The sequence below is a fragment of the Medicago sativa genome, chromosome 3 (genome assembly GCF_051527215.1).
Source record: "Medicago sativa cultivar Bolivia chromosome 3, Bolivia_mono, whole genome shotgun sequence".
Lineage (NCBI taxonomy): Eukaryota > Viridiplantae > Streptophyta > Magnoliopsida > Fabales > Fabaceae > Medicago > Medicago sativa.
The window spans coordinates 93124935-93195424 of NC_140751.1; the positions used below are offsets into that span (position 1 = coordinate 93124935).

The 70490-nt window shown below is 31.6% G+C and overlaps 9 protein-coding genes across 11 annotated transcripts; 6 read left to right on the forward strand and 3 right to left on the reverse strand.

Annotated features, from left to right (window-relative positions):
* Positions 1 to 1609: 1609 nt before the first annotated feature.
* LOC146942060 (alpha/beta-Hydrolases superfamily protein) lies at positions 1610 to 2865 on the reverse strand. Its single transcript, XM_085756017.1, has one exon. It carries the CDS (start codon positions 2650 to 2652, stop codon positions 1702 to 1704), a length of 951 nt encoding a protein of 316 aa, XP_085612143.1. The 5' UTR covers positions 2653 to 2865; the 3' UTR covers positions 1610 to 1701.
* Positions 2866 to 6917: 4052 nt separating this feature from the next.
* LOC146942061 (uncharacterized) lies at positions 6918 to 7754 on the reverse strand. The gene has a single exon (XM_085750005.1). The coding sequence runs from the start codon at positions 7752 to 7754 to the stop codon at positions 6918 to 6920; it is 837 nt and encodes a 278-aa protein (XP_085606131.1).
* Positions 7755 to 11490: 3736 nt separating this feature from the next.
* Positions 11491 to 14511, forward strand: LOC146942062 (isocitrate dehydrogenase [NAD] catalytic subunit 5, mitochondrial). Of its 2 annotated transcripts, XM_085756018.1 has the most exons (7): positions 11491 to 11672; positions 12728 to 13048; positions 13130 to 13291; positions 13388 to 13462; positions 13570 to 13679; positions 13762 to 13834; positions 14033 to 14511. In XM_085756018.1, the coding sequence occupies exons 1-7, from the start codon at positions 11529 to 11531 to the stop codon at positions 14222 to 14224; spliced, it is 1077 nt and encodes a 358-aa protein (XP_085612144.1). In that variant the 5' UTR covers positions 11491 to 11528; the 3' UTR covers positions 14225 to 14511. The 2 variants fall into 2 exon arrangements, with proteins under 2 accessions (XP_085612144.1, XP_085612145.1); XM_085756019.1 differs by lacking the exon at positions 13388 to 13462.
* A 287-nt stretch (positions 14512 to 14798) lies between these two features.
* Positions 14799 to 17345, reverse strand: LOC146942063 (dimethylallyl, adenosine tRNA methylthiotransferase). The gene is made up of 7 exons (XM_085756020.1): positions 16918 to 17345; positions 16733 to 16824; positions 16500 to 16641; positions 15978 to 16073; positions 15748 to 15870; positions 15293 to 15555; positions 14799 to 15208 (listed from the first exon to the last, which is right to left on the reverse strand). Exons 1-7 carry the CDS (start codon positions 17057 to 17059, stop codon positions 15098 to 15100), a joined length of 969 nt encoding a protein of 322 aa, XP_085612146.1. The 5' UTR covers positions 17060 to 17345; the 3' UTR covers positions 14799 to 15097.
* A 12116-nt stretch (positions 17346 to 29461) lies between these two features.
* On the forward strand, positions 29462 to 34016 carry LOC146942064 (peptidase, S9A/B/C family, catalytic domain protein (Protein of unknown function DUF829, transmembrane 53)). The gene is made up of 7 exons (XM_085756021.1): positions 29462 to 29994; positions 31154 to 31211; positions 31795 to 31875; positions 31982 to 32014; positions 32517 to 32756; positions 32862 to 33003; positions 33259 to 34016. The coding sequence occupies exons 1-7, from the start codon at positions 29813 to 29815 to the stop codon at positions 33741 to 33743; spliced, it is 1221 nt and encodes a 406-aa protein (XP_085612147.1). The 5' UTR covers positions 29462 to 29812; the 3' UTR covers positions 33744 to 34016.
* Positions 34017 to 35339: 1323 nt separating this feature from the next.
* On the forward strand, positions 35340 to 37657 carry FLDH (NAD(P)-binding Rossmann-fold superfamily protein). Its single transcript, XM_085756024.1, has 5 exons — positions 35340 to 35703; positions 35784 to 35912; positions 35993 to 36157; positions 36710 to 37015; positions 37366 to 37657. Exons 1-5 carry the CDS (start codon positions 35443 to 35445, stop codon positions 37504 to 37506), a joined length of 1002 nt encoding a protein of 333 aa, XP_085612150.1. The 5' UTR covers positions 35340 to 35442; the 3' UTR covers positions 37507 to 37657.
* Positions 37658 to 39824: 2167 nt separating this feature from the next.
* LOC146942066 (AP2/B3-like transcriptional factor family protein) lies at positions 39825 to 44487 on the forward strand. 2 transcript variants are annotated; one of them, XM_085756025.1, is made up of 6 exons: positions 39825 to 40182; positions 40270 to 40313; positions 40413 to 40584; positions 42836 to 43042; positions 43497 to 43576; positions 44281 to 44487. In XM_085756025.1, exons 1-5 carry the CDS (start codon positions 39952 to 39954, stop codon positions 43536 to 43538), a joined length of 696 nt encoding a protein of 231 aa, XP_085612151.1. In that variant the 5' UTR covers positions 39825 to 39951; the 3' UTR covers positions 43539 to 43576; positions 44281 to 44487. The 2 variants fall into 2 exon arrangements, with proteins under 2 accessions (XP_085612151.1, XP_085612152.1); XM_085756026.1 differs by having other exon boundaries at positions 43497 to 43558.
* Positions 44488 to 48560: 4073 nt separating this feature from the next.
* LOC146942067 (putative protein phosphatase 2C 12) lies at positions 48561 to 53440 on the forward strand. The gene is made up of 10 exons (XM_085756023.1): positions 48561 to 48696; positions 48804 to 49081; positions 49942 to 50113; positions 50710 to 50863; positions 50957 to 51020; positions 51509 to 51616; positions 52095 to 52220; positions 52330 to 52565; positions 52646 to 52845; positions 52943 to 53440. The coding sequence occupies exons 2-10, from the start codon at positions 48878 to 48880 to the stop codon at positions 52966 to 52968; spliced, it is 1290 nt and encodes a 429-aa protein (XP_085612149.1). The 5' UTR covers positions 48561 to 48696; positions 48804 to 48877; the 3' UTR covers positions 52969 to 53440.
* A 7107-nt stretch (positions 53441 to 60547) lies between these two features.
* Positions 60548 to 61782, forward strand: BKI1 (BRI1 kinase inhibitor 1). Its single transcript, XM_085756027.1, has one exon. It carries the CDS (start codon positions 60668 to 60670, stop codon positions 61565 to 61567), a length of 900 nt encoding a protein of 299 aa, XP_085612153.1. The 5' UTR covers positions 60548 to 60667; the 3' UTR covers positions 61568 to 61782.
* The last annotated feature ends 8708 nt before the right edge of the window (positions 61783 to 70490 follow it).

The window sequence follows — 70490 nt, forward strand, 5'->3', positions numbered from 1 at the left end:
GGATTACTTTTCCCACCCCATCATCTTCTCCCATACCCTATTTTTTTTTTTACGAAATTGCTGCATAACTATGTAATGTGACTCTAAAACTTAATTTCTAATGATCATTTTTGTTACTTTCACGTCAAGAAACTCTATATTGGCACAATTTGGATTCTACAATCCGAAGAATTCAAATTTCTATTCAAATTATAGAATCTGAGTGTTGTTTTTACATAAGCAGGCCAATTTTCTTAAATTGTTTACACTGTTTCAAATGTAGATGCTCATCTTGATCCTCCGGCTTATTTGAAACCTAAAATAACACCTCTAATTGTGGATCATCACATTGATGCAAAAGTCGAGATTGCACATACAATTGCGTATTGTATTGATTGTTGCCCACGGTTCACGACAGGACGAGTTGATGGCATGAGCTCGAGGTGAAGTGAAGAAGTTAAAATTTATTGTTGTGTTGGATGTAAAAGAGGTGGTATATATCAAGAGTACGGAAAAAAGTTGAAACATCAAGAGTGATAACCTTAAAATGTGAGTATCTATTTAGATTGAGGGGATATTTTTTTTGGCAGAAACTAACTCAATTATTTGAAAGTCATATTCAGTTACTTGAGTTTGTTGATGTAACTTCTACCGTTAGTTTTTTTTTCTTTCGAAGACTTGAATCTTGGACCTCCAACTCCAGAACCCTTAGCTCAAACCCACTAACCCCATCAATTTATATTGATGAGTCAATTCAATTCAATATTTCTATCATTCATTTGTAATAAGTCATACTCTATAGTCTATTTTATCTGCTACAGCTACCACTGCATGCTAAATAGAGTCTTGAGTAATCCGCGTAAAACCTTGGAAATACTCCCTCCGTCCCGTTTTATCTGAGCCAGTTTGGTTTTTCACACAGATTAAGAAAAATGTATAAATAAAGGGGGAAATGGAATATATTGTATTGGAAATGATGAAAGTAGTATTAATTAGAGTTATATTGTATTGGGAATGATGAAAGTTGTATTGAAAATTGAAATAACTCAGTTATTTTGAGACACTTTTTTTTAGAAAATGGGTCAGATATTCCGGGACGGATGGAGTATAAGCCATATATATCCAAATTGCATAGATCGAGAGATCCATTCTAAAGTAGAGCTTATGTCCTGTCTTTTTGGTATTTATATTTGTTTATTAGTTTACACCGATCCTTGTTCTTATTTTAGGTTCTTATTTCTAATCCATGGTTTTAGTTCACATCATTAGCTCATAGGCCATGGCTATTAAATTATAGGAAGAATTGGCTTGAAGAGAAGTGTTGCTTAACCTTTACAACTACGAAATGGATTCATGGCTTAACACAGGCTTTTTATTTATGTAGGGTCTAAAAGGTAATGAAATAGATGTTATGGTTAGTTGAGATTCATTATTATATGTACAAATGGATCTCCCTTAATCTCATTTTCTATTCTCTTCTCCCCTGTCTGGCTCCTTTTCTTTTCGTTTAAACTTTAATAAAGCATAAACCATTGTTTGGAAACAGGCAATTCACAATTTTTAACAGTGAAAAATGAGAAGCTCAAATTAGATAGATCTATTATGATTCACGAATGATTAAACTAAAGTATTTAAACACAAAAACACAACTCATTATTATTAATCAATAATATGCTTCCACACACAGACAAACACATATACTTGGATTATTGAAAAACTTTACTATTCATTGATGAAAACAGCTATGCGTTTAATCAAACTCTTAGCTTTATCACACTCAGGATTGAAAATATGAAACACATGATCTTTCCCTTGAATCTCATATAATTCAGCAGTTCCTTTCCAACCACTATTAACCAATATATTATGATAAAGTTTACCTCTTTCTATCAATATATCTTTCTCACAAACAGTGACAAGAACTTTTTCAACACCTAACCCTTCAAGCCCTGGAGCTTCTTCCACAAACGGATTAATCAAAGGATCATCATTTCCTTTATCAGATGGACAAACCAATTCCCACCATCTATCCACCATTCTTCTCTTCAAATCATCACTTATTTCCACACCAATTGGTTCCTTACCCCAAAAGTAAGGATTCACCATGATAAGACCCAAAATCTTGAAATTGAAATTATTATCCTTTAAGGCTATGTAGTTTCCTATGTTAGCACCTGCACTATCACCTGCCAAGAAAACTTTGTTAAAGTCAACTTTTTCTTTAAGCCAACTTTCATAATCATTCTCTTCACCATCTTCAACAGCATGTGAAGCAATCCATTGAACTGCTTCCCAAGAATCATTGTAAGCGGCTGGAAGTGGATGTTCCGGTGCTAACCGGTAATTAACCGAGATAGCGATGATGTTTGCTTCTGCTACAAGTTTGTTGAGGGAGTTATGGTAAACAGGGTCAGAGGATGAAGATATACAATAGGCTCCACCATGGAAGTATACAATCAATGGAAGCTTTTCTGAAGTTGAATTGTTTGGAGAATATAGTCTTGCTGTGACACCGGTTTTTGGGAGGATTGTGATGTCTTTGGAGATAACGTTTGTTTGAGGATCGATGCCGGGAGGAACGACGCCAATGCCGGCATATCTTTCGACGGTACCGTCTTTGTGTACACGAAGGTAGGGAGGAACTTCATAGATTTGTCGATGGGTTGGATCCATTTTGGAGGAAAGATAAGAGAGAAGAGAAAGATTTAGGAGTGAGTGAGTCAAAGGGTGTGCATTGATGAGGCTATTATTTAAGGACTTTGGTTGGTTGTCTCAAAATTCATAAGACAGGGACATCATGCATTTTTATTTTGGGAAATGAATGAATGTGGGGTCATATGAAATGTAGAATAGGTGGATGAGATGATATTTCTCTTATTAATATCTTCATATGGTGGCAACTATTTATCAATTTGTAAATTATATTATTTTTTCCCACACAAAAATAGTTTATTTAAGACTTTTATTATAAAATTGATTTTTCGTTTTCTTATTTTGAATATTGGTAGTACTAGGCTCCAATTGATTTAATATATTTTTGACATTTCTTCTCTTTAAAGAAGGTGATTTAGAGATCTCTTCATGCTTATGTGATCAATTCTTGTATGATTTATATGAGGATGAAATTTGTCTTATGGTTTAAATTTATATGGGATAAAATTTGAACATGTGATTATTAATGGAAGCAAACATCACCAAGGGCGGAGCCCTTCATGAGTTGGGGTGGGCCACGGCCCATCCAGAAAAATTTAAAAATTAATAATTATAGGTCTAATTTGTAAGATTTTAAACAATTTTGTAACTTTTTTTTATTTTCGGCACATCAAAATCCCTGTAAAGCGGTGTAGTGGTCCACCTGAAAAAATAAAAAAATAAAAATCATAGCTCCATTTTGTGAGATTTTTGAACAGTTTTAAATTTCGGCGGTTCCAAAAATGGTTTACGTGATTTTTATCATGTCTATGCTTGGTTGGTTAGCGGAGGTTTCAAACCTCTCTTATATTGTTTGTCAACTGAAAATTGTTTCAATTAGCATTTGTATTATAAAAAAAAAATCATAATTTAGCATCCCACCCAAACGTTTTTTTCTAGCTCCGCCACTAAACACCACCTTATAAATTTGTCTTGTAAGATTAAGTTAAGTTCAATCTAAGTTTTAAAATGATATTTGAATCAATTCATTTTCGTTTGACTGTTTGATATCTGTCATCGCTATCAAACCACTTCAATCGCGTTCTAGATGTACAAATAGAGTCGATGAAAGTGTACTAAGAGTATGGCACACAATGTTTAAAAATGGGGCATACGGTTTTCTCCTTATAAGTTGGTTTAGTAAGGTTAAATTAAACTAAACCTAAAAATGAGGAGTGTGTGTTTAATTAAGTATATAACCCGTGCAAGATCCACGAGACTATGAACCTAATCAATAGAATAATTTAAAAAACTATATCATTTTTTTTTTGGGTGAAATAAAAAACTATATCATTATAAACACTTGTACACTTGTTCATATTAAAAGCTGCATTTGTCCGAAACCTCAAATATTTTTCCGATTGCCGTCTTTTTGGGACATTGACCAGGAATATGATGGTAAAAATACTTTTCCATCTTATTAATTATTAAACTTGAAAGTTCAAAGGAACATACTGTCTAAACAAATCACCACCTTCATATTGTTTACAACATGCAGGATTGATGTAAAGAGCACTCCCCCGAGTGGTCTAAAATTTAAATCACATACATTAACTTTTAATTTTTTATTTTGTACTCCCTCCGTTTTAAAATACATGTCCAATTTTTGTAATGTACACTATTCACTTTTACTTTGACCATACTTTTTAACTAATGTATAAATACACAAATATTAGCATGTAATATGTTGTTTGATTTGTCTCGACAAATATTTTCAAAATATTAAATATTTATAATTTTTTACTTTAGATAATTAAAGATATTAATGGTCAAAACTTTGCATTGGCATATGTGAAGTGGTTGACTTGGACATGTATTTTGAAACGGATGGAGTATTTTATTTCATTCTGGAGTATTAAGTAGTCTGAAGCCACAAAATTAATGCATATAAAAGTAAAAGTGAATATTATTCTAAGTCATATTTTAAAAGTATTTATCAGACCCAACTCATTTCCACTTTAAAATTAACATACCAACTCATACAAAATAAAGAAAAAGAATGATACAGATCATATTTAAACTATTCAAAAATAGTTAATATCAACATTAGCATTCATATAATAAGAATAAGAATATAAGGGAAGGTGAGCGGAAGAATTGATCCTGAATCAATATTTGCCGTTGAAGCCAAGATGGTTTTAAAATTGTCCTAATATAAGTGAGATGTACTTAATAGAATATTAGTATTGATTTTTTTTTTTTTGAGTAATGAATATTAGTATTGATTTAAAATTGGTTTCTGGTGAGAAAATACAACTCAACACAAACAAAGGAAGGTGTAATTTTTTATTTTTTTGTCAAGGAAGGTGTAATTTAATTGAATAGAGATATGTACATGTTTTGTTGGAGCTGCAAAAAATATTAGAATGATTGAGCATGCTTGATTAGTTTATTTAAGGGTCTTGCTAACAAGTGCCCTAAGGGCATTGTTTAAGGAACCCACAAAAAGAAACTATGTCTTGAAAATACAAGTCCAACACATGTTAAAGTAATAACCGTACAATTTCCAATAAAAAATTGCTATTTTTAGATGTTTAAACAATGCCCTTAGGGCACTTGTTAGCCTTTTCCTTTATTTAATTACTACTTAATTTAATAAACAAAATTGTAGCCCGTTAATTTCGCCGATTAGGGTCCGTCCTTTAACCCTGGGTCTTTAAAGAAGAAGAAAAAAAGTAAACCGTTTTGAATTTTGCTGCATTTGTCATTAATACTTTCTTGACCTTTTGTTTGTGGGAAAATGATATTTATACCACATTTTGAGACAAATACAAAAGTAAGAGAGGAAGAGAGTAAGAACAAATAACGAAATGTGAAAGAAAATTATATTAAAAATTGTTATTGGTTGTACAAATATCATTTTTTGTTTGAATGTGATGATATAAGTTACAATTTATGGTTGATAAAGATATTGATACATTTTACACATTGCAATTCACAAACGTTATTTTATTACAACGAGATAAATTATTTTTTGACATCAAAATTTTGACATCGAATACAACATAGATTGATGTGTATATTTTTAAATAAATCGTAAAAAGATGTGTGTGCTTTTAAAATGTGTGTATATTTAAAATAAAGTAAAAATGTGTATAAAAATGTGTGTATTTTTAAAATGTGTATAAATCGTAAAAAATAAAGTAAAATTGAAGAAAGATAAAATAAACACATGTGTTGTCAAACACATTAGATTATGTAGCATTTCATTTGTTCAAAACCCAATTTACTCTTTCCATGATTCTAATGGTTTGTATCCAACTGAAATTTTTCTTGTTTTTTGCGGTGTTTATATGCTTCTTCACACATGACTCATATTAGCATCAAGGAACTCATAATGAGAAAGTATTATGCTTTTAAAAGTCGAGAAACAATAACTTGAAATTGAGTCGTCATATATCCAGGGGCGAAACTGCTTGAGGCTTGCCACACCAGTTCAGCCCAAATTTTAGAAAAAAAACAAATATTTGTGATAAAAAAAACACACTCAGTACAACCCAATACAACATCAATACCTGAACTTTCCCTTACCTATTCTAAAACATACCACACATTTCTTTCTTTTTTTCTCCCCCTCTCAGATTTCCCTCACTTTCCTTTCCTCTCCTCACAGCCTCACCGTTCCCTCTTTTTCCTGTCTTCCCCTCACTCTCCTGTCAACATCTCCTTTTTGTTGGTTGTTTCCCATTTCCTTAGTCCAGTACCACAGCCGACCACCGCCAAAAGATAATTTCATTGACACATTGATATGTGGTTTTAGGTTTTTGTACGCTAATGTTGAAATATTGAAATTGATACATTGATTTGTGGTTTTATGTGGCTTAAGCCATAATTTCATTTTAGTAGGCATTGTCAAGTAGAGACAAGACAATAGAATATAGGATAACAAATGATCATTAAAGTGGAAAAAAAGTGTGACATATTCGGGTTTTGTTTAGATAGGTTGATTTCATTTTCCAAAAAACCACTATATACCCAAACACTCACGGGTATTTTAAGAAATGGATGATAAAGTTTTTTTTTATATATATAATTTTGATTGCTACAACTATTTTTAGTATAGCTTTTTTTAGTAAAATTAATATTTTTTTTGAAGAGGCTAAAATGCAATATATTATCACAACAAAAATGGCCTTTCTAGCACAAGATGTGCCACAGAAGAAACACCACAGTACAAAAAGTATTCGAAACAATATTTACAATGGCAAAAGCCTACCACCAAAAAGCGAAGAAAGAAATAAATACAATTAGCCTATTCCGAGAATTGAAAAAGGACTTAGCCACCAGCCATGATAATTGAGGGGAAGACTGACATATTTCCCCTTCAACCACATGAAAGTTAGTGACTTGATTTTGTCCACCACCTGCGAAATAGAGCAATTTTTGTTGTTAAAAATCCGGTTATTTCTTTCTTTCCAAATCTCCCATACTGTTGCAAACCAAATGACATGTATAATAGAACGGCGAGACAAAGCCACACCACCGATATAACTGAATTGATAATAATGACTTCGCGCATCCAAAGGCAAAACCGCGGTACAACCCATCCACCTGAGAATATGATTCCAAACTGACCCAAAAAGCTTACAATGAAAAAGAAGATGCGAAGATGTTTCCACCTCCCCACACCCTCCAATACACAACTGAGCATCAAAGTTAATAACACGACGACGGAAAAGATTATCTTTAGTTGGTAACCTGTCTTGAAACAAAATCCACACAAATAACACTACCTTCAAAGGTACATGCTTCAGCCATAGAGATGATACAGATAACACAGGATCAACATGAACAGAAGCAGGAGCATTAATAAAATTATAAGAGCTCCGGACAATGTAACCTAAAGATGGTTCCAAACGCCACATCCACCCATCACTCCTATCCACCTGCAAAGATACATTAAGAAGCAAAAGCCTAAGCTCTCCAACTAACTCCTCTTCCCACGCAAACAACCTACGACGCCAACACCAAGCCGCCCCATCCATCCCCCAACCTCGCAAATGCATATTAAACACGGATTCTCCCTTGAACTCAGACAACTCATATAATCTAGTAAATCTATCTCTAAAACAAACTCCACCCATCCAAATGTCCATCCAAAAATATTATTTGGTTATTGAACAAAAAAAAATTCGCCTCAGTGATATTTTTTATGTATGAGTACGCCCTTGATTTGTTGACTTTTTAGATTCATTGTGTAATTAATGTATTTTGTCAAGAATATAGACCAAATACATCATTTATGCAATGAATCAAAAAAGTCAAATGTTTCTTATAAATAGGACCGAAGGGAGTATTATACTTTTACATAAAGGTTGTAAATTTTTGTGGAATAATCACGTTTTGTTTTGTGTAATATCGTCACTTTCAATGGTTACATACAAATCTATATTATTGCATATAAAAGTAGGAGATCGATGACGTGTACATGTAGGTGAATTAAATCTTCATATAAGTCTTTATAAATATTGATTTACTATCATATTAGTCCCTATATAAAAACGGTTAATGTCAGCATCGATGAACTATTTTAAAGATAAAAATATTTTGACTAACGAAATATACAATTGAAAACTATTTTAAAATCGGTCATGCTAACAAGTGTCCTCAATTAGGGCACTAATTAAGGATTAAAAAAAAGAAACTAATGCTAAATTTTATGGAAAAAAGGTTACTTTTTAATATTTCTACAAGCCAAAAAAATATATTTCAACAATCCTAATACACAATTTTCAAGATAAATTGGGTGTGTTTGTAAAAATAAGCTATAAGCTAGCTAATAGCTGATAAGCTAGCTGATAGCTGAAAAGCTAGCTTATAGCTGAAAATCTAGCTTATTAAAATTAAAAGTGTTTGGTAAAATTAGATGTTGAAGTGACTGATAAATATAAAATGACGTAAAAGGACGTGTTTGTTTAATTTTTAATGTAATCACATATATAATTTTTATTACTTAACATATTTCTTTTTAAAGATTTAAATCTATTTCAAATTATTTTTATTTCTAAAATGATAAGTGTATAGATGAATTAATTCTCAAAAAAAAATATATATGTGAATTAAATCGTAATTTTTTATTAAACAAAACTTTTTTTTATGAATTTTATTTAACTAAACTTGTTTCACTATTTAATGTAAATTTCATATAAAATTATTTATTATATGAACTATTAGTAACATGTCTTTGTTTTTTTTTTTTTGAAGGGTGTCTTTGTTTTATATTCTTTAAAAAAAAAAGTCTTTGTCTTATAAAATTACTGGGCGCAATATTGGACGATGCATAGTTAATTTTTAAGGAACATGTTTTAAAACTACTACTGGCCGAGGTTGCTATTATACTGATCCTCTTTGTCCAGGGCATGAGGATGCATGACAACATGGGTAAACGTGGACAGTTTATACCACAAGAATGTGGGTGTTTTTTTAATTATAAAAAATAAAATAAAATTAACAAAAGGTCAAAATTTGAAGAAAATATAAAAAGCTAAAAGCTAAAAAGCTACTTGAAATAACTTTTCAAAAAACGCTATAAGCTAGTGGAAAAAGCTTTTTATCAAACATATTTTATTTTATCAAAACAAACTTATAAGCTAGTCCAACAAGCTATAAGCTAGCTTTTTTGTGTTACCAAACATAGCCAAAATTTCTACATTTAATTTAGGGTTAATACGTTTTTACCCCCTGTAATTTGGGCGCGTTCTGGTTTTTCCCCTGTAAAAAAGATTCTTTCGATTTCAACCCTGTAAAATAAGATTCTTTGATTTTAGCCCCTGACCTATGTGACTGTGCAGAATTGCTGACGTGGCGAGCTGATGTGACATGATGACTGTGCATATCTGATTATGTGGCATGTTGACTGTATAATTTTTTTTATTTTATCTTTTTTTTAAAGGGTACATATGGAATTTGTATTTTTTTTATAAAAAAAAATCACAAGAAATTAAATAAATTCTAGAAAAATTAATAAAAATGAAAAATAATTAAAAAAAGTAATTAAAATGAAAAAAATGATTAAAATATTTAAAAAAATTAAAACAATTTTGAAAAATTAATAAAATGAAAAAAAAATTATGGTAAACTCAAAAGTAATGAAAAAATATAGAAAATTTAATAAAAAAATCTGGAAAAATTAAAAAATCTGGTAAAATGAAAAAGTCTAAAAAATCTAGAAAAATTAAAAATTCTGGAAAAAATGTATATATATCAAAATTTTCAAGGGGAGTATTTATTTTTAAAAATCTGGATACAAATTTATTTAAAAAAATTTAGGAAAATTCAGATTTTTCTCGAAAATTTATTCCAAAATTTTTTTTACGATGTGTTACAGATTTGAGAATATTTTTTAATATTTAAAAATTGAGGATAAATAAAAATCTGGAAATTTTTTTAATATTTAAATTTATTCTTATCTATTTGATACATGTGTTTTTTGTATTGAAAATTGAGGGTATTTTTGAAAAGATGTAGCCAGTCCAAATGAACTGAAAAAGGGTTGTTTTCTTTATATAGAAAATTGAGGGTATTTTTGAAAAGATGCAGCCAATCCAAATGAACTGAAAATGGTTGTTTTCTTTATATATATTTCCCACAAATTTTCGAAAAAAATTGATTTTTTTCAAAGATGTAGCCAGTTCGTTTTTTTAAAAAAATTGATTTTTTTCTTATTTTTAAATTTTTGAAAATTAATTTTTTATTTTTTATCTTTTTAAAAATAATTTTTTCAAAAAAAATAATAAAATTACACAGTGGCGTGCCACGTCAGTGTCCATTACACACGTGTCAGGTTTTAAAAAAAATAAAAATTAAAATAATTACCCAGTGGCGTGCCATGTGCGTCTGGATGGGGTCAGGGGTGTTTTGTGGAGAATCTTCATATTACAAGGGTGTTTTGTGGAGAATCTTCATATTATAGGGTTGGAATCGAAAGAATCTTTTTTACAGGGGAAAACCAGAACTCGCCTAAATTACAGGGGGATAAAAACATATTAACCCTTTAGTTTATTAACAAATGCCTAAAATATCACTTGTTAGCATTTCCCTTTTAAAATTTGAATGCATAGATTGTTGTGGTTACTCATTGCAACACATAAACTAACTAAAAAAATATTCCTACTTTTGACGAACTCATAAAGTAAGTTTTGAGAGCTTAATATTCCTACCTTTTCCTTAAAAAAACAAAATTCCTACTTTTGACCTCAAATAATTTTTTTTTAAATAGGCGTAGTTTTTGTTGTGGTGTCCAGATGCATTGTCGGCTAAGCTCACAAGGACTTTTAATAGGCGTATAATTAAACACAATACAAATAAAGAATTGGTACTTGTAAAAAAAAATGGCTTAATTGCACTTTTCCCCTATCTTTTGCTAATTGTGCGATTTTGCACCATCTCTTTTTATTTGAGCGATTTTGCACCCCATCTTTTATCAATCGTGTTTTGTTCAAAATCATCATTAAAAAAGGGGAAGAGGGGGCAAAAGATACTAAATACCGGAGCTTAATAATTTTAGCCGAGGCAAAAGATACTAAAAAAGAAAAAGGGGGCAAAATAATTGGTTCTTAAAAAAAAAGGTCATGTTAACTTGTGTCATAAGGGCACATGTTAAACAACTCAAAAATGACAACTTTGCATTGAAAAACATAATATATTAACTTTTTTAACCTTTAAGAAGTTGAATGCACGACTTTTTATACATATATTTTAATAAGTTCCTTAACCTAAGCCTTTAGCACAAGTTAACATTGGCAAAAAAAAAAAATACAAATTCGGAATTGGCCGGAGCTTAATTTGTGCGTTATATTTGTTGGGTTGTGAGTGTGAATTATTGGAATCAAAAAAAAAAAAAAAAAAAAGGGTGAAGTATGGCTTCTCAGATACTTCGACGAACTCTCGGAAGCCGCTATCTGTCAAACCCTAGGTCCTTCTCTTCCTCCACCACTCCGATTCGTGCCACTCTTTTCCCCGGTGATGGTATTGGTCCCGAGATCGCCGAATCCGTCAAACAGGTCACTTCTCTTTCAATTGGCTTCTTCTGTTGCTGTTTTCTTCGAAACCAGTCATGGCATGGCATGGCATGTGTCATTTTGTTTTTACTCTTCTTGTCGTAGAAAAACAGCCAAATATGTTTTCCCAAATTTAATTTTATAATTATAATTATATATATGATGATTTACCTTGTTTGCTGTTATCTTATTTTAATTGTTGCAATTGACTTAAACCTTTGGAGATAAAACTAGTGTCTTTTTTTTTTTTTTTTTTTTTAAAAAACTGATACAAATGGGACGTGCCTAATTTGAACTTGAGCTTATAAAGAATTGAGACCTGTCACTACAATCATCCATGGTTCAAAATACAGCATCTGGTGATAGTGGTGTGTGTGGAACGAGTAAGTTAGGTCTGTTTGGTTATGGAGGAGAGGATTTAGATGGGCTAACTCTATATTTTAAAATATATTTGATATTTAATTTTTTTTCTTTCAAAAAACAACATATTAATGATCATACAATACTTCAGTCACACATTTAAAAACACTGTATAGTGTCAATAATTTAAAAGAGAAATGTAAGCCCCCTCCCCTCCATCCAAACATACCCTAGGATTGCTGCTATTGGGTGCAAAATACTATAGTTTATGTGCGAGGAGCTCTGCTCTGGGTTTGGTTACGGGGGGTTCTTACTTTTTTTTTTTTAATGACAAATGTTAGTATGTGAGTTTTTATGTTAGTATTTTCTCCATTGCCAGGATTCAAACCCTGGATATTTACTCCTTAAATCCTTTAATCTCTTAGCACAACCAAGTGAGCTCCCATTCTGTTTTCTTTCGTTGGGTTCCCATCAGTATATTGGTTCATTTTGCTTTTCTTTCTTTGTCAATTGTCATGGATGTGGAGTCTGTTTTGCTGCTGAGAGTGGTCACTTTCTAATGTTTGTGATACTTTATTCTTCCTTCTATCTCTTGCTTTGTTTGTTTCTTATTGGGAATTATATATACTCATAATAATTGATTTTCTTTTTTGAATCAAATGTAACTTGACGTCAATTTTTACTATTGCTACAATTAGGTATTCCAAGCTGCTGAAGTTCCAATTGAATGGGAAGAGCATTACGTAGGGACCACAATTGACCCTAGAACACAGAGCTTTCTTACATGGGAAAGTTTAGAATCGGTAAGAAGAAACAGGGTTGGCTTGAAAGGGCCAATGGCTACTCCTATTGGCAAAGGGCATCGTTCATTAAACCTTACTCTAAGAAAAGAACTTAATTTATATGCGAATGTCCGACCTTGTTACAGCCTTCCTGGCTACAAAACTCGATATGACAATGTAGATCTCATCACAATCCGTGAAAATACAGAAGGCGAGTACAGTGGACTTGAACATCAGGTAAATTTCACAATAATCAATATTGCATACTATCATCCAAGTTCTGATCAATTTAATTTATTTAGCATTTTTGGGTTATAGGTTGTGAGGGGTGTCGTAGAAAGTATCAAAATTATTACACGTCAAGCAAGTTTACGAGTGGCTGAGTATGCTTTTCACTATGCCAAGGCACATGGAAGAGAGAGGGTGTCTGCTATACACAAAGCCAACATTATGCAAAAGACTGACGGTCTTTTCCTGAAGGTTCGCTAACACATTCAAATGCCTATAAAATACTCTGTCTCAATTTTTATCCTTGAATACTAGTAATAATGACTGTCTATTTTGAATTATTTTTAGTGTTGCCGTGAGGTTGCTGAAAAATATCCAGAGATAGTATATGAGGAAGTTGTCATTGACAATTGCTGCATGATGGTAATCTTGGTTAACTTGATGAGTTGATGTAGGATATAACTGCATTTTTAAATTTTATTTTATCTATCTGAAAATGATACACTGTTTAATTTTTTTACCATCCACAGCTTGTGAAGAATCCTGCACTTTTTGATGTATTGGTGATGCCTAACCTTTATGGTGATATAATCAGCGACCTTTGTGCTGGCTTGATTGGAGGATTAGGCTTGACACCCAGGTTTTTTGTTTTGTTTTAAATTTTGGGAAAATAAATATAATAGTCGCACAATTATATTATCTGACAATATTATCTTTTCCAGCTGCAACATTGGCGAGGGAGGTATTGCACTTGCTGAGGCTGTACATGGCTCAGCACCTGATATTGCTGGGAAGGTGAGCTGTGGAATTACTTTTCAACCATATATTATCCGTTTTAAAACTTTATGCTTGTTTTCATGGAATTTATGTTTTTTTTGTGCACCACTTGCATCAAGGACAACCTTCAGATGAACTAAGAAACTTACAATTTTGATTTTTGAATTCGTAATACCTTTAATTAAATTTCACTTGTTTTCCTGTGGTTTTATGCAGAATTTGGCAAATCCAACTGCTTTGCTGTTGAGTTCTGTTACCATGTTGCGCCATTTGGATCTCCATGATAAAGCAGATAGTATTCAAAATGCCATCCTCAACACAATTGCAGAAGGGAAGTACCGAACTGCTGATCTTGGTGGCAGTTCAAAGACAACAGAATTTACAAAAGCAATTATTGATCATCTTTGATTTTTGCTTCCCAGTCCGCAAGAAATTGTTAATTATAATTTTGTTTTAGTCAATTTCTTTTAATTCCCCCAAAATTTTGCAGAGGAATAGGATTACCTCACATAATGGATAAAGTATCTACATGTTTGACATTACAACCAGACAAGAAATGCGCAAGCATTTCAAATATTTTGAGGGGGGTCCTTTCAAAATGCACATTGATTGATTCTCGGCAATCTATTTTAATATTCTTTGTCAATAATATATAGTTAAATAATGAAAGTACCAGATGCTGTTTCATTCCTGCATGATTATCACTATCTGTGCTGTCTTTTATTTGCTTAATTCTATAAAATGAATATCTTATTTAATAATATCAGTAACATTTTTGTTCCTTTGAGATGATGTTATTAGGTGATTCCCATTATTCAAATCATGCCATGGTGCCTGTGCTTTTACTATTTCACTGGCTTTATAAAAACTCAAAAAATAGCAATATTTTTGCTGGAAAAATGTAATAAATAAAGTGCAGGACGCAACAAAGACCCTATCTTTAATATATCCGTGTTTGAAAAATAAAGGCAATTTAGAAGTATTAATGAGAAATGCCCCGTCAATGTAAATCTGCACTGACAATCAATAAGAACTCACTATGTCATTTTATACAATTTAAATTCAAAATGCATTTATATGAGTAGATAACGTGACAAAACAATAGACTTTTCCCCCAGTTCATCTCTTTTCCATAGAACACGTTGAAGAATAGGATGTATAACCACCAATCATGAGAATGGATGTGCCTGACTAAAAGCTTTGCGCTCGAAGCTCTGGTTGGGTTGATCATGGCCTATTACCTTTGTTGTTACTTGTTACCTTAGTTGTTGGTTACTTGACTCATGAACTGACAACTCCAGAGACCCATGAAACAAACACTGGTGCTGATGGGTATGAATTTCGATATGATTCAGGATACTTGTCTTTAAAATTTAGTTGAGGTTTCTCATCCTGGATTCAGAAATATCAAAAGGTATTATGCAAAATACACATAAAAGAGACAAGCCAGTGAATCATCATCATAAGGTAACTTACATATTTCAGCCAGCATTCCCGATGTTTGTGTTCATAGATGTCTGGAGAATGACACCCAAACTCATTTGGGCAATAAACCCAAATATTGCATTTCATTACACCTTCTTTGGCATGTCTTGCATGATCTAAGCAAGCCTGACAGCAATCAGCTGCACTATCTTTGTGGTGAGTAAGACCCCATCTTACTGCAGTACCGTCATAATCGGTGTGAAATTCTGCATTGCACTCAGGTGGAAGGGGACTGCCAGGAAGTATCTCCTCATCTGGATAGAATTAATACAGGGTAAATGCAAAGAATAAATTTCTGCAACCAAAAAAATATTTGCATACTACTACTTCCAAGTTCCAGTTTCTATTACACAATGTCTGCATATTTACAGGTTTCAGGAAACCCTAAAGTTATTTTCGACAAACGCAATTCAAACCCTGGCATAACAAGGGGAAACTGATATTACCAAACTCCTCTGCACCCTCAGGTTTGTCATCATGTTCTTCATTAACGATTTGTGTAGGTATCCAAAGGCCAACCTCTTCACACAGAACATCCCAATCAGACTCCAAAGCTCTTACTAGCATACCTAGGAAGTTAAAATGCAAATGCTAATTTCAACTTCTAGAAGAGCATTATGTTTAAGCACATCACAATTCAACTGTCACAGACATAACAGAAAATCAATGTCCATACCAGCCTCTTCGCCAGGGATGGTTGAGTTAGAAGTCCCTTTCACATGAGCCAACCTAACCTCTTTAAGTTTTTCCTTGCGCCAACTTTCAACAACTTCTGTAATTTTCAAAATGTCGTATCATCCAAGTTACAATTACAAGTTATGTACACATATTTAATGAGGTAAAATGGAATATAAATGAGTATTTCAAGAGAGAGATGTGTCAGACAGATATCTAAATCAATAGGAGAAGACAACAACTTAAAAGCAATGCCTTATTTTTCATAAAACTCTTAGCCAGTAATAGAAGGTGATATGCCATATGCTATTGGCTGCAAAAATCATAGATTAGTAAGGTGCATCAAACTAATAGATGTAATAGGAGCAAATCATATCCTAAACATTTAGCTTGTTCTATTAGTCATTAAGACATCAATGCAAACATAATCACTAAATGATTAACGATGTAATTTTATCATCATGTACAATTAGAAGATTCCTATGAATACTAGCACAATGTAGCAGTACTAGCACACACTCACCTCGTTCCTTAGCAATATTAGTGCTGCTTGAATTCAAGCTCCTTAGCCTATGCAAAATCTCATCAACTATTTTCTGCTTCAAATACCGCGGTAACTCAACCGCCAAATTCTCTCTAGAAAATTCCCCTTCTAAAACCTTCACCTAATTGCACAACGGTTTCACAAGAAGCAAACGATCAATAGATACAAATATAAAGCGTTGTTACTAGTTAGATCTTAATCTGAGTTCTTACCAATTTAATTAACTCAACCGGTTTATATGCCATGCGGATTTGCACCGATTCTTCCATTTTGCGAATCTGATCCGGGCTATAAGATACAACGACTGAAAACACAAGAAACAAAATCAATATGGAAACGGTTTATCTTGAAGAACAAAAAAACTGTATTATGAGAAGATTGATGTTAGTAAACTTACCATTACTGGAAACTTTTGCGGAGTGGATAGAAAGAGAAGAATAAAGAGAGTGAAAAAGGAAGAGAGCAACAATGGCAATGTTGAAAAAGCAAACAAAGAGAGTAGTGTTGTTGAAGGAACAAAGACACTTCCCTCTGGCCATGTTTCTCTCACTCTCTTCATTCGACCAAACTCTCTCTTTTATTTAACTGCAAAAAGACACAACACCGAATTTTTATATGAGATTGAGCAATTCAAGCAACCTCAAAATTCAGTTAATGATCTCCTTTTGTTATTCAAAGAATATTGATTTTGCTTTGTTTTGGTCGCTGGTCACACTCAACTGAACTAACTGGGTTAGCTACAGTGACATGTTGTTTACTGACATAAATAAACATATTCGTTACCTTTTAAAAAACTAGCACATCCTACAGAATAACAAAATCAATGTCACATACTTGAAATATTGATATTGATAATGTTAATTTTTTTTTTTTTTTTGAAATATTGATATTGTTATTGTTATTGTTTATTAAACAAGTATATTGATTTTTCTAAGAAAGTTTCTAAAGTACTACAAAAATTGAAGTGTTTTGTATAATTTTTTTCAATAGGTTAATAAGATACCATTTAATGAAAACTTTCACTGATTGTAAAATTTCGTATTTAAAAGTTTATATTTTTGGTTTTATGTATCACAATAGCTTTCTTCTCATTTCTGTCAACAAAAAAAAAGCTTTCTTTTATGTAACGACAATGATGTCCTTATCATTTTTCATTTCCATCATTTATGTGCAAGTTGGTTGTGAGTCACAATAGTGTTTTAGGAAACGGTGAAAAGGACATTTTATTATTTTAAAAAGAAATTAAAACTACCGATTTCGTTTTATGAAATTCACAATGATAATAGTTGGACAAATAAAATACATTTTTCTATTATTTTTGAAGTGAAAATATGTGTCATAAAAAAAAAAGTGGAAATATGAAATAATAAAAATAATAATCTCATGTGCTTAATTTGAATCTTCTACAACTAAATTTTGGTGTTACCGTTATAGACACTGTTAATTTTAAAATAAAAACTTTTAAAATAGTCTCTCTCTTTAAATCTAACGATCTCTAGAGCTGCAACTTCATACCAAAGATGTTGAGTATAGAAGTTCTAATTTGAGTCTTTTAATTATTAATCATGTGAAAGAGTCTAAGATAAAGAAGAGAGAATGAGGAAGAAAAAGGATGGAGTAAGATTGTTGCCATGATTACAAGTTTTGAAATGAAACTATAATGTATAATTTGGTGTTAATTTACTTGTTTACCTCTAAAAATTCTTTAAAATGATGTATTTTTGTTCATGTTGAGTGAATGTGAATTGGTTTTTAGAAAAAAAAAATAACTTTCATTTAGTTACGCTACTTTGAGTGATGAATTATCTTAGGGAAATGCTAATCGATGCCTCCGGGGCACTGGTTAAAGATATGAAAAAGAAAATTATATAGCAGTTAATGCATTGAAATTGTGTAATTAATTTATAATCAAGTCAAAAACAGTTTCATTTTATGGTAATAATTTCCTTTTATGGTATGCACCAGTGCCCCGAGGGCACCGGTTAGCAGGACCCATTATCTTAATATTAAAAAATTGAATAGTGAAGAGCGAGGTTGAATATGGCAGAAGGAGTTAGATTCCCCAAACCTGAAAAATCTTACTGTATTTCAATTTTTATCATGTAAAAAGTATGTAAAAAGTAGGGTTAAATATGTTTTTAATCCCTATAAATATGTCAACTTCTCGTTTTAGGCCCTCTAAAATTTTCCTCCGACTTTTAGTCCCTATAAAATTTTGAATCACTATTTTTGGTCCCTAATTTTAATTTAATTTTTGTATTTTTTAATGAAATTGTGCAGAAATGTGTAAATTATTCTAAAAAAAAATTGGGTTAATTATGTTTTTGGTCCCTACAAAATTGCGACCTTGTAAGTTTAGTCCTTACTTAATTTTAATAGCATTTTTAATCCCTACAAAAAAAATTTACTTATAATTTTAGTCCTTGCTAAAATAAATTTTGTTTAATTATCCTTAAACTCTTAAATTTTTTAACGATTCTTTTTATACAAGTTTAGAACACTATAAAAGGTTCATTTACTAAAATCTATAATTTTTTAACATGAAATAAATTAAATATGAATTTTTTAAAACGACAAAAGTTTAAGATATAAGTAACAAAAATATGGACGTAGAAATCAAATTTTTGCGATATTTTTTTCGGAGGACCTTTTAATAACGTTCTTAACACGCCTGTAAAAAATTGTTGAAAAACTTAAGAGTTTAAGCATAAATTAAACAAATTTGGACTGAGTAATGACTAATATTGAGTGCAGAAATTTTTTGTAGGGATTAAAAATGCTATTAAAATTAAGTAAGGACTTAACTTACAAGGTTGCAATTTTGTAGGGACCAAAAACATAATTAACCCAAAAAAATTAGAATTTTTGAACAAAGCACAAATTAAATATGAATTTTTAACCGTAAAAAATATAAAAATTCATATTAAATTCATATAATTTTTTTTTGGAGTGATTCTTATAATATTTTGAATTTTTCTGGAAAATTTTATTAAATAATATGAATTCTACATATGAGTTTACTTTAAAAGAGTGACCAAAAGTGAAGATTGAAAATTTTATAGGGACTAAAAGTTGAAGGAAAATTTTAGAGGGACTAAAATGAAAAGTTGACATATTTATAAGGACCAAAAACATATTTAACCCTAAAAAGTATACATTTTTTATAACTGATGTAATATGATATGCTCCATTTAATATCAAACTCAACTAGATGTGGGTATTTTCCCTGATTGATGCGAGTGTTTAGTAAACTATACATTTTTTATAACTGATGTAATATGATATGCTCCATTTAATATCAAACTCAACTAGATGTGAGTATTTTCCCTGATTGATGCGAGTGTTTAGTAAACTATACATTTTTTATAACTGATGTAATATGATATGCTCCATTTAATATCAAACTCAACTAGATGTGGGTATTTTCCCTGATTGATGCGAGTGTTTAGTAAACTTGAGTCCAATTGTCATCCTTACATTACATTAATTAATTAGTATAAAGATAAGTGCTAATAACACTCTTTTTAATATTCACTATTTAATTGAGTAAAACATACGTGTGTCCCACACTTTGAAAATATGATGATAGTATATTTGAATACAATATTTTTTTGAAAAAACTAAACTGGACCATCCAAATTGTCACGAAAAGAATTGAACATGAGACATTGAAGTGGATTTATTTGAATACAATATTTAAATAGAAGTATTGCCTTATTTTTTTTATTTTTTTACAAATAATCGGGTGGCTGAAGCTGACACATTTTTAAATATGAATTGTTGAGTAAAGGTTCTAACACAATATTATCCTCACAACTATAAACTAAATTGTGCTTACATGATAGAGTAGGTGACATTTACCATGGGAAGATCCAATCCTTTCCCACCATGGAAAAGGTGGTTTTTTACCTGCAGCTGCAGGTCAAACAGGTTGTATTGGCTTTGTTTGGTATTGCAATTCAGCCAAAAAATCATTAATGAATTATTATAGTACTAAACTGTGAACTACACCCCCCATTTAAAAAAAGTACTATTTGCTTTGGTCTGAATTTTTTTTTTTTTGCTTCGATTATTTTTGGTGGATTCTTCTTCAAATCGCGAGGCATTATTAATTCCAAATTGTGCCCCTTTATGATTTAATACTGAACTAGGACTTGTTTGGTATTTAATGTTGGTTGTACGTATCAGTATGAGAAGATGAAGTGATAAATTAACTCAACTTGCTGCTAGATGGTTAAATCATATTTTTAGGATTGGAGCAACCATTATAATTGAAAATTTCCAGTTTAATCCACTGGTGCATAAAAATATGTTTTATTAATATCTAACCATCAACCAAGATTGATTGAATATTGTATAATTTTTTAGCAAAAGTTTACACATAAATATTGTTAATTTTATAAAGCAAGAGTGTTCAATTTTTTTACATTTTTTTTTATCAATACTAAAAATTATATAACCATATTTTAAAATAGGGTTAAATATGTTTTTTTTGTCTCTATAAATATACGAACTTTTCGTTTTAGTCCCTCTAATTTTTTTTTCGATTTTTAGTCCCCTAAAAGTTTTTCATCGTTACTTTTGGTACCTCTTTTCAAATAAACTCATATGTAGAATTCATATTTTTTAATAAAAAATAACATTATTTTATCGATGCTTTAAGTTCTGAGAACATGGTTCAGGAGGTCGAAATTATTTTACCAAATAATACTTAATGTTTAGGTTTTTTGCAGAGTCAGAAATATGTACGCGGGGGTTCCAATAGAATGTTTTGGTTGGGCCTTGGTTGTGCCAATAGCCTATAAAATAAAATATCATTAAACCTTATCATGTGGGGTCAAATTTTTTGTAAAATTTTAAAATCAAAAAGTCACCAGTAAGTTGCAAGTGAACAATCTCAACCATTCAATATTTTTATTAATATATCAATGATTCACATTCACCTTTCCCATGGTGGGAAAGGATTAAACCTTCCCATGGTAAATGCCACCGATAGAGTATTCCCTTTTTTATGTACCTCTAAAAAAAACTTCTGTATGTAACTCCATTCAACAACGTTAAATATGAGTTGCAGCTTTAGGCCAATTAATAATCTTCAAAATCAACATTTCGTGCAACAGGTACTAATTGAATGGACTAGGTATGGTAGAAGATAAGGACAATGGTAGTATTTATCTTCAAAGACAATCATTCTACGACACTCAAAAAATAAAATCAAACCAACAAATAATAGAGTAAGGTCAACAACACGCTTTTTACACATTCCGTCTTTAAATAATACTTCCTCCGTCCCTTAATGTAACCACCCATTTGATTTTATTTTTGTCCCTAAATGTAACTCCCTTTTCAAATTACTAGAAGCATTTATTACTTTTTTCCTAAACATACCCCTAATTAATACTACTAATTTGTCTTGAAATATAAATAGTCAAATTTATTACACATACAAACAAAGGACAGTTTGGTAATATTAATACACAAAACAGACACATTAATTACACTGACAACTTTTCTTAAGAAATGTGAAAAAAGCAAAGGGGGGTTACATTAAGGGACGGAGGGAGTAGTCGTTTAAGATTTATGTACGATTATTAAGGAAATAAATAATTGTGTTAATTTTGATGCTAAAATTAGTACTATAATTTATTAAAACACTCTTATTAATTGTAGTTAGTGGAGTAATTAAGTTGAATGATTATTAATTGTAGTTAGCAGAGTAATTAAGTTGGATGAAATTCAATAATTAAAGGTATAATAATGGAAAGGGTTTTTCTAACCTATGCAAGATTGCACAGGATAAGCAGTAATTAATGTACCCACCATTACATGTTTCTCCAAATCTTATTAATGACCGATTCTTGAAAATTGATTTTTTCTACTTCTCTCCTCTGTTGACTGTTGCTGCTTTTTCACGTTTCCTTGTTCCTTTTTTTCACTGGTATTTTTTTTTCCTTCTCCTTGTTCCTTTTTTTTTTCCTTCCTTCCTTCAATCCTCTGTATACCATTTACGGGTTGTTATTCTTTTCTTTGAAACCACAATATTTGTATCCAACACTTACCACTTTGATCTTTATTTTAACACAGCATTGCAATTACCACTTACATGCTCCATACAAAAACATCAAGATTTCAATGTAAAAATTGTTGAACAGCCAACATAAAGATCAGGTACTTAAATGCAAAAAAATCATTCCTCAAATTGACAGCAATATAACCAAATTCAAAATTACGGTGTTTAAATTGACAACAATAAAATCAAGTTTAAAATTACGGTGTTCAAATTGACAACATATCACCAAATTCAAAATTACGGTGTTCGAAATGATGGTGTTCAAATTCACAATAGAAGAAAGTTACGTAAGAGTATATAATTTTTAGCTTTGATGTGTTTGTAAAATGGGTCATTTAAGTTTATCTGTATGTTTAAGTGACAGTGGAGATAAGAAGTAAGGAAAAAACGTGAAAAAGCAGCAACAGTCAACGAAGGAGAGAAGTAAAAAAAAATCAATTTTCAAGATTTGGTCATTAAAAGATTTGAAGAAACCTATAATAGTGGGTACATTAATTACTGTTTATCCTGTGCAATCTTGCACAGGTTAGAAAAACCCTAATGGAAAAAAATAATAAATGTTGCATTGATGTTTTAAAGTGACAATTATTTTGAAAAAATGAAAAAATGGTAAAGAAACAATTAGTTTGAGACGGAGAGAGTAACTCACATTTTTTCCATGCACGTTTTTTAATTGATTAAAATCTACCTACACTAAATATTATTTCCTCGTCTCAAATTTGATGTTTCTTTGCATATTTTTATTTATCTTAAACTATTTGTCTCGATGTCTAAAAAATATACTCCTTCCGTCCCTATATGTAAGCACCCTTTTATTAGAGGCAAATGGTGCTTAGACGGAGGGAGTATATAATTGTAATTCAATTATAAAGTTTTTTTTATCAAATAATAAAGTTGTTTATTGCATCTCATAAAATATTAATTGCATGCAAAACTCAATTTAAACATGTTATTTTGTGTTGAATGTTTAATAAGTATTCACAATAATTTATCACCGTTGGCGATAACTTTATGTCTATAATGACTGATATGATAATAAGTAATTATTTAAAATGACTTATATGATAATAAGTAAAATATTAATGGATTGATATGATAATATTAAGTATTAACAAAGTATTTTAATGTTACAGATTATTTTAATTTAAAATGACTTATATGATAATAAGTAAAATATTAATGGATTGATATGATAATATTAAGTATTTCTTCAAAAAAAAATGATAATATTAAGTATTAACAAAGTATTTTAATGTTATAGATTATTTTAAAATTTTGATAAATTAAAATACTATCGTGATTATATCCATAAATTAAAACTAGCAACTAACCCGTGCTCCGCACGGACTAATTCAAAGTAGGGGTTGTGCATCAAAGCACATTGCAATGTTATATGAATTGAGAAGATAAGAAAAAACTAATGATAAAGCCAACGTTAATGATAAAAGGGAAAATTATTTTGACTTCCTTTGAGATCTTCTTAAATAACACAGAGACCCATTCTAATTTTCCAAACACATGAATCTCCCTTCATTTTATCCATTTCAATAACTTTGTAAATATACAATATAATCCGTCATTTTGGTCTGTTTGTATCAGCTTTCTCTTTTCACAAATAAGTTAAATGAAGTGTTTTTCTCGCAATGGAGAAACAATAATATTTGTTTTTACCACTAAATAGAATCTAACATCGTCAATTACATAAGAGGTCAAAAGAGAATATAGAAATGAGATATTTTTTGGTGGATGGACACTGTGGTTGATCAATGAAAAGGAAATAATCTTCGATATATCCGTTTTATTACATTAGAATTTAAAAATTAAACCACCTTGACCCAGGAACAATAAGTTGGAAAAAATTACCTACTTGAAAAATGGAAAGAAAAATGGTCAAAAATTAAATGAGTTTCATACTTGTATGAAGACGTTAATTGCTCAAAATAAATGGAATTAACAAAGTTTAAACCATGTTATATTATAAGAGAATTGCTTGTCAATTTAATTAAAAAAAAAGGGAGATTAGTATTTAGTTAAAAAATAGAGCTGGTGTTTGTGTTATTTAAGAAGATATTAAGGGAGGATAATTTAATTATATGTAAAAATATTTAAAATATTAAATATTTTGTTATTGATAAGATGTCGTTATGAGTCCCGTGTATAAATTGTACAAATGTATTATTTACTGTGTTGGCGGTCGATCCATTAATTGTTTTTCGCAGAGGTTCACTTTTTTTTTTTTTTTGTAACTTGGTTTCGCGCTCGTATACGGGTTTGCTAGGTTGCGCCCGTGATTAGTGAATTTTTGTTACGTTAGATTTGGGTCGATCTACTTGGTCTGATTTATTATGTTGTATCCCCGTTTTATGTTATACCTGAGTCAGGTCTAATTCCCTCAGACTCTTTATCTATTTCTTTTTATTTAATATAATTTTTCATTTGACTAAGAAAAAAATAAATAAAAAACAAAGGCAAATTATTTTTAGAAAAAAAAATCTTGAAAATGTCTAATATTTTGAAAAATAGATATATGCCTTGTAATAAATATTTTGTAACTTTCTTGAAGTTATGTTATTTTTTTTAAGAATGAAGTTTTGTTATTTTGCGATTATCAATCAAATATAATTGAATGTTTTTTTCTTCTTAATGAAAATATTTTTCAGTGTTTTGTTAGTATCGAAGATAACTGTCTTAATCATATTTTGTTATTTTATTGATAAGTGAAATTTATTTATTAATGGTTTTTTATTAAAATTTATATTTATGAATTTTTTTCTTAGACTAAATATGTAAACAATTGTCATTTTTTCATTGGATTACCTACAAAAGAAAAACTCATAGAAAGGTAGTTCTATTGCATCCTAAAAACTAAAAAATCATAGGAAGTTAGTTATGTTACATGAAATAGACTCAGTGTCAGATAAAAGCACATGAACATCATAAAATTTTTAAGGTACAATGACAACTTCTTATTTTTAATAATTGTAAATTGAATATATGGTTCGCTTTTAATAAAATAAAAATATATTTTGATATTGAATAAAAATAATAGATATATTTTGATATTTAATCATTTAGAGATTATTTTTGAAAAAGCATAATCAGTTTTGTGTTTGTTTATCGTAATAACAATCACTTCTTTAAAAGAAAAAAATTGTTTGGATACAACTATATAAAATGGATTTTGTGTTACAAAATTATCTTCTTGTTTAAAGTTTTTTTTTAAGTTATAGCAAACGCCGTAGGGCTTATTTGCTACGAATTAAAATAAAAATAATATTGACATTCAATAAATTAGTGATTTTTAAAAAAATTTATAAAAATATGATAATCTATTTTGTGTTTGTTTATGGTAATAAAATCATTTTAAAAAATAATAATATAATGTAGTTTGTTCAGATACATCAGTATGTCCTCGTGAGCTTAACTCAGTTGGTAGGGATAGTGCATGATATATGCAAGGTCCGGGGTTCAAACCTGGGCCACAACAAAAAAAGATACATCATTATCATTATAAAAGAAACTTTTTGTTGCAAAATCACATTAATCTTTTGAAATTTATGTTCTCTCTCAACTAAATAGGTTCTTTTGTTACGAAAGACACAAAATGATAAATTAAGTTGAGGTGTCAAAATATTAAGATGTGACAAAGTTTTGTTTTTACTTATCATTAACTTTCATAATTAGAGAAAGATAATAGATTTGATAAAAAAAAAAAAAGATAATAGATTGTATTTGTTTTTTTAACTCTTTAGATATTTAAAAGTTGAATTATAAGAAAATTTGTTTTGATTGGGATTAAGATTAAGTTTGTTTGTAGATTAAGTTTGTGTGTTTTATTGAGTGAATTTGTTTTAATTTGTTTTTAAAAGAGTAAAAAATGGGGAAGTTGAAACAAAACACATAAAATGATATAATTTTGATGACGTGTCAAAAGATTAAGAATGAGTAAGATTGTATTTTTGGTAGACATTAAGTTTCATGATTAGAGATTAAAGAATAGAGAATAGAAAGATTGTAATTTTTTTTAACTCTTTAGATATTTAAAAGTTGAATTATAGGAAAATTTGTTTTGATTGGAATTAAGATTAAGTTTGTTTTTTCTTTAAAAAAGATTTAATTAGTGTGTTTTATCGATTGAGTTTGTTTAATTTGTTTTTAAGAGAGAAAAAATAGGGGGAAGTTGAAGTAAAAGACACAAAAGGATATAATTTTGATGATGTGTCAAAAAATTAAGAAGGGGTAAGATTGTATTTTTGGTAGACATTAAGCTTTATAATTAGAGAATAGATTAAAAAAGATTTAATTAGTGTGTTTTATCGATTGTGTTTGTTTAATTTGTTTTTAAGAGAGAAAAAATAGGGGGAAGTTGAAGTAAAAGACACAAAAGGATATAATTTTGATGATATGTCAAAAAATTAAGAAGGGGTAAGATTGTATTTTTGGTAGACATTAAGTTTTATAATTAGAGAATAGAAATAGATAGTATCGTGATTATATGCTACACGTTCAAGAGAACAAAAATGACTTACCCTAAAAACGATTTCAACCACTACAAACTAGTACTCCCTCCGTTTCAAAATGAGTATCATTTTAGCCAAAAAAATTTTGTTTCAAAATGAATGTCACTTTACATTTTCAATACAACTTTAATTTTTTTTCTTCCAACTTTACCCTCTCCAACTTTCTCTCACAATTTTCGATGCAACTTTAAGTTTGTCTTTTTCTAATAAAGTAAGGGCAGTTTAGTAAAAATGTTACGTCTAATGAATTTCATACCATTCATTAATCTGTGTGCAAATGGCTAAAGCGACACTCATTTTGAAACGGAGGAGTACAAACTACCTAGGGGTGGGCATGGTTCGGTTAATCTAAAAAACCGAACCGAACCGAACCGAAATTTTGAAATGGTTCGGGAAAACCGAACCGAACCGTTTCAGGTATGGAGCTAACCGAACTGAACCAAAGTTATGGTTTGGTTAACCGTTTTCTTACCTATGAACCGAACCTAACCTAACCAAAACCAATATTTTGAACCGAAATGCATTTTTTTATCCTTTTGTGAATTTAATTGTGTTTTTTTTTCCTTTTTTATCCAAAATGCAAAATATTTTTTTTATTTACTTTTTTTTAAGAATATAAGCTGAGGTGCAAAAGTGAAGGTAACCATTATGCAAAGATGATTTCAAATTTTCTTTAAACCTTTTGTTAAAGATTGAACACAAGGAACAAGAGATTCATTACAATATTCATTGGATTGCTGAATTCCAAAAAATCTGGTGACAGAGAAATAATGTACAGCCGCATCTTATACGAGTCCTATTGGTGTATTTTCATTTTTATTATTTTCTTTACTATGACTTAAAATCAATACCGTTGTTAATTATCTAACTGCAATTAGAGTGAACTATCATAGTAAATCAAATAGAGAGAACAAAACTAGTTCAATTTTCAATCAGTTCACAAGAATAATTTGTTCCTCACTTTGAACCATGTGCATGTGTCGTGGCTCATCACGCTCATTCTTGGATATTTCATCGGCTGTCAAACCCTCCTGAAGTTCAAATATTCGGTAAATAACCACAGAATAACAAGATTAATCTTTCAAAGGTTACTATAAAGAACTTGCTTCTTAAAGCTATAACTATTTCATGATTTGCTTCAATTAAAAACCAAATAACACATGAGGTATTCAATTTCAATAACATCCCCTACTCTTTTTCTAAACACAATCAGTTTTCTAAAACATCTTTTTGATAAATTTATATAACCCTTAAATCATTTTAAGATGTAACCACTATTCATTTACTAAGTTCGGCACAATACAACCAACCTTCAAAACATCACTGCAAATAATAAACAAACATATGACAAAGATTTACAAATAGAATAGTTCATTTTCAATTAATTGCAGTACTATTTTATCGTCAATTGATTACGCATGGCCAACAGAATATCGTACTGCTGATTATGCAAAATAAGGTGTTTTGCATAAAATAAGCTTTTTTGAATAAGTTGTTTTTTAAAATAAGCTATTTTGTATAAAATTAACTGTTTTGAATAAGTTGTTTTTCAAATAAGCTGTTTTTTTAAAAATAAGTTGTTTTCATAAAATAAGTTGTTTTGAATAAGTTGTTTTTTAAAATAAGGTGTTTTGCATAAAATAAGCTGTTTTGAATAAGTTGTTTTTTTTTTTTAAAATAAGCTATTTTGCATAAAATTAGCTGTTTTGAATAAGCTGTTTTTTTAAAAATAAGTTGTTTTCATAAAATAAGCTGTTTTGAATAAGTTGTTTTTTAAAATAAGATGTTTTGCATAAAATAAGCTGTTTTGAATAAGTTGTTTTTTTTAAAATAAGCTATTTTGCATAAAATAAGTTGTTTTTCAAATAAGCTGTTTTGAATAAGTTGTTTTTTCAAAATAAGTTGTTTTCATAAAATAAGTTGTTTTTAAAATAAGGTGTTTTGCATAAAATAAGCTTTTTAAAATAAGCTATTTTAAATAAGTTGTTTTTTTGGAAAGATCCAACAAAGAGTTCAAGTGGTTTCCTTAAAAAAAAATAGTTCAAGTGGTTTGGTTCGGTTCAAACGGTTCGGTTCGGTTCAAGATGGTTCGGTTATGGTTCAAGAACCGTTAATAAATTAACTGTTCGGTTCGTGAACCATTATAATGGTTCGGTTATTTTTGGTTCGGTTCAGTTCGGTTCGCGCGGTTCGGTTCATGGTTCTTTTTGCCCACCCCTAAAACTACCTCTTCAACAAAGGAATCAATGAAGGACATGTTTGACTTTTCTCATGTGAGTCCCAAAAAATACTGACTAGTTGTAGAAAGGAAGGGTAACAAACATAAGTAGAAAAGAGAAGATAAAATGCCCAATAGAAGAAATAAAAAATAATAATGGATTTGAGTTTCAATCTTGTTGTGATGGCGTAGCGTGACCTCAAAACATATCTTGAAATCTTCAATTGACAAAAATCTTAACCCAACCATTATTTAAGGTTGTTTCTTGATTTCTCCAACCTCGTTTTCGTGCTTCCTTAACATCAGCAAAAACAAAACAAAAAACTCAAATTGCATGTACTACTTGACCCTTCTTCTTTTTCTTCCTCAATTCTTCAACCCTATACGATTTTCCACATAAAAATCGAATTTTTCAAATACCCATTTGAAAATTTATTAAATGTTCGGAGTTTTGCAGTTTTTGTAGTGTTGAAAAAGAAGGAAAATGTGGGGGTTTGGTGGTAGATATTATTGGGGAAGAAGAAAGGTAGATTGTGAGAAAGCGAATGGGATAGTTGTGGTGTTTGCATGGATGTCAAGTGAGGAAAAGCATTTGATGAGATATGTGGATCTCTACTCTTCTCTTGGTTGGAATTCACTCATTTGCCATTCTCAATTTCTCAATATGTGAGTTTCTTAGCTTATGATTTTGATGTTGATGATGATCTTTGTAGTTGTAAATGCCTGATAAGGGTTGATTTAGGTGGATGGTGCTGCTATAACTACCAATTTTACAAGACATGGATTTATACAATTGTATGTAGTAGTTTAGTAGTATAGTATTTTAGAAAATATTGTTGCATAGATGATCAGTTTTGTTAATTCGAATAAGAGATGAATGATCAGTTTTATAAACTATTTTATGCTAAATTGAAGCAAAAGAGAATTGGTGAATGGTCATTCTCAGCTAATTACTCGTATGTCTATTAGTACTGGACATTGTGGTTTACTGGGACAATTGAAGATTGAAGCCTGATTACAAGGCAGGGGATGGGTTCCATCCAGGATAATTGTTTTATGTTTGCCGAAGAAACCACCGCATATTAGCTTCATGATGTTTGATTAGGATTGGACTAGCAGTTGTGCCTTTGCTTTATAGGTTTTTGAAATAGACAATACTATTTGTTTGCTGGTTGAAATAGCCACCAGAGGCATTTTCCATTACCAATTGCAACTCGATGTCTGTTCATTAGAAGACGAGATGAGACCATCTATACAGTATAGAGACTATACTGTGGTTTTTTACACATCTCACCGTATACCGGATGATTACGGGTGGAAATGAGCCACGTTAGGCTAAGCCTTATCTTAAAACAGGGTTGGCTTATTTACAACATGGACCTTTTTAAAAGGCTTGCTATAAATTTTTGAAAAGCATCACTTGGCTTTAAAGCCTATTTAACAGCCTTCTTTATAGTAAGACCTTGCCTATCTCCAAATAGGGCATTAGGCCTATGTCTTTATGTTGACTAATGGGATTAAACTTTTAAATAAGCTTACAAGATTAATTAGTTAATCATCAGTACAGTGATAAAAATATTATCATATTGTGCACATTAATTTAAATAGGGTGACTCGTCGATCCCGAAGGACATTTTAAAAAATGTAAAGCCTAACATTTTTAGCTAAATTTGTTTGTAAGAAATCCTTGGCCTAGCTTATTTAGTTAATAAGCAGAGGCAAGTAAGGAATAATACAATTATAAGAGTTTGTCATAGCCCCAGTGAGCCACTTGGCTCATTCCCATCCCTATGGATATTGAACTTAACATTTATATTATTTGCAGGTTCTTCCCTGATAAAGCCACAATTCTTGCTGTTGGTATTCTAAATGAACTAGTTGAGGTATGTTTTACTGCAGTCCTTCCATTTTGTAGATCAGTCAGTCTGAATTCAAGTCGGCTAGAAATATTATTTTCCTTGCATGCTAAAGTGGTCTATGATCTTTTGTGTTAAAATTTACACTAAAATAAGTCTGGACGAGATAAGAAGCATATATATAACATCTATTCTTGTTTCATGTCCCGTTGATTAGAAAATGTCTAAAATAGTCTGAAATGAAGTACTAGAGCATAGTTAGTACAGCTAGGCTAAGTAAGTATAGATTAATTGGTAGCTTCTGTACCAAAAAAATTGCTCATATAGTTATTTCAGTTACAAGTCAGTTTGTCCTGCACAAGCACAACTACTATATAAAGCTGTATTATATCTCAGTAAAAGTGTATTCATTTTATAATTCTTCATAACGCTTCTCTCTTGAATTATCTCAGTGTTCTACAGTTTCTACGGTATCTTAAACTATATCATGAAATAAACTGACTATATATTAAATTTAGTCTTCTGTCAAATTTTTAATCTTTTGTTAATTTAGTAAAAAATTGACTAGTACGAACTAGCTTACAAATACTGCTATTTGTTCAATATGCAGGTGCTGAAAATTAGGCGTTGTCCCATTGTCTTTGCATCTTTTTCTGGTGGTGCAAAAGCTTGTATGTTAAAGGTTCTTCAGGTATTTTAACTATAGGCTTCATTTTGTGTGTGTTTATTTACATTTTTACCATTGGCCTGTAAGAGCTCTTAATTCTGGCTGATTACATTGTTTTCCTTTGTTCCAGATAATTGGTGGGGAGTGTGAAACACATAATATGGTATGTTTTCGGCCTTTAGCAATTTATTTGAGGATAATTGAGTTCATAGATTGCATTGTTAGTAAATTCGTCGATGTCTTGAGTCTTAAAAACTTAACTCTTGACTTTTCTCAAATCATGTTTATATGTGAAACGAGGTCTACAGTGTTGAATCCCCAACTTGCCATCCATGCTTCATAATTTAAATGATCATTATTTCCCTTTACTAATTATTTTGGACAATTACTGTTCTGACATTCAATGTGTCTTAGAAACACAAGTAAATGACCAAAAAACCCAGCGGCAGTTAACTGCTGCCGGTTTTTCTAGTTATAAGCCAGCGGTAGTTAACTACCGCTGGGGGTATTTTAGTATTTTATTTGTGTTTTAGGAAGTATTGAAAGTCAGAAAAGCAATTGTCATTATTTTGACCAAGTTCCTGTTCACAAAAAAAAAAAAAAAAAACTGTTCAAGTTTATTCTTTTGTTATATTCTTCACTGCTTAATTTTTGTCATTGCACAGGATGATTACCAGCTTGTTAAAGACTGTATTTCTGGTTACATTTATGATTCCAGTCCAGTTGATTTTACTAGTGATTTGGGTGTTCGATTTGTTCTACACCCATCTGTTTTGAAAGTGTCACATCCACCAAGATTTGCTTCATGGATTGCCAATGGCATAGCATCTGGTCTTGATTCCCTTTTCCTCAACAGATTTGAATCGCAGCGTGCAGAGTATTGGCGCACACTTTACTCCACCACTGTAAGCAGCTAAGAATACACAGTACATGACATACAACCAACAAATTACCTCCATTTTTTTGAGGTATCTTGACATATCTGCTTATTAGGTATCTTTTTGTTGCAGAGTATGCAGGTCCCGTATCTCATTTTTTGTTCAGAAAATGACGATCTTGCACCTTTTGAAGTTGTTTCAATTTTTTTCCATCGACTAAAAGACCTTGGCGGAGATGTCAAACTGGTAAAGTGGAGTTCCTCTCCTCATGTAGGTCAGTATCTTGACTAATTATGCATAATAGTGCACGGATGAGATAATAAGATTCAGCTATGCCTAATAACTCGTGCCATAATTTTGTACTTTAGATTGACAGCATATATTAGAGCTTCGTTTATGCTAGTTTTCTTGGTAAATATGATTCGTTGTGCAAAAATTGGTGTGCAACCATGGAAATTGTAATGAACGAATGTAATTTTTATGGCATGCATGTAGCAAAAATGTATTAAATTTTACTTGAATATGTTAGGTCATTTTCGTCATCATCCGGATGAATATGAAGCTGCTATCACCGAAATCCTTGGCAAGGCAGTTGCAATTTACCGCCACAAAAACAGAAGATTTGAAGACGAGAAACTGGGCATAGAGGGAACAAGAGATGAGATCACTGATCCTTTCTCTGAGCTGAGGAAAGCAACAACAACCTCAACTAGTTTCCAGGGTTTTGCTGTTGCTCCGAGTGAGAATTTGTCTCCTAGTTCAATGGAGTATTACGATGATAAAGATGTTGGCTCTGTAGCAGATGAACGAAAAGGAAGTTTTATTCATCTTCCCACCCGTCCGAGCATCAACGCAAATGGGGTTCTTGGTCAAATATTATTCGATGTTTGTGTCCCCAAGACAGTCGAGGATTGGGATGTCAGGTCGAATTCAAAAAATGCAGGACTATTATCTGGTACAAGGAGGCACACTCCTTTCAATCCTATAAAATGCATCCGACGCTCAAGGTTGTAACATTGTTGAATGTTGACATACAAGTTTGAATCTGATGTGGTAGAACCTGAAATAAGAGGCCGAACGACTTGTAAATTCCCTCTCAGCTGTCTTTTTAATTACTGAGTAATGTGATTGAGAAGCTGGCCATTTCCTGCTTGAATTGTACAGTTACTTCAACTGAGATAAAGTTATATTTTATGTTGTGACTGATATCACTGTGACAGGAATATATATGTTCTATGTATGATGAGAGAATATTGAAAAATACAAGAGAATATGTTAAGACGAAAAGATAGATATGTGGAGATTTTCATCCTTTCTATCTATTGCTTAAACATCTACATCCCAATGCCAGTTAATTGCATTATCCAAGGAATATTGACCCGATCACAATACAAACAAACTGGAAACAAGAGTCACACAATGATTAAGAAACCAAATAGACTCCTTAAGAGATGTAAGAAAAATTCTTCTTCAAAAAAAGATGTAAGAAAAATAAAATTCAAACTTAAAATCATGAGAACTTAACCACCCATCACCACCGCAATCATCTAATGGCAAGGTTGATTCTCGGAAACATGAACTGGTTCAAAAAGTAGATAAATTTCAACATATTTCCATCTCAAATATAAGCAAAAGTTCCTAGTTCCTTTTTATAAAGATTTGTCGTATAATTTTTCCTTTAAAAAAAAAAAGTGTCGTATAATTTTCTTTTTAAGTAATAATTTTCCTTTTTGATATCCTTAACCAGTGTCGGGGGAAACGGTCAGCATGACCAGGGGCGATTCCCTTCATAGTCATGGGGTAGCATTGGCTACCCCAAAAGCATAAGAAAAACTTGAAAATTGGTATAGGTTTATATGTAGCTACCCCAATAATATATTATTTGGCTACTTCAAACAATTTTGTTGGTTTAAAAAGAGATGATATTGCACAAATATTGATAATATATTTAGTTTGGTGTCAATTATGGATAAATTTAAGTTCTTGCAACTCCATAAAGCTCAACTTTTATAAAAAAAAAAGTTTGAAGAAAAAAAAGTTTGTCGTTGGTATATCTAGAAAGAAAAAAAAAACTAGAAACAAATATTTGTGATTTATTCGTAAAAAAAGGAAAAGAAATTTTGTAGACAAATATAAAAAATAATAAAAATATATTTATCTGAACCGTCATAATATTCCTAAATGCTTAAAAACCCTCTAGAAAGGCTCTAAACCTTCTAGAATGGCTCAGGCGCCCTCCAGAAGGGCTCCTGAGGTTTAAGTTCTTACAACTCCATAAAGCTCAACTTTTATAAATAACTATTGTTTAACTTTTATTTTCTTTGTTGTCGTTTCATTAAATATAAGTAAAAATTATTGTAAATTTATTTTACTTATTAATTAAGTTTAATATATTAGTTTTTAAAATATATTTTATTTCTTTTTAATATTTGATCCCCTCGTAAAAATTATGCGAGCTTGGCCGCTGAGCATGACCCATTATTTATTGTCATGTCAACAAATAGTAGTTACCTCCTTTCAAAAAAAATAAAAAAACAAATTAGTAGTTACCAAATGGAAGTACATTTTATTTTTATCCAATGGAAGTACATTAGCTAGCACTGATAAGACAAGAAACGAAACAACGTTGAAGAGTTGAAAAAGAACAGAATCTGAAAATGGATCATTGAGACTCGAGAGTTAGTTGGTAGCAAGTAGAGTTAGGGTGAAAGGAATGAAGAAGGTTGTGGTGACCGGTGCATCCGGTTACCTTGGTGGAAAGCTCTGTAACTCCCTCCACCGGCAAGGTTACTCCGTCAAGGTCATAGTCAGACCCGCCAGCGATCTCTCCGCACTTCCTCCCTCTACCGAAATAGTCTACGGCGACATCACCGATTTTTCATCTCTCCTCTCCGCCTTCTCCGATTGCTCCGTCGTCTTCCACCTCGCCGCTCTCGTTGAACCCTGGCTCCCCGATCCCTCTAAATTCATCACTGTAGGATTCTCCCTCATTTCAAATCCTCCTTAATCCTCTTATTCTGTTAATTAATTCAATCAATTTTCGTTTGAAATTAGGTCAACGTTGAAGGTTTGAAGAATGTGTTGGAAGCGGTGAAGCAAACCAAGACAGTGGAGAAACTTGTTTATACGTCGTCGTTTTTTGCTCTTGGACCAACTGATGGAGCTATTGCTGATGAGAATCAAGTACAATACATCAAATCAATACTTCCATTTTTGCTTTTTTAATTTTTTGTTTTTCTTCTAAATCCTAATTCGAAATGTAGGTTCATCATGAGAAATTTTTCTGCACGGAGTATGAGAAATCAAAGGTTGCTACTGATAAAATTGCATTGCAAGCTGCGTCTGAGGGGGTGCCAATAGTGTTGCTTTATCCTGGGGTAATTTATGGACCTGGAAAAGTCACTGCAGGAAACGTTCTTGCAAAGATGGTACTGTTTTATTTCTTCTTGTGTCTTCTGTTTTCTCATATGTTAATTTTGAAATTAGATCATCTAATGCAGTAGTAGGATAGTTGGATTTAATGCATCTTTGTATTGGCAGCGGGATTGTTAGAATCAGAGTGAACCACCGTGATTTTAGCAAAAGTTACATGCATCTTTGGTATCACAGTGAATTTGCAAAATCACGGTGGGTGACCTTGATTCTAAGAAACTCACTACGATATCAAACATGCTTCAACAAAATCAGGGTGCCACCGTGATTTTGTCGCTAACCACTCATCCATACATACACTTAGAGTTCTGTTATAACATGTATGGATACGCGCTGATTCCACTTGACTCGTGTTACAAAGCTGCTGTATGTTTGAAGCAATAAAGTATAGCTTTGAGTTAACGCACGTTGAAGTTTGTTTTCACTTAATCTAAATCTAAAGTTGGAACAGCCGGGACATCATACTGCCGCTCTAAATTTTGATTTTTTTGTAACATCTAGTTTGAAGTGGAAATGTTGTTTGATATTTATTCTTTTTAATTTTTCAGCTGGTAGAACGTTTTAGTGGTAGATTACCTGGTTACATAGGCAAAGGAAATGATAAATTTTCATTCAGTCACGTGGATGATGTAGTGGAGGGGCACATTGCTGCTATGAAAAAGGGACAAATTGGGGAAAGGTATTTACTGACGGGTGAAAATGCGTCCTTTAATCAAGTTTTTGATATGGCTGCTGTGATCACCAATACTAGAAAACCAATGGTTAGTATCCCTTTGTGTGTGATTGAAGCTTATGGATGGTTGTTAGTTTTAATCTCTCGAATCACTGGAAAGTTACCTTTTATCAGTCCACCGGTAAGCTTCCTTCTGGACTTTGATTTTCAATTTTCATGCATCCAAATCATATACTATCTTATTTTTATCAGAAATTTTTAGCTGACAAATTGATATCTCAGTTAAAAATTTTGTAGACCAAATTTGTTTCAATGTTTAACTGCATAGAAGTGTAAAAATAAATGGCTAAACAAAAAATCCTTTTATGTTTCAAGATTATCCTTCCTAATGGGCAATTGTAAAATAAAATTTCATGGACAAATTCAGTTTTATCTCAATAAATGGGAAACCAAGCGATAGTTTTCAAAAGAAAATAAAGCATATTATCTTCCCTGTTCTCATTTTTTTTTTGTGTTTTAACATTGAACCAGACGGTGCATGTTTTAAGACATCGTTGGGAGTATTCTTACGAGAAAGCTAAAGCGGAGCTAGATTATAAACCCAGAAGCCTGAGAGAAGGGCTTGCAGAGGTATTACTCTGGTTGAAGAACTTGGGATTGGTACAATATTAGCGAAATGATCTACTACTTTTCATAGGGCTTCACTTTTCGCATGATCTATAACACTATTGTAAATTGTCAAAAAAAAAAAGTGTAATAAAAATACAATCAGCAATACAAGAAAAAGTGTTAATGAAAAAGAGGGGACTAGCTATTTTGTTGACACTGTAGCTAATGTATATGTTAAGAAAAAGTGTTACTTGTCTCTTGATAATCTGAACGTGATCGATTGTTGGCAATGATTGAAGGACATCTTGCACTTGGAAATAACGACCCCAACTTTGTCTATGTTATGTACTTCTGGGGTTTTGGATTGCAATCTACTAGTCTGTTTTGCAACATTATAGCAACTAATGAACACTCATTTTGGTCTCTCTAACTCAACTTTTTCGTATTTCTAACGGTGTGTTTGGAACAAGAGAGATAGGGGAGAGAGAGTAAAGTGAGAGAGAAATAGGGGAGAGACAGTAAAGCCATCATGTTTGGAACAAGAGAGAAAGGCTAAAAGTGGGTGGGTCCCACCTAAAAAACAATCTCTCCATCGATGCAGAGAAAGAGTGGAGAAAGAGCTCCTCCCTATGGTTTTCCATTTCAAGCCTCATAAAAGACAAAAATGAAATAATATAAAATTGTTTTGTTTTACAAGTTAAAGGATACTATTGTCAATTTAAAATACAATTATACTTATCTCTTTCTCTTTATACCAAACAATACATCAAATCTACTCTATTTCTCATCTTTTTCTCTCTTCTCATACTCTCTCTTACCTATTTCTCTCTTCTCAACTTCTTTTCTAAACCAAACACACCCTAGTCTATGTAATTTCGCAAAAACTGAAATGCATTGGATGTATAAACTGAACCCAAAGTATCAAAAATAACAACTGTGTAAAGAACCCCATTAATTAATGTAAACTTACACCCTAATCATTTGGCCATAAAAATATCAACCAAGCTCTAACGCCAAAGGCAACAGTGATGAAAAGTGTGAGGGAGCGGTGACAACTGATCGCAATTAACATGTAAGATTAGTTAGTCTTTTCATTTAATTTAAATTTGTTGTGATTGTGATTTAAGTTCGAGTTGTTATACCAACAAATTTTTTTTTTCTATGAGAAAAGTTCAGATAAGTTGTATTTCGGAGGCTCATTAAAATCAGAGCAGATCTTAAGTCTCAATAAGTGTTTACATACATACGGATGACCCATCCAAGAGGTCTCATGTGTTCCTAAAGAAGAGTCTAATATTTTTTTCCTAAACAATAGCATATATTACCATGTTGTTATTTGAATTCAAAGTAGTAGACATCAAATCAATCACAAAAATACACAGAAACATGGAGATGTGATATAGGAAAACTCATAGCTGCCATCAGTGGATGACATAGGATATGACACAAAATTGGATCATTTCATTTTCTTTATTCTCGCCTTCTTCCTCCTTCGACAATTTGTTTTTATCTCTCTCTTTCTTTACAACTTATGGAGGGGGGGGGGGGGGGGGGGGGGGGGGGGGCGGGGGCGGGAAGAGAGGATAATATTTTATTTGTAGATAATTTTTATATTGAATTTAATTTTGTTTAAAAAAAAATTATTTGTAGATAATTTTCATCTCCTTGCAACATTTTTTTGGGGCAAGATTAGCGAAAATTTTATTTGGCTAGTAAATTTATTGTAATAGAGGAAACAAAACTAGATTACCCTATTTTCATTCTCATCTTTTATTTACTTCCCGCATTTTGTGGTTATGATGTGATAATTTGTCATTTTTTAACAAGGTTAAAACTTAGTGCGTTTATTATGGATTGAAAAAAAAATACAAGTAGTGAATTAAGAATCATACCAAAAGCTCTATAAAAAAAATCATACAAAAAGCGTTTAAAAAATGCACACAAGTTTTATCTTTTATAGTTAAATATTGATTAAGAAATATTTAATATTATAATAAAATTAATCAAATACCTATTTTACATATTTATTATTGAATTTATAAAAGTATAAATCATATATCAAATACTTGTTCACATTTAATACCCTTTTATCTCAAATAAGATTATATATAATTGATTTTCATGCGTTTATCATAGTTAGTATGAATATTGCATTATATATGTAGGAGCCGAGATTTAAATTTCTGATATCTTAGACAACTTAAAAAAAAAAAAAAATTATTACACATCCCTACTTATTTCGAACTTTTATACACACGGTTTATTTAGTTTGACTTATATACACGGTTGATGCAGCATTAAATTAAATTAAAGTCTTTAAAGTACCACTATATTTTTCAAATAATTCCCTCTACTTAATTTTTTATTTATATATAGTGATGAGTGGAATGGGAAACGCAACGGTCGACGAGTAGAACAACACCATTTTGATTTGAGTAGAGAGAGTACACTAAACTACACAGAGCTGAGAACTTGGTGTCTGAACTCAAAATCAAAATCAAAATCAAAATGGTGGCAAAAGCATCATCATACGAAGAGAGTCGCCGGAAAAGAATGGAAGAAAATCAAAAGAGAATGGAAGCTCTCAATCTTACCAAGCTCTCTCAATCACTTCACAAATCATCTTCCCCCATTTCAAAACCCTCACCTTCCAAACCTCGCACCCCTATCAAGAAAGAGCTCGTTGTTGTTCGAAGATCCGGTCGTGTCGCCAATATGCCTGCTCCTGTTTACAAAGAAGTCTGTAAACCAAACCCTAACCCACATTCACCATTTTATCTTTCTCTATTACTTTCTCTCTCTAACATTTTTTCATTTTTTTCACAGATTCTTATTGATTCCGTTAAAATACCTAGAAATAGAATTTCAAGGTTTGTTCTTTCTTCTGTGGAATCACATTTGTATTTTATTTTTTTATTTTTATTTTTATTTTTATTTTTATTTTAAATTTTTATATTTTTTGTGTGTAGATGTGGTGGATATGATAAGTACAGGGATTATTCGAAGCGGGTGTATGCGTCCGACGAAGCTAGAATGGAAGCAATGGAGAAGGCTGATAAGTTGCTCTCCGATTTAGATTCTGATCATCCAACTTTTGTCAAGTCAATGCTCCAATCTCATGTCACTGGTGGATTCTGGCTGGTATCATTTCTATTCTATTAAGCACTTTTTTTAATTTATATTGTGTGTTTTAGTTTTTTTGTTGATTAAAGTTCACTTTTTTATTACTGTGGATTTTGATTTCTGTTATGAAATGAAGTTTTGTATAAAGATGTTAAAAAAAGAGGCTTTTTTTGATTGCATAATGCACACATCTTTTCATTTTGTATGTATAAATGCTGGTTTTGTTATTGGTTTCAATGGTTTTCCATGGCTTGAACTCTGTTTATTAACTTAAGCTTATGCACTTTTACTGAATGGAAGCATTCTGATCTCTTTGCTAAATCAACCGTTACTCTTTTTCAAGTACCTTTAGTTATTGCTTTGAATGCTTTTCAATGGAAGTTGTTGAGGTAGCTTATGCCCCTTTTTACTCAATGGAAGCATTATCTCTTTGCTATTTACAAATGAACCGCTACAATCTTTCAAGTCCCCTTTATTCAATGGGAGCATTCTCTTTGCAATTTACAAATCAACCGTTACAATCTTTCAAGCCCCTTTAATAAAAATAAGATACTTCATTAAAATTAGCCATTAAAAGAGAGAATGTTAATTTTAAGCGTGATTTATAGCCCCTCTCCCCTTCCACCAGAAAAATTCATTACATTTTCTTACTTTTTATTTGAAAAACCTATACTACTCTCTATGGAGCGAAATAATTACAATTGAGCTTTCCAATGTCAATTTTCTTTCTTCACATTTTCAATATACCTGACTAGTGACTACTAACTTTGAGTATTTTATGATTCACTTTTCATAATATAAAATGAAGTGGAACATTCGTTGTAACTACTTTGGGAATTTGGTCTCCATTGTCTAATGTATGTTTTTTATCTGACAAAATTGTCTATTGTATGTTAGTATGGGTTTACAACTAGTTATTGTTGACATTAAGAATCATATACAGAAAAAATATGTTCAACAAAATCTTGTTTAAGGTTTACATGAATATTGATCAATAATGCACGCACAGTTGCTTGCTTATCGGTTATTGTTACAAATATTACCAGAAACCCACCTATATTAGATTATTTACTCTCAGTGCTCATCACTAGAGTTTTTTTTTTTTTTTTTTTGTGTGTGTGTGTTGGAAACTCGGTATCTGGCCCAAGGACCGACTAATTCGAGGGGTCCAATCTCACCGTTCATTTGTGGGGGCCTCATTTAAAGCCAAAACAAATCTTTGTAGGAACTAACCCACCAAAATTGGCATTGGAGGGAATGAAAACCGAGACCTTGAGAGGAGCACACCCCAAGGTTTCAAGCTAACAGCACCAGGCCAACCCAAGTTGTAATTGTGACTGGCAAGCTGCAATAGTCATTGCAAATAATAGAACTTTTAATGATAATAACAGACATAATCGATTGAGAGATATAGTGTTATGTACTTGCTGAAAGATGTTACAATCTCAATTGATTAAGCAAAAACTAAGTCTTTGCGAAGAAATTTGATATGTGAAACTCAGAGTCAGACTTAAGTCTATAGCTCACATGGAAGAGCTTAGATAGAAAACACACCACAAAGGAAGCAAAGAATGCATGCACAAAAGTCGACATAGTTTCGCACCTATTTTAAGTCCATGGAAATGCTCTTCCTTGTGAGTTGATAGCTCACACGAAAGAGCTTAGATAGAACACACACCAGAAAGGAAGCAAAGAATGCACAAGAGTTGATGTATTTTCTATCTCAAATAAGATAACAATTATAACAATCCAACTCAAATTTTGTATCTCTTAACAAACTCAAGCACCCTCACTCAACAGTAACACACTCACTATTAGAGACTCCCTAGTCTAACCCAAGTAATCACACACACACACACACACACGGGTTGGTACACCTCTGATGTACACCTATGTGTTTTCGTTTATAAAGTTTGTTTCACACTTGTATGTTATGTCTAATGTTTTATTATTAGTCTAAGTCTCGTTTAAGTTTAAAATATATCAGTTTTGACAAATTTAAATCTATATGGTATTATTTATTCCCAACTATTATATATGTTATGTTGAGGGTGTTTTCACAACTTGTGCGAATAAAATTATGTCATTCTGGCAGAGATTAGTTACTGCTAAAGGGCGTAGATTAGCCAGAGCCTTGTACAAATAAATTAAATTATTCCTTTCAATTCAATACAACTAGCAAACAACTAACTTTCAAATTAAATTATATATCTTTGCATACAACTACAATTTATAATTGGTTAATCATTTTGGCATGCCTCAACAACAGGGCCTTCCAAATCATTTCTGCAGGAAAAACCTTCCAAAACGGGACGAAGTGATGACTTTAATTGATGAGGATGGGGATGAGTCTCCAACTACATATTTGGCTCACAAAACAGGACTTAGTGCTGGATGGAGAGGTTTCGCTATTGCTCATAACCTTGTTGATGGGGATGCTTTAATTTTTGAGTTAGTTAAACGCACTGCATTCAAGGTGATTAATTTTTGATTGTTTGTTCATTCATGCCTTGGTGTTTAACACATCTACCATATTTAATCGTGCTATATTCCTTGGTATTCAAAAGAACATTCATGAGTGTTAAGAAAATAAGAAAAAGAAGATGAATGTTATATGCATGTGGCTAATAATGGAGCTCTTGACACCCTTTTTCAATACTCCTATTTATAATACATGTTATCATTTTTAAGTCCATGTGCTGTGTGCTGTTCTAATTTACACCATTATATTTATTTCAATGTGGAGGGTTGTTAAATTTTAGCACTTGTACAATTCTTGTTAAATATAATTGATCAAAATAGAAAATACACATTAAAATACTACTGATATTTATCTAGGTTTGCTGAAACTTGAATTCCTATAGTTAGCAATCTCATTATTCCACATATGTTAATCAATGAATAGTGTGGTTGCTAAAATTTTCTTTCAGGTGTACATTATTAGAGTGAATGAGGGTAAACAGGACGATTGAATTGCAGTTGGAGATTGGAGGTAGTAAAATTATTCTAGGTATTATTTTCTCCGTGCTCATAACAAAATTATAAACTGCATACTAAGTAATGTCTATATTGTTCTTTCCCCCTGTTATATGCTCGGAGTATGGTCACATGGTAAGAACTTGGGTCATTTTGGCTGATGCATGGTGACTATAGTGTTGTTAGTCCTGGAAAGTGGCTCCATGGAATGTTGTTTTTAAAAACTTCCAAGATGAAAAATTAAAGGGAAATGCTAACGAGTGCCCCGGACACTCTTAACTTAAAAAAGGACACATGTATCTGTCTAGGGCCAAAGAAAGGCTAGTAACCCGTATAGTTTTTGAAGTACAATAATAATTTTCATCATCATCATCATCACCATTGAGTTTCTTGGTTGCTTGGCTTAGTGTTAGGTTAGGCACACAAGTAGGCATGACTTCATTCCAACTTTCCTATGAAATTATGTTATGTCTCTATGGTTGCAAAAAAGCTCATATGAACAAATGTGTAGTCTTTAAGAGACATGTGGGTATTGTTTGTGGGGTTTCAAATTTCCATTTTGTCATCTTCTTTGTTCTTATTTGTGTCTTGAAGTTGTGAAACGTGGCTTTATGTTTTGGTTTTAATTTAATTCTCGTTTCTTATGGGATGCTGCCAGAGTAGCATAAGAGTGAAACATTTATTTGGTGCTCTCTTTCATAAATGCCGCTTATTTGTTTATTTTTCTTGTTCTTGCAGGTTCTAATATGCTGGTCTTGGCCCTTGGATTCAGTTTTTTGGTGTTGTAGTTTGGTTAACGTATGATGTCTAACTTATGTTCTTCTGTCTCCTATTTTGAGGTCCTACATGTGAAGTTAACTCTTCTGCATATGTATAAATGAATGGAGCAAACCTTATAATCTTAAAAATTTATTTAACTTTGAAAATCAGTGTTTGAGTGGCAAATATTGTCTTGTTGACTTCAACAAATATCTAGCTGGCCTTACCCCAGTTTCTGGCTAAACCAGTAGTAGCACATAAAAGAGATCAGCCTGGGAGCACATGGGGTCCATAGGCTAATAACGCGTCACGATCATGTGCTTTCTAATCCAAATGAAATGCATAAGTTGGGTATAGATATATCATACAATCATCAATGAATTATGCACTTTTTGACAAGATCACTAGAAAACAACTTTATCCCCCTTAATTGGAATTGGAAGTTAGTCAAGTTACTACTCCATTTTCTTGGACGACAAGTATAACCAAACTGTTAAACTTATAGGAAAACAATGCATTATTGATTTTAGCTAAGATGCTCAAAATAGCACATGTTATGGGGGTGGATTCCGTGATTAACTGCAGTAGAGTACGCGTATTTGAAACTTGATATAATTAGATTTGATAGCAACACTTGCTTGGAAGTGTCAGGTGGGGTGTCAACAGCTTGCAAAAGCATGTAGCATCTCATCTCATGCATTTTCATGGTATCAGCCCCTCGCTTCCGGTAAGTCACCAAAAGTCTAGCCAGTTAATATTTTTATGGCTTAAAAAGGTATTTCGTCCCTGCAAATATAGGTCATTTGAATTTTCGTCCTTGAAGTTACTAATCCTTTCATTTTGCCAATGCAAATATTAATTATTTGAAAAATGGTCCTAATTACATCTGATTAGTAACTTCAGGGACGAAAATTCAAATGACCTACATTTGCAGGGATGAAAGATCTATTTAAGCCAACCACCTCGCCCAATCATCACTTGCCACATGGGCACCACGTCGCTAATGACAGCCCATCTCAGCAAAAAAACCTAATTATGACCAAAAGTCAAATGATTAGATTTTGCAGTGGCAGATTGGAAGGATTAGTAACTTCAGGGACGAAAATTCAAATGACCTATATTTGCAGGAACGAAAGATCTATTTAAGCCTATTTTTATATTGATATTTAGTGTCTGGTCTGGTTGGATTATGCCCCATTAACACTTGTGTTGAAGTCCTCACTTGCTAGAGTTGAAGACATCCTTCCTTTCTAAAACTCTCTTTTACTAAGTGAAATTCAAGCGACACTTATCGTTTTAATCGAGATTCATTTTGCCTTGTATGTGTCAGAGTAACTAATTTTAAACCAAAAAGTAGCTAATTTTGGTAAGAGTAATTTTGAACACTATTATTTAAGTTATGAATTAAAAAAGATCGAGTAGTTTTTTTTTTTAATTGTCTTTAGAACATGCTTGAAATCTTTATTTTATTATGATTTCTATATCTACAATAGCGTTAATATATTGTATGATTTAGAGAATGGACAAACTATTTTATTTATCATTTCATGATTTATAGTTAATGAATTTATTATAATAATAAAAAATTCTACATTTTGAAAAAAAATAACAAGTGCATTTTATCAAAATACGGTTGTAAGTAGGACGGCTAGGGTGGATGTTGACTCCAAATGCTATCTCTTAACATATTCTTCAAAAGGTGATATCTCTTCTTTACCGTCCTATAGCAACTTCAGTTTATCATGTGAATCGCGAGATTAAGGGCGTGTTTGATATCCTTTTCAAAAACAGTTTTTAAGTTTTTAAAAATTAAAAAAGAGTAAAACTTGCTTGATAAATATTTTTGTACCAGTTCCGCTTTTTCAGTTTTCAAAACAGGTCCGCGTTTTCAGTTTTTAAAAACAGAAAAAGGGAAACCCCTTTTATATGTTTTCTTGTTTTTTATTCCGGTTTTCTCTCTAACAAAACACGGGAATCATTTTTTTAATGGCAATTTCGTAAATAGCCTGATTGAATAATCACTACAAAATCGTTGGCAGTTTCCATCATCAAGCGGATTTTGTTTTAATTTTTTTTTCTTAAAAACAGTTTTTAAATATTGGTTTATAAAATAGTTTTTAAAAACAAAAAAGCAAAAGTCAACCAAACAGGCCCTAATATGTTGATCTGTTGGCACATCTTGGACATTCTTTTTTAGATTTTAAGTTGCTATAGTTGTTTGACGTGTTATGTAATAATATCGTATTTTTAAACAAATTAGAAGACACTTGTGGTAGTAAGTAATTCATTGTAATAAAATTTTAAAATTGTCAAATAGTAAATCATTCTAGTTTCCCATTTAAGTCAAATTAGTCCCGTCACAGTTTAACTATTTTTTTGTATAATAAAATGGCCTCTATGACACAGAGAACGAAGCAATACGAAATACGATATTCCTTTGGCGATGGTGTGACTGCGGAGTGTGTACGCCCTCACATGAAAGCGGCGCGGCACTCATTTGCCTTGGGCAATAACTCAGGGGCACCGATGATTGCGGGTAATCCAAATCAGTGAGGTTTTGGATAGGTTAATTAATACTCATTTTCTAAAAAAAAGTGTCATAAAATAACTGAGTCATTTCAATTTTCAATACAACTTTCATCATTCCCAATACAATAACTCTAATTAATAGTACTTTCATCATTCCCAATGCAATATATTCCACTTTCCCGGTCCTTATTATAAGAAAAAGTTGACTTTTTAGGTTCATTGTGTAAGTGATGTATCTAGTCTATATTTATAACAAGATACATTAATTATTCTATGAACCAAAAAAATCAATTGTTTCTTATAATAAGGACCGGAGGGAGTACATTTTTCTTAATCTGTGTGAAAAACCAAACTGACTCAGATAAAACGGGACGGAGGGAGTAAACTGTTAGTAATAAAGTCATTCCCATTGCCGCATGTGTGTCACTTCTAAATTACGCCTTCTTCTGATTACTATTATAAACAAAAAATCTATTTTTAGATTCATTTATTAACTGATGTATCTAGTCTATATTATAAATTAGATGCATCAATTACTCGATGAATCTGAAAATTAAATTTTTGCTAATAATAGTGTCCAAAGGGTGTATGTCATTTTTTAAAATTATTATTAGTGGTTGTGTTGTGTTGGCGTAAGACATTATTATTATGACAAAAATAAACGATACTCTTTCATTAAAATTGATAGAGTATATCGAGACAATACAAATTCATGATCACTAAAAAAATAGATGAATATGCGAACAAACTCACAAGATCCGTTAATATAATTAAACAACAGAGTATCTATGCCTACAAATCTAATTCAAGTCTCCGGAATACTCATGTCTTCGGATCTGCAACATTGACGACGCCGAAATCATTGATTGAATATGCATTTTCTCAAAGCTAATCTTTCAAGGCGAATTAAATAAACACAACATTAAGATAGAAAATCAAAAAGACGCTGCACAAAGATTAGAAATCAAAACAAACAAGTCGTGCAAAGACGATGAAATCACGAAAATAAACTAAATAAAAATATGATCATAGAAGAAAGGAACTTTTGGTTTTGAAATCACGTGGATATAGCATAATTAAGTGATCCATCGTAATTTTTTAAAAGTTATGTAGTTTATACAAAATCATAATCACGCTGTTTTGACGGTGATTCTGATATACCCACCATTGCATCGATGATGAGCCAATCAATTTGTTTGTTGTTTGGGTGGTTAAGGAAGGATTACAAAAGGACGAAGTAGGGTCTAATTGATTGTCTGATTGTGGGCGAATTTAGACGACCCGATGTCCCAGCACCACTGTAGTTTTACGTACTCCCTCCGGTCTCAAATATAAGAAAATATTCCTTTTTTAGGTTCATTGAGTAGTTAATGTATCTGATCTACATTGTAAAGCAGATACATTAATTATTCAATGAATCTAGACCGGAGCTGAGAAAGTCTTTGATTCTTTTCGCTTTTTGAACTATGTAAAAATCACTGTTTATAAAGTAGTAGGAAAATCCAATATTAAATCGTGACAATCACTGTAGTAGTAGTAGTAGTTCACATGCGCCGCAAGCACAAAATCAAAAAATAAAATAAAATAAAAAAACATTGATATTGAGCGGGTCCTACAATCACTGTCTGGCTCCAAAAAATAATAGCTCACACTGAGCTACGAAACGATGCGTTTTGGACAACTCATCCAATTTCACTCTCTCTTTATTTATGTATTTTTGGGGCAAGAAAAAAATGAATGGTTCTTTCTTTTCTTCATTTATTGATCCATCTCTCTCTACGATGCAAGTTTTGCAGAACAACAGGATCCGACATTTCAACGTATCTCAACACTTTCGCGCCTGATCGCGTTTTCTTCCATCTTCAAGTAATTTAATTTAATTTTCTTACATTGCAATTTCTTTTCATAATAATAATATATAGATTTGTAGTTAATTTATTATTATGATTGTTGATTTGTTTCCTGATTTTTAGGATTTCAACAAAGCAATCTCTTGCGTGAGGATTAAATTGAAGGTGTTGTTGTGTTTGAAGAAATTGAGGGAACAATGTCTGGTCGGGGAGAACATCATTCGGTTCCCCTTTCGGTGCTGTTGAAGCGTGAATCGTTGAGCGAGAAAATCGAGAAACCTGATATGGTTGTTGTTTATGGAAATGCTAGCGAGAATAAGAAAGGAGAAGATTTCATTTTACTAAAGACCGAATGTCAAAGAGTCGTTTGTGATGGTGTTTCTACATATTCTGTTTTTGGGGTATGTTTCTTTCTTAACTCTTCTAATTTTTGATGGATTGTAATCTTTGTAGCACCGACGACACTTTTGATGGAAAGCACTCTTGGTGTCAAGTGTCTGTTACCAACACGGACACACATGATTACATTCAATTAATATATTTTTACTAGTGTCGAGTTGTCAGGGTTGTGTCTGGTGTCTGGGTGGTGTTTCATAGGTTGTGATTGATCATCAAATATTTATGTGATTTGGAGGCATCAAAAGTCAATGTGTTTTTTGTTTTATTTTACTTATTATTTTGGTGTGGCATGATGATCAAGAAAAGTAAATGATTGGGTGAAAAGCAACTTAACTATGTTGTGCATTTTGGATTGACTGTGAATTTGGTGAAATGGCGGTAGTACCGTGATATTGTTGAAACTTCAAAGTGAAGTTTTGTTGCTAAAGTCAAAGGGGCACATTGTGATTCTGCCAAACTCATCGTCAGTCCAAACAAGCCCATTATTGAGCTACGGGCGACCTTTTTTTTTGGTGGACTTTGCAAAAGCGAACACTTTGGAGCTTCTACAAAATCACCCTGACTTTATCAAACCCACTGTGATTCCAAAGATACACCAAATAGTTTAGCAAATTGAATATACACGGAGGAACATATCGCGGACGTATTTGTGCAATGGCAAGTACCTTCTGGCCCCACCCCACCCTCAAAGCAATGGTTTTGTTTTGTGATAGCTTTCTGTTTGTGTGTATCTGAAAGCATAGTGTGGCCTTTTTATACAACGAATGCATATGTTATGACTCAGTAATATTGTATTTTTCTTTACTTGGTTTCTGTTTTTTTCCATGTTGCATTTGCATTTTCTGATGCAGAAAATTTACAGCTATTTGACGGACACAATGGATCTGCTGCTGCAATTTATGCCAAGGAGAATCTTCTGAACAATGTTTTAGGTGCCATTCCTCCTGATCTCAACAGAGATGAGTGGGTAGCAGCGTTGCCAAGGGCTTTGGTTGCTGGCTTTGTGAAGACTGATAAAGATTTTCAACAGAAAGGTATGGCTAATTATGTGATGTTTGTTCTTGCCTCCATTAAATATTTGGTTATGAAGCAATTTCATAATCTCCATCTGGAATCTTCATATGAATAACGTAATAAACAACATTATCGAAGTTACTTATTCCCAATTCTCAGAGTAAAAAAATTTAAGAACAATGAGACAAAAAACAGGTTGATGGATACAGAACACGATGGCAGTATTTTAACCTCAATAATATTTTTCTAACCTCTTTTGGTACACTGCTACACTCCCTGGTCTTTTTTTTATCTGTTTGACTGCACATCTAAAAATATAAACAAGCAGTTATTAAATTTTCTGCAGGTTGAGCTTAACATTGTCTAATGTACATAGAGCATGGTAACTACATGCGTCTAGTATTGTTTACCCATACCTATAGTAGAGTTAGTTTTATTTTTTTGGCATATTGTGTAGATATTGTTACTGGGGAGCATCATTTACTAATGAATATTATTGAACTTGTGCACCTGAGCCATGACTGATGATTCTTGTACCTCAGTTCATGATTTTTCTATTTTTTTTTTCTTCTTAAGGTGTATGTTAATATGTGTATTATTATCTTCATATGCACAGCACAAACATCGGGAACAACTGTAACCTTCGTGATTATAGAAGGATGGGTTGTAACAGTTGCATCAGTTGGTGATTCCCGTTGCATACTTGAACCTTCTGAGGGCGGGCTTCATTACTTGTCAGCAGATCATCGACTGGACACAAATGAAGAAGAGTAAGTTTTTACTGGGATGTTATTGTGAACAATTGTCTGTAATTGCTCCATTACATTGCAGTAAAGTCTCATCGTTTCATTTTCTTTCATCAGGAGGGTGCGCATCACTTCTAGTGGGGGTGAAGTTGGTCGGCTAAATACAGGCGGAGGTGCAGAGGTACATTTCCTTTAAACTGTTATCCATTTTTATCTCTGATGGTATTGACTACCTAAAAAGGCTTAAAGACTCATCACCCAATAAAATACAACAAAAACCACTACCACTAAAAACAACAAATCATTGGCTTGTCGAATGGGTTTGATGCCTCTATTAATACTATTTCTTTTTTACAAGATGCTTTAACATATAAACTACATAAAATAGATTCAAAAGTAAAATTAGGTCAATCATATCATGGGGAATCAAGATTCAAGATAATTGATGCTAGTCATAAGATCGTGTCTTTTCACTTAAAAGTACTCATGACATAGGTCTACATCATTTTTAATGATCTCTTAAGAAAACTGTTTACAGTTTTTATGTTGTACTTGCAATATTTGATGATATTTAGATTATCTCATGTTGTGATTCATTAATACTTTTTTTAGGTGAAATTTTTATTTGTGTCAAACTTATTTGCTTGACTACGTTAATGATTTTTATAGGTTGGTCCGTTGAGATGTTGGCCTGGTGGCTTGTGTCTCTCTCGATCCATTGGTGATATGGATGTTGGTGAATTTATTGTCCCTGTACCATATGTAAAGCAAGTGAAGGTTGGTCAATGTTATCCTTTGCACATGCAGCAATATTGAGCTTATGTTTTTACTTTAGTGTATATAATTCCCGTATCCACTTAAGTTTAGTTTTATATTGTTTTAATAAATGTCACAAGCACAGATAGCTTCTTTACATCATAATTTTCTACTATCTTAAAAGAGCAAACTCAATTTTCATAAGATTAACTGCTGGCTTTTAAAAGTCAAAATGAACCTTTGTTGCTTTATTGCTGCAGGTCCTTTTGTTTTCCAAAAATACTAATGATTTTGCCCTTGAACACTAATTGATGAAACAAAAATGGAAGTATTTTAATGGAAAACAAAGTAGTTATGGAAAAGTCATTTAATACTTGTATTTTTAAGTCATTTATAGGATATACACAATACTTTTTAACCATTATCCCTTATGAAATTCACAAGACCTATTTGTTAATTGTTCTAATTCATTTTTCCCCTCTGGCTTCTATTTATACAGCTTTCCAATGCTGGAGGAAGACTTGTTATCAGCAGTGATGGAGTCTGGGATGCTCTAACTGCAGAAATGGTCCTTGATTGTTGTCGTGGCATGTCGGCGGAGGCTGCAGCACCACATATTGTAAAAGTATGCTCTACAGACATCTTTTGAATAAATTTTGTATGTTCTAGTTTTACCTTGTTACTCATTTGTTAACTTATTTGCACTGTTTACTCATGTCCTTTGCTTTCTTCAGGAATCTTTGCAAGCAAAGGGACTTAGAGATGACACAACCTGCATCGTGGTCGATATATTACCCCAGGAGAAACCACCTACTTCTGCACCAACACAAAGGAAACCGGTAAAAGGAATGTTGAAGGCCATTTTCCGCAAAAAGTCCTCTGAGTCATCTTCGTATGTTGAAAAAGAATACGTTGAGCCAGATATGGTACGGGAACTATACGAGGAAGGATCTGCCTTGCTTTCAGAAAGGTTTGGTTTTGTTGTTAATGTTTGCAGCTTGTTCTCTAGTTGGCTCTCTTGACATGGAAACATCTTTGTCTGAACTGCAGGTTTGAAACAAAATATCCACTCTGCAACATGTTCAAGTTGTTCATGTGTGCAGTGTGTCAAGTAGAGATTAAACCTGGGGAGGGTATTTCAGTACATGAGGGTGCGCCTAACGTAAGGAAACCGCGTCCCTGGGATGGACCTTTCCTTTGCTTAAGTTGCCAAAAGAAGAAAGAAGCCATGGAAGGGAAACGGATATCAGGTGATTGACAACTCTTCATTATTTATATCCATTGATGTTGATTCTCGAGTTATATGTGTCCATAATCTAATTCCCTCCTTCAATATATTGCTTTCAGATAGACGTAGCAATGGAAGTGACTAATGAATTATCATGTACATATGCATTTTGAGATTGACAGAGATTGTTCATATAACGCAAAAGTCAAACTTCCAAGCAACTGTGACTCCCATTATTACATCGGGGGTTTCTCAGAATAAGGATTCATTTTGAAATCTTCTGATTGTTCATATGGATTTTCGAGTTTTCCAATGCTTCATAACAGGAGACTAACAGTAGCATTCTGTTAGAGGATTTCTGTGACTTGGAAAAGTTGAATATGAACCACCCAAGAGTGGCGAAAGGTTCTGTAAAAAGATGGAATGCTCAACAGGATGTCGGAGGCGATGCATTATTTTTCTTATATTCCTTTTTTGTTTCTGGATGTAGATCTGTTCATTTGTATATGGGTCTTGAATGGAAGTACCCTTGTTGTATTATGCAATAGTAGATTAGACCTACATTGAATCTTCTGAATATCAACACTTTGTAATAGAAACAGTGAATGTTTTTTAAAGCTCAGTTTCGTTTTTTTTCTTTTTGCATCTGTTTGATCCATAGTCAGGAATAATAACCTGGGGTTATTTCTACAAGGGTGCCACACTGCCACTAGTGTATGCGCAGTGCAGGCACCAACAACAAACTATGCGTCTTTGTAAAATGAATGACTATAGTTTTGAATGAACTGGCCAGTTTTGTTTGTTTCTTTATTATGAGATAAAGGCAATATGTTTTCTTAGTATAGGAGTTAGAATTAGAATTTGGTATGTTTGGATCGGTAGTATAGATGTATCCTATTTCATTACTCTTCGCTCCATTTAACTGTACCAATCCAAACATTCAATAAAAAAAACAGTTTTTATGTAAGGTATTAGATATTTACTGCATTTCTATTAATTAATAACACATTAAACTACAATTTATGGGGAACAAAGTTTTTTGTCTACGTTTCTTCTTTTCCTCCTTTAAATCCAAAATTTGAATCAAATATAGTGCTAAGAAATATAAAAAACACAGTACATGATATTTAATCTCTCTAAATTTATCCCGTTTTGCAAGGTTACAACTACAGTTGGAAGAGTTAAAGATATGCGTATAAATAAATAGAATCTCTAAATGGCGATGGAGGTTGGTGAGTGTGGATAAAGGTACTTACTTGGAAGGAAATTTTGAAAGCAAAATAGGGAGAATGAGATGGTGATTTTAACTCGTTATTGTTAAATCTGAGTAAGGCGCCCAAGTATGCTTCCCAATGGTAGAAAGACATTTGTGAGCTTGGTAAGGTTAGGGGGGAGGATTGAAGAGGAAGCTACTTCCTTTTGCCTTGATCCGTGGTTTAACAAATTTGCTACAAAGCAAAATGTTTCCAAGGATTTTTGCTATGTCGATTAAAAAAAAAACCTTCTATTAGTGAGAAAGGGAGAGTAATGGATCGGTCTTAGTGTTGAGACTTAAGTTGAGGAGAAATTTCTTTGAATTAGAGCAACAATTATTGGGTGATTTAAGGGATTTAATTGACTAACGGTTGTAAATTGAGCTTCGTGGAAGATAAATGGATTTGGAATATTGATCAATCAGGTATTTTATTTATTTTTTGGTTAAATCCTTGTGTGAGGTCTTATCAAAAAAATTCCAACCCTAAAATAATCTAAATGTTGGGCACGAGAAGAGGTTTGAGAGCTAATTGGATTAGCTTGACGTTGGCCCCAACAAAGGTTCAAGCTTTCGCTTGACAATTGTTCCTTCATCGATTAGAACCCCGTGAGAATCTCTAAAAAAGGGGAATCTTTCATGACGATAGAGCGACATATTGCATGTGGTTTTCGAGGGGATTTAGAGGAAGAGAATCATCTCTTTTGCACTGGTCATTTCAATGGCTTGGTTTGGTATCACATTTTCAAGTGGGTGCGAACGGGGGGTAATTTTGTTAGGAACAATTCCTTCTCTTTTTGATTATTTCTTCTCCTCCTCTTTGAATATTAAACATAAAAAAAATTAAATGTTAATTTGACATACAACAGTTTGGAAGATTTGGGAGGCAAGAAATGATATGATCTTCTCTGATAAAATTCTTAGTTTAGAAGACTTAGGGGATGATATCAAAGTTACTTCGTGGAGGTGGCTTCTAGTTAGTAAGAAAGACGTTCCTTGCTTGTACTATGAATGGTTTTCAAACCCTCTTAGAAGTCTTCTGTGTTATGCGTTCACCATTGCAGTTTGGTGGGTCGAGTACCCCTATCAATTGATGGGTCAAGTACTAATTGTACTTCTCTCATTATTATATTCAATAATACTCATTTTACCGTTGAAAATAATAATAACCATTGTGTGTACTCACCTAAAATTACGAAGTTATAAGTTAACATCCCACACATTTTCTCTTTAGACAAAAAACCATTTCTAACTATTTGAAACCAATTTTAAACAAAGAAAAATTTGTTGTAAATTTCATCAATTTTATCTTTTAAACAAAATACCATAATTTTTTTCTTAATTTGTAAATATCTTTTTAATTCACAAAAATTACCATTAATTCATTAGCAAGAAAGTAATTAAGCTAAAACCTTATTATTTAATGTACCGTAGAAACTCTCCTACAAGTATTGTAAAACGTAGTTGGTGCATGTGTAAACAAACAAATATTATACTGACAATACGTATAAATTAAACTCATTGTAATTGATCCAAGTTTTGTTGTTGTTGTTGATGTGCTAGCTGTACTTTGTCCTATGACTAGCCATGTTTAGGGGGAAAAAAGGATTGATCGAGAACATTGAATGGCTAATATGAAAGGGAGGAAAACATTTTGTTAATTTTCTCAAACAAAAGGATCTCTATGTTGTTCGATCGTGAAATATTTGTTTTATGCCACGTCCTCTTTATCTCTCTCATGTCACGAAAAGCAAAGATGAAAAACTTAGATTACAATTACATGTTTCAGCAGTGAAAGTTTTGAGGATGATTCAATCCAACCAAATAATGGCTCCATGATTAAGATGTTGACCTTAGCCATGCATATACAAAATTCCTTTGAATGGACCTCCACCATATGCACGTGTGTGTGGGTCTATTATCACTCCCACCACCTATAGCCACAATAACTAGGTTGGAAGAGCGGCTGCCTAGGACATCATTTTTTTAGGGGCATTAAAATTATTATTTTTATTTCATAGTTGGTACTATATATATATTTCCTCGTGAGCTTAACTCAGTTGGTTGGACAATGCATAAAATTATGCAAGGTCCGAAGTTCAAACCCCGACCACTACCAAATATATATATATATATATATATATATATATATATATATATATATATATATATATATATCCTTATTTATTAATTTTGTTACATCTGCAGCAACTTAACCTAATTTATATATATATATATATATATATATATATATATATATATATATATATATCCTTATTTATTAATTTTGTTACGTCTGCAGCAACTTAACCTAATTTTTTTCCCGCTCATTTGCTTTAGGTTTGCAATTATTTAACCTAACAAATTCCATCTAAAAAAATGCATTGCACACCAATTTCATTCCTATCCTCTTGCCTTTTTTTTTTGAAGAAAATATTTTCTACATCCGTATGATCCTTCTATTTTATACTTTTTTTTTGTCAAGAATTTTTTTGGATTTTTTTTTAATTTCATGCATTTTTTTTTGACATCCTTATTTATTAATTTTGTTACGTCTGCAGCAACTAACCTAATTTTTTCCCGCTCATTTGCTTTATTTGATTTGCAATTATTTAACCTAACAAATTCCATCTAAAAAAAAATGCAAAAAATGCATTGCACACCAATTTCATTCCTATCCTCTTGACTTTTTTTTTTTGATGAAAATATTTTCTACCATATCAATGATCACGTATGATCCTTCTATTTTATAATTTTTTTTTTGTCAAGAATTTTACACTTTTTTTTAATTATTTTTTAATGTCATGCATTTTTTTTGACATCCTTATCCTTATTTATTAATTTTGTTACGTCTGCAGCAACTTAACCTAATTTTTTTCCCGCTCATTTGCTTTATTAGGTTTGCAATTATTTAACCTAACAAATTTCATCTAAAAAAATGCATTGCACACCAATTTCATTCCTATCCTCTTGCCTTTTTTTAAGAAAATATATTCTACCATATCAATGATCTTACGAGTTAAAGATTATTTATTGGTCTCTATTATAGTCGAAAAAACCCGTGCGACGCACGGGTCAAAAGTCTAGTTAATATTAATTAATATTAATTACCTTTGATTAATTATATTAAAAATATATTTTTATAAAATCTTAATTATAAATGACTCTTTTGCAACAAAAAAAGCAAGAAAAAAGCCGTTCAAATAATTAAAAGAACACAACTTTATTGATTCACACATGATACAAAAAATCATAAGAACGACCCTAGTCAATGTAAAATTGTTTTTTTTAGGGAAGTAAATGTATATTTGTTGTGAAATTATATGCTATAATATAAATTCATCACACATACACTATTTTTTTTTTTTGTTGACAAAATCACACATACACTATTATTATATACGGTGTTGGGGCTCACAATCACATGACATTCTTTCCCTAAACGACATAGCTTCTTCTGTTTCTTTGAGCTTTCGTGCTCATCAATGAATGATTTATGAATGGGTGAAGTGAATAATTCCCAACAGCTGGACGGGTGAGTGATGGTCCTCCCACTCTTTTTTCTTTTTTTCAAATTAAATAAATTATTTGCTTTTATTTGTGTGATTATATATACTTTATGCTACTTTGCATATGCCTTCAAGTAGGATTTGTTTGCACATTTGTTTTTTAAGGATAACATGGTGAATTATTTTATGATATCTTCTTGGTTCGGATTATATACCTTTTGCTTATCCTAATGGAATTTCACTTTTGTTATTTAATACCCGTCTTTTAGATTTTACTTCTATTATTTTGTTATTTAAAGTTTTAAATATCATATAAAGCCTAAAATGATAAAATACAGGTACATATTTTTTTTTTGACAAGTACATATTTTATATAAATTAATTAAATATACTAGTACATATATTTTGTAAAAAAAAAAAAAAAGATACTGGTAAATATTGTCATAAAAAAAAATTCACAATGCTCCCAAATTTGTAACAATTGTCTTTGAATATTTATTAATTTCCCATAGTATGGGTCCATTTGTTATAAATGTTTTAACAAAATAACCATCTTTAAATTTTTTCATCTATTACGGTAAAAAAATCATTTGGTTTATTAATTTTTTTAAAAAAAAATCTAAAAACTGTTTTAAATGATTGAAAACTGTTAAGAGTAACTTCACTAGAAAATTATTTTTACAATTGTTTTTTTTAAAAGAAATATGATTTTCATTATGTTAAACAAACACAAAATATTCCACTGTACAGTTACGGTGAAACCACTGAACCCAAAAACAAACACAAAATAGTTTTTTTTTTCTTTCAAATCTCTAAAAGTTAATCGTTAAATTGTTGAATATTTAAATTTCTTTTTTATATAATTAATTCATAACATACGGACCCATAATCGTAATCATTTTAAGCAATTTCATCATCATTTCATTTTAAATAATTTTGGTGTTTAACATACGGACCCATGATTCAACTCATTTTTATATAATCTTAAATGTTATGAACTATAAAAAAAGTTATAGAGAATTATATAATCTTGAATGAGTAAAAAAACATTATGAATTGTACCAACAAAAAAAAACATTATGAATCTTTTTTCTTTTTTTTTGATCTGACATTATGAATCATAAGATCACTTTTATACATTCTCTATAACTTTTTGATACGGGTAATAATCAAAGAAAGAGTAACTTTTAGCCAGCTTAACTCATGATTCAACTCATTCAAGTTTAGTTTGTATTTTATAACCAGCTTAACCCTACACACGCTTAAATTATTCATGGTTTTTTTTTCCCTTCTAATTTTTCTTGTGCTTCACATTTGATGATGGAAACTTCATTCTCTAAAAAGTGAAAACCATCTCACTGATTGGGGGAAAAACTTCCAAAAAAATTGAGTGGAATCCGCCATGCCAATCGCGTCTAACATTTGGAGTTTTGTGACCTCATTTCCAAAACCAGCACAACAATTGCTGTTGGACTAGACAGGGACCCAACGTAACAAACCACCAAATTTCTTAACACACTACTAATCTCACCCTTCTATTTGCATTACAATCTAATCCAATACAATAAGTCAATAATTGTGTTTGCAAAGAAATTATTTGTGGCTAATTTCAACTTGTATCTTGTTCTTGTGGTAAATAACGGGGATTATGCCACTCCGTAAGATTGCAACCATAACAGTCAATGACTACTCATAAACAATCAATCAATAACTAAGGTCACAATCCAACTTGGATATAACATCCACAATATTTAAACTTTTTTTTTTCTTTCAATAGCTTGCCTCCATCTCCATCGAAGATAGTCTTATTTAAGATATTTTTTGAGCACATACTAAAAAATAGATTGCACTCCTAGATAAAATTCAAACATTGATAGGTCACATTGTTAAACTAGATCTAAACTCGTTGGTATTTAAATTATTTTATTTTTTTGACAAAACTAAAACGATATTCATTTATTCAAATTGATAGTATATCAGATACAATAACATGTTCAACGTAACATCCCTAAAAACGTAAAGGTGAATCTGCGAACAAACTCACAACACACAAGTTAATAGCATACAACGGCAAAATATCTACAAATAATATGATAAATTCTAAGTCACCGAAATACCCATGCTTCTGAATCTGCAACGTCGACGCCCAAATCATTGATTGAATCTGTAATTGACTGAAATTGATATTTCAATAGGAATCAAACGAACACCGCAACAAGACGTGAAATCAAACGCCACACAAGACTACGAACAACACAACGCCGCACTCAGACGACGAAATCACTAAAAACACGAAATCAAAAACTTGATATGTGTGAAAACTAAAGAAATGGGAAAAGATGCAGAGGGGCGATCCTAGGTCAAAAAATGACCTAAAACCACCCCTCCTTGATGAATAAAGGAGAAAAAAAACTTAGAGAAAATGTGAAATTTCTCTCACTAAAAAAGTAGGGCCAACTATTTTATGAATATTTGGTATTTAAATTATCTTATAACATCAACATTTTTAAACTTACAAGAATACAAAGATAATCAGTGATTCATTATATGTTTCACAATTAGTGACTGATTTGATCATTTCACTTAGATAAAAAAAAAATGTATACATGAAAGAAAAAAAGTAATATTTTACTAAATTACTCGAGTATCGATTTATTCATAATCAACATTAACGCAAAAGTGGAAAATATTGAATTGAATGTAAAGTTTTACATTAAAATTTAAAAGTGTCATTTGTATTTGAACAATTTTTTTCACAAATATATACTTATTGTGAAATTGGAAAGAAATGAGTAATAAAAATATACACACACAACTAATAAATGCAATGTCTTATATGTATGAAAAAGTATCAAAAAAAGGGCACACAAAGTCCAAAGAGAGTTTTTGACAAGGACTCAACCCTTTCCTTGTTTTCCGGTTTTCTGATCCCTCCTAAAAACCTTTCTTAAAATTCCATCCATACAACAAAGAGAAAGATCATTCACAACACCTTTCCATATCTCTCTCCACCCAAAAAGAAAAAAAGTATTATAGATAGACCTAACAATTCCAAACACTTCATCAAATCTTGTCAAACTGTTATGGAAACACAACAACATCAAAACATCATAGAAAAACAAATTGAAGAAGAAAAAAACAACCATTCAATCCAATTGGAACAAACATCATCACCAAAACATCCTTCTTCACCACCCTCTTCTTCTTCTTCACCTTCTCATGAATTCTCTTTCACAATTTCTCTCCACTCTAATTCCTCCACAACAATCCATGACAAATCTAAACCACCTTCACCTTCTCTTGCACTTGATTTATCTCCAGCTGATGACATTTTCTTCCATGGTCATTTACTTCCTCTTCATCTTCTTTCTCACTTCCCGTCCTCACCGCGATTTTCCACCAATTCAAATGATAGTTTCACTCTTCCAATCAGAGAATTGTTACAAGATGAAAAGATTAGAAAAGACACTAGCAGCTGCAACACCAGCCACAGAGAAGACAACATCAACATCAACATCAACAATACAAGAGGAGTTACAAAAGATGAAAACAAGTCCAACAATACTAAAGCTAGTAGTTTCTCATTGTTTGGATCATCAAAAGGAAATCATAACAATAAAGAGAAGCATAACAAGAAGAAACTTGTTGGGTATGATATGATTCAAGCATTGAAAAAATACTTAAAAAATGTGCAGCTTTTTAGAGGGAGAAGAGAAAAGAATGGATTCCATGGAGAAGCTTATTCACGTTCAGGGAATTTAATAAGGAAAAATAAGCCAGAAGTGAGAGGAAGTAGAGGAGAATATTCAGCACCAGCTTCAATGAGAGCTTCTCCAACAAATAGTGGCTTATTGCTTGCAACAGGTGGTTCTCTTTCTTCATCTTCTTCTAATAATAGTTCCATGGAAGAGTTACAAGCAGCTATTCAAGCTGCAATTGCTCACTGCAAAAATTCTATTGCAAAAGAAGATAAGCTCAGTTAAATTGCTCATACTCTTAGACACATCATAGATATCTTTTTTTTTTTTTTTTTTTTTTTTTTTTGTTCCTATAGTTGTTTTGTATTTACTGTCTATAACTTTTTTTGTTCCTAGTTGTGTATGGTAGCTAGTTATTGTCATAGTTTTCACATTTTATGTTTCTGTAGACTGTAATGTTCAATCTATATCTGAAAATTTACCTCAGGTTTATACTTAAACACCTATAAGGGAGGACTTACTTCATAAAATTAAAAAATAAGGGTAGGACTTGTTACTACTCCCTACTCCAATATATATTATTTAAGCAAAATATTTTTAATTATTATTTTAACAAAAACTTGAATTCTTTTTTCTTTCTATATTACTATTAATTATTATTAATATATCTTTGATGAATGTGTATTTGTTTTTCTTTTTCAACCTAATTAATATGAAACTAGTATGTTAAAAAATCATACATATTTTGCTTTAAGTAGCAATTATTCATGCAAATATATAAAAGTTATAATTTAATGTGCATTAGTAACTAAGTGTAACCTTTTCATCCTCCTCCTTCTCGGATTTCTCTGAGATATATAATGTTTTCGTTAAAATAATATATGGTAGACAATTCAAACAATGTAACTTCTGTAAAATAAAAACTAACTGTAACTTGTGTGTGAAAGTCGATCCATAGAAATTACTACAAAATTTGTTTCTCTCTTTTACATGAGATTCCAGAGACAAAGAATAACTGACAAAATTATATATCAGACAAGATTCAAAATTTGTGTCTTTTAGCTCAACTTGTAAAGTATTTCGCATATAATTCTGAAAAAAAATCAAGCGATCAGTTTTGTTCCTAAAAGGTGATATAAACAATATCTTTTAATTTGGTAAAATAAAAAAACGAATAATTTGTAGGTGAGTGTGATTGTTGGAATAGGGTTTATTTTACTCAAACGTTTCTGTTTACATTTTGTGAATATAAAATGAAATGTAGTTGTTAAGGAATTTCGTTTACTCAAATATTTGGATTTGAATTTTGTGCTTTGTCCCTTAAGCAATCCCACTTAACATTTTTTTTTTTATCAAATAAGCAATCTCACTTAACATTTTTTTTATCAAACAATCTACTTAACTTGAATAAGGAGTACTTGTTCAAAAAACACTTGAATAAGACGTATTTTGAAGGTTTATAAGGTCAAATAAAATATTAATGTTGTGTAATGTTTCCCAGTTAGGTGTTGAAATATAGCACATGAAGTTGTTTTAACCTCTAAACAATTATATTCTCAAATTCTTTAAGCATTAACTGTTAGGTGTTGGAGTCACATTAGACTCACATTTGAGCTCAAACTTGTACATTGGTTAGTTAGGTGTTGGAATACAACAAACGGATTATTGTACTAATAACCAAAGAAGTAATATAATTAGTCATTTAACAACTATTTTTATCTTTCAACTGTTTGTCACATGTAGAGTTCTAAATAATTAATAAATAATCATTTTAGTCCTTAAATGTGTGACGCATTGTCACTATATATATATATATATATATATATATATATATATATATATATATATATAAATATATAAAAATTTCAAACACATTCTCAAATTAATATCTTTTTGTTAATAATTTTATCGATCAAATTGATTAGCAAAACTTTATTTGATGATCAAATTAACTAATTAAAGACACATTAAAAGATTATTTTAGCAACACACCTCACACATTCATAATATAATATAGGCATTATCTATAATATAGATCAAATACATTTCTTTTTTCAACAAGCAATTTTTTTTTATTGTTTTAAGCACTCAAATTTATTTACTTTACAAAACCAAGTGTAGGCCATGACTTACAACCACTCTCAATTGGATTCGTCCTTGCTCATTTGGATGAGTGAAATCAATTTAGATTTCATAAAGTGGTTGAATCCACGTTAATTTCATCTAATGAGAGTATTCCTTTTGGTCACAAATATAACAAAAGAGTCTTCCTTTTGGATTTATTGTATGAATTATAGTAAAGATCAAATAGAGTAATTATTCAATGAACCTAAAAAAATGATTTTTTTTCTTATATATGAGACCGGTAGAGAATAAATATTAAAGTGTGTTAAAACATTAGTGTTGTAGCATTCATCTTAATTAAAAAAAATATGTCGTGGTGCATATCCTCAGTGTCTTATAACAATTATCTACCATTAGATTATTATATTAACACTTAATTAAAGAAAAACAATGGTGATTTTGTTTCACTAGCTATTTGAGTACATGAACCCAATTTTAGAGTTTTTTTTTTTGTTGGTCAGGGTTTGAATTCCGGACCTTGCATATTACCATACGTTGTTCCTACCAAGTGAGATAAACTCATGATGACAGTTTATAATATTTGATAAATTTCTTCCAATGTGATAATAGCATATACGTATGTTTCTTTTTTATTTTTAAATATCGCATATATATGTTGATAATAGCTAGGTCCATAGCAAAATCTTAATTATGATACAACGATCAATGAATGGTTATATATCGCGAATATGCAATTAATTACTTGGGAATCATTTAAATATCTCAACTGCTAGATCTTTACGATGGAGATTAAATGTGTGGATATTTTCGGACTAGGCCAAGGGTCACGTGGCTCAAACAAGAGTTTTTGGTCTCAAAATTTTATGTTGAAAAAAGATCTCAAAATATTTTAATTTTTCTTATAAATATATAGGGTTAATAACAGTTTTCGCCCTCTAACTTTCACGAAGTTGTGATTTTGGCCCCCTAAGAAAAAAAACTACAAAACCGCCCCCTAAGTTTTGTCACAGGTGCAAAACTTAGGGGGCAATTTTATAGTTTTTTTTCCTTAGGGGGCAAAAATCGCAACTTTGAGAAAGTTAGGAGGTGAAAACTGTTATTAAGCCAAATATATAATATGAAAACGAACGAATGAAAGTTTTTCGAGTTGAATTGGTAAAAGCAAAGGCCACATATCCTCTTTGTTCAAAGTTCAATTTTTGGCTCCAACAAATGCAACACTTATTCTACCATTGCCTTTTTCTTTTTAATCTACTATTTTAAGGATAAGTCTCACATGAAAAGAAGAAGAGATCAATTTTGAAAAGCGAATATTACTATCACTTTTCTTACGAGATTCTTCGTAACTCAGGTCGAATAAATTTCAACGATGAATGTTACAAAAAGACGTATATATATGATCACATGAAACTACCTGTAATTTTCTTTTAATAGGTAGATACAAGAATTTTTGGTGCTGACATACCAACACACAGCAGTCAAATCTTTTCATCTGCGTGATTACTTGGTGTAAATCCCTTTGAAATCGATCTAACACAAGTATAACGGAAAATGTTTGGACCATATAATACTAAATTCTCTTGCCAGATAATCGGTCCTGCCCTGTCACAATCATGTCCACATAGTAAGAAAGACTCAATTCATGGAACCCATGAAGGTAAGGTTCCAAATGATAGTGACATATTTGTACGTAAACACCAACACGTTCTCAACAGGCTTAACGATTATGAAAGCTCTATAACACCAACAAAAAGGCAGAGCAAGGAAAATCACATTTACATCATTATTATACAATTATACAATTTCAATTTTAGTTTTAATTTACAAAAATTGACACCAGACAAAGGGAAATCTATGTAGTCAAAGATACAATATTGATCATATTTATTGCATGCCCTACACTGCTACAAATTATGGAGTAAAAAAAAAATCTTGTTCACGAGTGTCAAACAATATTGTTTTTTTTTTTTGAATAAAAAACAATATTGTTTTTGAAAATATAAGTTGTTATTTTTGTCAAAACAATAATTATACAACTTTTTAACATAAATTTACTATTTTTAGTACTTTAATCAATGCCTTAAGAATACTAGCTAGTTAGTATTCAACAATAAATCCCAAATGAGATATTAATGTTTTTTTAAAGGAGAGATATTAATGTCATAATTATGAAATGAAATTAAAGGATATACAGTACGATGATCGGGTAAGAATGGCATGGGAAGGCCAAAAAGTTAAGAAGTACAACAAACTCCCCATTGAGTGTAGGAGAAGCATCTTATCAATTAAGCTCCACTTAGTTGTCAAAAGACCAAATTATGTCTATCCTACAACTAAACTTGGTGCTAATAAATGCCCTTTGGCCACTTTTAAAGAGTTTAAAGTAAGGCCAATGCTATATACAGTGAGAGTTTTCTCGCGAATTTCTCACGAAACAAAAACTGCCGTTGTAGAAAAAAAAAATAAAACAATAAAAAAGAGTTCACTTATCATACATGAGAGTTGCCAAACTAAAAGAAATAGCACTTGTGATGCTTTCTTGAAATTATTTTTCGCTGGAAACAACATTTCTCTTAAAGTAATAAGATGTTCTGAAAATGCGTATATTCAATATTAGAATTTCTTCTAATATTTTGTAGGCTGCAATTAATTGTGGGTTTTGGTTTTAATAAAAACGAGTTGATGTTGTGATCTATTTGATGATAATTATGCCATAATAAAAGTCATCAATATATAATATGTTTTTGGACAACTAATATGATTTGTGTAGAAACAAAGTGCAGGCCCGACCATTAGAGCCCATGATAAGTGGTACCTAGAGTTGCACGGTTATAAATAGAGAGACTAGATCCCCTTTATCATCACTTTGAGAATTCTTCTCATTAGTGGTTTACCTCATTTAGAACCCTAAGTTTCGGAGCACGAAAAAGAAAAACTTTTGTCCCAAATTTCAAAGAGTCTAGGAAATCATGCCTATGACAATAAGTGTGTTTTAATTTCATATAATAACTCGATCTTAATGGTTTAATTCTTACGTTCAATGTATTGAAAATTGAAATGTTTAACCTTTAAAATAAATACATTTTGGGTTGAAATTTATCTATTATTTTTATTTTTGAATTCTTAACGAGTGCGAAAATAGTTGTTAGCAGGATTATTCTATACATATAGGATAGGACCAGAGAATTAATGATAAGCATATGATGATGAGGTATAGGACATACAGAAGGATATGAGTAAGTATGGTCATAAAGTATTCTCTTTATGAAAAAGGACCACCAGCTGCAAAGTGCTATCGCTGTTTGTACTTTGTACTATGAGTCCAACTAGGACAAAATCCCATTTAATTCATACGCAAGACGCAACGCAAGTGCATGTTTATCTTGACCATATTCCACTAAGGTGGATGACACTTTTCTTATGGTATACTATCTGAGTATCTGTGTATGAGAGAATGAGCTCCGCAAGTTCTTTCCAATGCATTGCGCATCAGAAAACATAATAAATTACTATCTCAACCAAACATAAAACTAAGCTTAATTTCACTGATATAATTACGTGATATGTCTAAACATATTTTTGGTAAAGAGATTTATAATTTGTTTTTTTTAAGGAGAGATTTATAATTTGTTATTGAGCGAGTATAATGTGTCTACCGTACTCGGTTTATACTTTAAATTAAATTGCTGACTTAGTTTAATAAATAAAAAATCTTTTTTGAACGATAAATAAAAATTATTAAAAGCAAAATAGGTACTTCATTCATTTTAAAATAAGTGATATTTAAGGTTTGTATTCATAAACAAATGGTTCTTGAAATTGAGTCGAGTTTCAAATTGAACCAATTTTTATTGAGTCGACTTGACTCATTTCTAAGTACAGGCTAACACACTGATGCATGCTTTACATATTCAACTTGTTGATCGGGAGTTGTGCATTTGACCATGAAAACCTGATCGGTCTATTTGCTATCTGCACCCCCGTCATTTTTTTTCTCCATCATTGTAGCCGATTTTATTTTATTCATAAGATATTTTTCGCTTCATGTACGAGACTAATAATATTTTTTTTAGAAGGTTGATAACATATCATATAAGGCTTTTAGTCCCTTTTAGAGCCAATTTAGTGTAAGATTAGCTAGTTTAAATGTATTTTAGTTAAGTTTTGTAAAGAATTCAATAGAAATTCTTGAACGAACAAGAACGACTCTATGACTGTGCTATGTTTTTTACAAGTTTGTCAATGTTGATTCTTGGAGTATAGTTGTTACAAAAGTTTTAGTGTGGAGACATGGAGCAAGACGTGAAGAAACAAGCATGGCTTAGCCTCATCATCACTCGTCACATGTGTATGTGCTGCGCGCCGCGGGTTCAGAAAGAATTGTCCAGGATCAAGCTTGCATCAAATCGTGTCGTGAGACTACGAAGGGAATGCAACTGGATTAGCCTCATCACGACTCGCCTCACGAGATTAATGCTCGCGTTGCAGGGTTAACTTTTCCCAAAAATCTTGGAAAACGCACAAGTATATATATATAACCCCTAAGGTTAAAGCAGACGAAGGCAGACACATAATTTATGAATGATTGGAGCGATTGAAGCCATTTGAGAACCAAGGAATCATCAACCAATGATCCTTTACACATGTTTTCATATTCAAATTCATTAATACGTGTTTAGGAGCCATGGGTAGCTAATTCTTTCTTGGTTATATCATGAAAGATGAACTTCTCTTGTAACTGTTTGATCATGTAACTGTAAATAATTATATGAATTTCAGTTGATTACTTTTGTTATTTTATTCAATTACACATTTGTTTAATGTTTTTTGTGGGTTTACGAATGTCCATGAATTGATCCAATCTGAATGACTACTAACCCTAGATTTGATAGTTGAACTAGTATAATTGTTTAATTGTTTCTTAGCATAGACATATTCTAAGGATATTGTGTACTAAATTTGTCATTCTTAAACCTTCAAAGGTTATGAGTTTACTTAAGACATTAGGGAGTAGTAACATTTGAAGAGAGTTGGTGACCAAGACATTAATATAGTTATTTTGATCAAATGTCTTAAAATCAAGTATTCAATTCATACTAGGTTCATAGTTTGCAGTTATCCAAACAATTCAGAGAAAAGAATATGACATGACCTAGTCGTCTTTCTCTCTCTTTCTCAAGTTAATCAGATCAATTATATTTGTAAGTGCAAACCCTCCTTTAATTACATGAATCCTAATCATCATAGCGTTAGTTTAGTTAAAATATAGCAATCCATGTGGAGGACGAACATTATAAATTTTACTACTTGTCGATACACTAGTACACTTGCTAGTGTTTCATCATCAAGGGTACTCCTCTTTTAAAGAAGTCTTTTTTATAATAAAGTCTGTAGGATATATTTTTTTTTAATCAGGGTACTCCTCTTTTAAAGAAGTCTTTTTTATAAAAAAGTCTGTGAGATATATTTTTTTAATCAATTATCTTGTGTGAATTGCAAAAACTAATTTTTTGTGTCAAGTGAAACCACAACAGGCAATAAAGCTCTCTCTAAAAAAAATTAACGTTATTGTTGCATTCATAAAATTGAATTTAAAGTTTGTAAGATATATTTCTTCTAATCATAGGTAGGGTGAAACTCAACTATAATGGGGCATGTAAAGAGAACAATGAGCTTGTGAGTTGTGTAGGTCTTCTTCGTGATTTTCATGGAAGAAGACTTAAAAGGTTTAGTTGAAAGATTGAGGCTTATTCAATCACCTGGTCCCTTAACTTAATTGATTGTCTCAATTTGGTCCCTTAACTATAATTTGTACTGTAACACCCCGTTTTCCCAACATAAAAATTTCATTTAAAATCAGAGTATTTAATTCATAACGGAATGCCACACACTACTTTAACATCTCAAAACAGATAGTAATAATTATCCTTCAAATTCAACATCATGAAAAATCTTAAACTGTTGTAGCGGAAAATAGTTCAACATTTAAAAGTCTTGGCACGCAGGCCTTATTGAAAAATCCCATAAATTAGTTCATAAAAGAGACACGTAAGGAACAGAAGTAAAAGCAAGCCCCCATCCCGTTACGTATCAGAGCACCTAGACACCAACTGAGAGTTCACTCATGAACGCCTCTAATCTTTATTACCTGCACATTACCCACGGTCGAGGCAACATATACGCAGAAGGGGTGAGATTTCATAATCAATACATTAAGCATATAATCCAATAAAATGCATTTAACAACTTAAACATTAATAACATATCAACAATTAACAATTAGCATATTTTTCATTTCATAACAAATACAATCATCGAATATCATTACTAATTTTCATCACAAATCATAATCAACTTAACACTCAACTTGACGACACAACTCATCTTTGACCATGCAACTCTATCAACTCAACAACAACTTGACCACACAACTCATCTTAGACCATGCAACTCTATCAACTCAACAACAACTTGACAACTTAAACATCATGAAACTTCTTGATATGCAAATGCATGTGGTACCAATCAACAACAAAATGAGCATAATAGGCTCCTCAACGTGTGAGCACAAAGGCTGCCGGGCCTAAAGCCCCCAACTTTAATGAGCACAAAGGCTGCCGGGCCTAAAGCCCCCAACTTTAATGAGCACAAAGGCTGCCGGGCCTAAAGCCCCCAACTTTAATGAGTATGCAATGAACATCAACTTCCAACAACTTAGACAAGAACATAAACAACTCATACGACTCATAATCATGGACAACTTCTTAAACTCTTGCAACATAGACCGACTCATGCAATTTCAAGACTTTATAGGTCAGCAGCAATGAACAGCAACAGATTTGCAACATATAACAGTGTTGGAATATCTCAACATCATTTAAGGAATGGATTACATCAACATAAATATCATAAAACATCATAACATTATTCATGCAACATTACTAATCATTTCAGTCATATAAACAGACTTCTGTAACATCTGGCAACATCCTAAACCTCCCTCATTCTTACTTCTAAGGTCAGCTCAAGACTATACGTGCGAAAGGATCGCATCGGGACAATTTTGGGCAACTGACAGCCTAACTCGCAGTGGCGAGTGATTCTACTCGCAATGGCGAGCTCA

What these genes read in the sequence shown, in the direction of transcription:
- LOC146942060 (XM_085756017.1), bottom strand. Translation starts at nt 2,652, where the DNA reads ATGGATCCAACCCATCGACAAATCTATGAAGTTCCTCCCTACCTTCGT.
- LOC146942061 (XM_085750005.1), bottom strand. Translation starts at nt 7,754, where the DNA reads ATGGGTGGAGTTTGTTTTAGAGATAGATTTACTAGATTATATGAGTTG.
- LOC146942062 (XM_085756018.1), top strand. Translation starts at nt 11,529, where the DNA reads ATGGCTTCTCAGATACTTCGACGAACTCTCGGAAGCCGCTATCTGTCA. An exon ending in TCGCCGAATCCGTCAAACAG is followed by an intron (nt 11,673 to 12,727) that starts GTCACTTCTCTT and finishes TGCTACAATTAG; the next exon opens with GTATTCCAAGCTGCTGAAGT. An exon ending in TTGACAATTGCTGCATGATG is followed by an intron (nt 13,463 to 13,569) that starts GTAATCTTGGTT and finishes TACCATCCACAG; the next exon opens with CTTGTGAAGAATCCTGCACT.
- LOC146942063 (XM_085756020.1), bottom strand. Translation starts at nt 17,059, where the DNA reads ATGGCCAGAGGGAAGTGTCTTTGTTCCTTCAACAACACTACTCTCTTT. An exon ending in TAATATTGCTAAGGAACGAG is followed by an intron (nt 16,074 to 16,499) that starts GTGAGTGTGTGC and finishes TGAAAATTACAG; the next exon opens with AAGTTGTTGAAAGTTGGCGC. An exon ending in GGGAATGCTGGCTGAAATAT is followed by an intron (nt 15,209 to 15,292) that starts GTAAGTTACCTT and finishes TTCTGAATCCAG; the next exon opens with GATGAGAAACCTCAACTAAA.
- LOC146942064 (XM_085756021.1), top strand. Translation starts at nt 29,813, where the DNA reads ATGTGGGGGTTTGGTGGTAGATATTATTGGGGAAGAAGAAAGGTAGAT. An exon ending in TTCTAAATGAACTAGTTGAG is followed by an intron (nt 31,212 to 31,794) that starts GTATGTTTTACT and finishes TTCAATATGCAG; the next exon opens with GTGCTGAAAATTAGGCGTTG. An exon ending in AGTGTGAAACACATAATATG is followed by an intron (nt 32,015 to 32,516) that starts GTATGTTTTCGG and finishes GTCATTGCACAG; the next exon opens with GATGATTACCAGCTTGTTAA.
- FLDH (XM_085756024.1), top strand. Translation starts at nt 35,443, where the DNA reads ATGAAGAAGGTTGTGGTGACCGGTGCATCCGGTTACCTTGGTGGAAAG. An exon ending in CTATTGCTGATGAGAATCAA is followed by an intron (nt 35,913 to 35,992) that starts GTACAATACATC and finishes TTCGAAATGTAG; the next exon opens with GTTCATCATGAGAAATTTTT. An exon ending in TACCTTTTATCAGTCCACCG is followed by an intron (nt 37,016 to 37,365) that starts GTAAGCTTCCTT and finishes ACATTGAACCAG; the next exon opens with ACGGTGCATGTTTTAAGACA.
- LOC146942066 (XM_085756025.1), top strand. Translation starts at nt 39,952, where the DNA reads ATGGTGGCAAAAGCATCATCATACGAAGAGAGTCGCCGGAAAAGAATG. An exon ending in TCACTGGTGGATTCTGGCTG is followed by an intron (nt 40,585 to 42,835) that starts GTATCATTTCTA and finishes CCTCAACAACAG; the next exon opens with GGCCTTCCAAATCATTTCTG. An exon ending in TTAAACGCACTGCATTCAAG is followed by an intron (nt 43,043 to 43,496) that starts GTGATTAATTTT and finishes ATTTTCTTTCAG; the next exon opens with GTGTACATTATTAGAGTGAA.
- LOC146942067 (XM_085756023.1), top strand. Translation starts at nt 48,878, where the DNA reads ATGTCTGGTCGGGGAGAACATCATTCGGTTCCCCTTTCGGTGCTGTTG. An exon ending in CTGGACACAAATGAAGAAGA is followed by an intron (nt 50,864 to 50,956) that starts GTAAGTTTTTAC and finishes TTCTTTCATCAG; the next exon opens with GAGGGTGCGCATCACTTCTA. An exon ending in CAGCACCACATATTGTAAAA is followed by an intron (nt 52,221 to 52,329) that starts GTATGCTCTACA and finishes TGCTTTCTTCAG; the next exon opens with GAATCTTTGCAAGCAAAGGG.
- BKI1 (XM_085756027.1), top strand. Translation starts at nt 60,668, where the DNA reads ATGGAAACACAACAACATCAAAACATCATAGAAAAACAAATTGAAGAA.